Source organism: Nilaparvata lugens, chromosome 7 (assembly GCF_014356525.2).
Source record: "Nilaparvata lugens isolate BPH chromosome 7, ASM1435652v1, whole genome shotgun sequence".
Lineage (NCBI taxonomy): Eukaryota > Metazoa > Arthropoda > Insecta > Hemiptera > Delphacidae > Nilaparvata > Nilaparvata lugens.
This window is the reverse complement of record NC_052510.1, coordinates 59857284-59929372: the sequence shown is the minus strand read 5'-3', so window position 1 is coordinate 59929372 and position 72089 is coordinate 59857284. Positions and strand designations below refer to the sequence as shown.

General features: G+C 35.7%; 1 long non-coding RNA gene across 1 annotated transcript; it reads left to right on the top strand.

The window, feature by feature from the left end:
* Positions 1 to 55391: 55391 nt before the first annotated feature.
* Positions 55392 to 56371, top strand: LOC120352488. Its single transcript, XR_005571868.1, has 2 exons — positions 55392 to 55514; positions 55973 to 56371. It is a non-coding gene; the product is annotated as an uncharacterized LOC120352488 (long non-coding RNA).
* Positions 56372 to 72089: the final 15718 nt, after the last annotated feature.

The following is a 72089-nucleotide window of genomic DNA, read 5'->3' as shown; positions in this document are numbered from 1 at the left end:
CAGTTGAAAAAGGAATATTCCTGCTAAATTTCATCAAATTCTATCAAAGCGTTTGGCCGTAATTGTGTTACATACAGACAGACAAAAGAAAATCCGAGTTAAAACATAGACCTCACTACGTTCGGTCAATAAGAATATTAATTAAATCTCATCCATAATCCATAATCAGCTGTGAACAAAGTTGATCAACTCTTATTTGGCAACGTTGCATTCATCTGCTCCAATTTCCATCGGACCATTCTCATGCGGTTGACTATAGTAAGCCTACATGGGTTACATCGTACATCTTATTCCAATTACTGTTTTACTGCACTTAGATCTTACGTCAATCTCTAATATTAACCTTGAAAAATTTATATTGAACATATTAGTCTTCCATATGAAACTGTACAGTATATTGTAATCGAAATCGAAGAGCTATATATATTCAATATTATGATTTAATCAATTGATAACTATATACGATTGGTTATCACTACAGCGAGAAATACAAAAGATTTTATAGGAATGTCTGATCGTAATTGTGCAGTAATTGAGGCTCAAAGGCGTAGTTAATTATTGCAATTGAACCATTCAAAATTATTGCGGATACGTAGTATATGTCGACAACGTTTTAGGCTTTGAAGATAAAATTATAACCGAATAATTATTGTTTCATGACTGTTATCTCTACCGGTAGGTAAGTTAAATAATTATAATGCGAATGAGTTTGACTATACAGCCTTTGATACTTTGAAACATCTGTTTTATGAATTCAATGATATGTGAACAATGGTTTGAATACTGCAAAGCCAAGTGTTCAAAAACAATTAAAAATTATTGAAAGATAGATTTGTACTCGGATGAGGCTTTTTAAATTTTCTGAAAATCAATATTTCTGTTGCATTTTGGTTCTGAAAAAGAGTCAATGAGTCATTTATACAGGGTGATTCTCAATTATGGTAAAATAATTTAATACGTGATAGTAGAGGTAAAAAAAAATTCTTATAAACATATATCCATAAACGCTTCATTAGCGAGCTATACAGAGTGGAAGATTTCGCCCGGAATTCAGTTCCTCTGGTGAAATACACCGATGCTGAATTGTTTGGCGACTAGTTCTGGGAAAACTTATGCTGGATTCATATGGAAAAATATCTGAAAAATTGAATAAAACTAGTCCGGATGCTATAGTGTGAGTAGTTTTTGAGAAAGAAGTTGAAATATGCAAAAAAACTAAGTAGAAAAACACAGACTTCTACGTTTGATGCCTAATAACTTCCTTTAATGACCAGTAAACAAATAATTTTTCGCAATACAAATTGTAGAGAATTTAATTCTGAGAAGAATCATGTAAGCTGTGTGAACTAAAATTGAATAAAAGTTGAATAAAATGTATTATTATGTAGTACGTTACACCACAAAAATATGCTGTTTTATGAGCAGAGAACTAATAACTCATAGGTTGCAGCTGATTGCCGGCCGTTAGTTCAGCCGAATATGGTCTTCCATTGCAACCGTTCACGTCAGTCTGGTTGCCTTTTATTGAATTAACTACTATCATAGCCACCAAAATTCTTCATGAATAATGATTATATTGAGATTTTGAAAATTGAATAAACAAACATCCACTAAATTAGTTATTATTATTACAATATCTTATCTTCAACAAATATCCACTAAATTAGTCAATCTTTGTTCACAGATTTCTTTGAACATCATGACAATATCTTTTGTTTCGTATTTCCCACATTGGAACATGCTCTTGAACCAAACTTATCAACTTTTCATTGTCCATAGTTGAAACTTTATAAAACAGAACAACTTCATAAAACAAAATCAAACAAGACTGTGAAACAATTTTAGGTTAGGAACACTTTGTTGTCTCAACTCGACTAGTTAGTTCGGCCGGATAGAGCCGGAAAATCCCTTTCAATCCCGGATCGAAAAATTGATCGGCCGGAGCCGACCGTGCACGGCCATATGAACCTGTTGCAATGGACGAGCATCTATTCCTTTGTTTGTTGGGGGATCGTTCGGACGAGTTCGGTAGTTTTCGGCTGATGCTAGTTCGGACGAAAACGGTTCTATAGTGAGGTCCACGTTATAATGACAGTGGATAAAGATAGGAGAATAGCGATGCCGATTCTCTGCATTAATTAATTATATTTCTACACTGTCAAAAACATAATTGGCATCGTTGTGGACCTAGAAAAGGATAGTACCACCGGCTTTGTCGAATGATAGACAAGTATAGCAATTCCAAAGTTGAGCAAATACTGTCATTATAAGGTGGACCTCACTATAGTGGACGGCCCACTCACACTGGACAGCTGAAGTCAGAAAATTCGCTTTCCGAAACGGGGCGTAGTCGCAGGTTTTATGATAAACTTTAGTTCTTAATTTCTATAGTTGGAAACGTTTTTCCTTGGCGAAATGAAACCTTTCTAAATAATTGAAAATAGCTGAAACTTTCTATTTCCTCTCTATTTTATTTTGTGTTCAATTTTCTAGTTTTTCAAATTTAATTTAAACGTGGACTGCGACTACGCCCCGTTTTGGGAAGCTAATTTTCTGACTCCAGCTGTTTAAAATGTAGTATTTAGCCAAATCCCGAGCTCGGAAACCGGCCATAGAACTTAGCTAAATCCCGAGCTCGCAAACCGGCTTCAGTGTTTTTCCATGCGTTTTCAGACGAATCGGTGGGAAAGGAAGTTCTCAGATTGGGTGATTCCCAAACGCCAACCCAATCAGCTAATCGTATTTGTTGAATTGTATTCAAAATATATTATCCTTCCAAACTCTTATCATCTATTGCAAATAGAAGGGGCTTGCTGATGGATACAATAAATCTTGCCAACATAATATATTTTATAATTATTATTGAACGAAAATCCTGAATAAATGCTTGCCCTTAAACCAAACTGACAATCTCTGGATAGCAGCGCTCATTTTATACGAAGCCATAGCGGCCAACTAGTTACAGATGGAATTAAATAGAGAATGCATTTATTCAAATGTATATATCAGCTCTATTAACTGGTTAGCATTTGAATAAATGCATTCTCTATTTAATTCCATCTGTAACTATTGGCCGCTATGGCTTCGTATAAAATGAGCGCTGCTATCCAGAGATTGTCAGTTTGGTGTAAGGGCAAGCATTCCTGACTGGCAATTGGGAGGTACCGGGTTCGATTCCCGGCTGGCAACTAATTTTTGGATAGTAGTTCTCATCGAATTTCCATCTAGCTGTTAGCCCTGTTGTCAATGTCTGCAGTAGCAGAGGTCTTTGGGGTGATTTGCAGCATTTATTTAGGATTTTCGTTCAATAATAATAATAATAATAATAATAATAATAATAATAATAATAATAATATATTTTATAATGAGTTTACATAACAGAGTATAGAATGTAATCAAAGATGATGGTTTCATGTTCCATTCCGAGCTGCGATGCATTAACACACTTTTTCCTATGTATTTCACACGACATGCAGTCAAATATCTAAGTAAATAATCAAAATTATGTTGTAAATAATCAAAATTATGACTGTTGTAAATGATCGCAAATGAGACGGTCGAAAGTACTATAGTAAATAAAAGATTTGGATTATTCACTTAAATATTTGACTGCATATCGTGTGAAATACATAGGAAAAATCTGGTGTGGTACACTCACACAACTTTCCTTGCTGATTGATCTATGAGCCTCATTTACGAGGGTAATTTAGGGAATAACATTATGCCGATTGGCGGCTAAATAATTAAAACTACGATTATACTATTGTAATTGTGTTCAGAGTACATTTTCATTTGTGTCAGTTATGAAATTTGAGGATTTTTTAAAAGTTGTCAAAACAGCTGTTTTACAAATATCGCCATGTGTTCTTTTGAATAAACTGCTCTATCTACCTACCTCACGCACGAGAAGGAGGTTACAAAGTAAATTTCTCAAGGATGGGGTGGACCCCCTGTTAATTTCTCAGGGAGGAGACTCATGCCAGTTAATAGAGCTGATATATAACTATACAGAGTATGAATTTGAAAAAAATCGGTCAAGTCATTTTTGAGAAAGTCGTGATAGAAATTTAACAAAATTCATTCTTCTCAGGAATATTACGGAGCTCCTGCAATTTTCCCAGAAATGAGACTTATGTCAGTTGATAGGGCTTATAAATAGCTATCTAGGGTATAAATTTGAAGAGAATCGTTAGAGCCGTTTTCGAGAAAACCGTGAAAAACATAGTTTTTTAGCTATTATCCGCCATTTTGAATTGAATTTTAGTGAATTTCCTATTGTCGGATCCTAATGGTATAAGGATCTTAAGTTTGAAATTTCAAGTCAATCGGTTAATTAGGAATGAAGTTATCTTGTTCACAGACACACACACCCACACACACAGATTTTAGCCATTATCCGCCATTTTTTCCGCCATTTTGAATTGAATTTTATTGAATTTCCTATTGTCAGATCCTCATGGTATAAGGATCTTAAGTTTAAAATTTTAAGTCAATCGGTTAATTAGGAATGGAGTTATCGTGTTCACAGACACACACACACCCACACACACAGACTAACACCCAAAAATCATGTTTTTGGACTCAGGGGACCTTGAAACGTATAGAAAACATGAAGTTAGGGTACCTTAAATTTTGTTGGAAAACAATACTTTCCTTACCTATGGTAATAGGGCAAGGAAAGTAATGAAACGTATAGAAAACATGAAATGAGACTCATTACCTTAAATTTTGTTGGAAAGCAATACTTTCCTTTTCAATTTATTTACTTTTCAATTTCAATACACATCTCATTGGATACAAAATTCATATATATTTTTAATCCCTCTAGCTTTAAGCTATTTGTGGAATATTTAAAAAAAATACTAAAAATATTTACTATGTTGCAATAACTTACATAATAAACAAATATAAATATATAATATTACATGAATGTTATTAACAAAGCAAATTAGAAATTCATAAATAATTACTTCTAATAAAATGTAAAACCTTCCCATATAACTATCAAATGATCGCTAGTCTGAGAAACTATTGTGAGCTTGCATTCTTACTGTAAATCCAACCATATGTCATATGTCAATCATCAATTATTGCCTTACTTATGGTAATAGGGCAAGGAAAGTAAAAAGTGTGTTAATATAATCAACATTTTAAGTGATATGATAGATTTACAAAGAACACTACATTCTCTGGCAGAGTCCTGTCAATTACCATGTGCTCACTCCAGGGTTCACTGACTAGGCAATTCGTATTTAACCGACAGAAACAAAAATAAATTAAAAAACAAACACAACCAATGAATGAAGAGCTCGTGAGTGGAATAAATTTAACGCCTTTTAACAATGTGGCAATCATTGGGAAGGTCACGTTCAAATGAAATCATTGCCAGTGATAATTCGTGGCTTCGATACTACTGTTTGTTGCGTTACGGCTTTAGGAAAATCACTTTTATAAAGTATTTCTGTGACCAGTTAATCGTGGAACGATGATTCGTGAATTTTTCGAGTGACTATTCATCGTTTAGTTGATTATTTTCAATTTCTTTTTAATAATGTTCGTCTATGAACCTTGAAAACCATTGGAGATTGGCTCCGCTCACCTTCTATAGTAAAATTCACTTCAAACCTTCAGCATTTTTTGTAAATATCAGCAGAGCTTCTCATTTTACCAGTTCTGACATTAGTTTCACGTAAATCTCAGACTGTCAGCATTCCTTATACATAAGTTCAATGCTCCTCATTCATCCAATGATGACAGTATAAAGTGAATCTCACTAAAAAGTTCAGTCATACATGCTCAGTTTTCTTATTTGATGCCTATTATTTATTCCTCCCACCTTAAAATACACTGACAAAGCTGTTCAAGTATAATATTTGTAAATCACACTTTCCTTGTCTACTGCATGCATCTCTCGCATTTTTAATTCTCCGTCCTATTCGACATCACAATTTTCTAGCTCTCCGACTTCCTCAATGTCCAGTGTTCATACCCTTTTACTCTCACTCTTTTTATATATCTTTTTCCACATTATCATCCATAGTTTTCTGTTTTTTCCTCATTATGAGTCATGGTTCTCTCTTGTTTTCTTACACAGGTATTCACTTTTCTTCCTTTTTTACACTCTTGTAAGTATTTTCTCTCTGTTAGTCTCCACTTACCTGATGTATAACTCAAATCGACTTCGTATTTGATATGGACCTTCCTGCAAAGGACTCTCCACCAACAAAAGCCTTGCGAATTTACTTTATCCACTTTATTATTTCTTTCTTTTGCCTCTTCTCATCAATTTACCATAGTATGTACTGGTTGCATAAAAGCCGGTTTAATTTTAATCGTGATTAATTCCCGAGAACCAATCTGAGAAGCTTTCATTTCAATAAAGCCTTCTCTGATTGGTTCTTCAAAATCAAAATTTGACCGGCTTTTGTGCAACAAGGCCTATATTTTCCACCTCTAAAACACAATGAATTATTTCATTCTTTATGAATAATTTTCAATAGCCCTTAAAAGAAGAGTGAGTATTTTCCACCTTTTCACTTTTCTTGCCATAGGTAAGGAAAGTATTGCTTTCCAAAAAAAATTAAGGTACTCTAATTTCAAGTTTTCTATACGTTTCAAGGTCCCCTGAGTCCGAAAACATTATTTTTTCTCTATGATACTCATGATAAGAAGTAGTCATGGAAAATACTGATAAAATAATACAGGTCTATCATACATTTTAGCTCTTTGATAAATAAATCTTCTACTTTCTGGCTAGAGAATGCAGTACTTCAGTACGTTTTGAGACACTCATGAGTAGATGCTACTTTTCAAATAGAATTTATGTGGTCCAATTAATTTTTGATAATTCTTAAACGATATCGAGCTCACCTTTCTCGCTCTGTTCATTAAAACCAATCATTTTTGCGCTTTACTAAAGTGATGCAAAGGCTGCCTTGTTTTTGCGATTCATCTCCTTCTTTCTCTCTCTTTCCTCTCTCTCTCTCTCTCACTCTCTCTCTCTCTCTCTCTCTCTCTCTCTCTCTCTCTCTCTGTCCTCCGGTCGTGTGTTGAAGGGAAGTATATTATTTTATATCCTTTCCAGAGAGTCTACAAAGATTTGTTGAAAAACCGCCGATTTATGTAGTTACATTACAATATTCAAATTGCATTCAATCTCCATTATAATTGATGGTTTTTCATGCGTTGCAAAATTGGATGAATAATCAGCTATATTGCCATCCATTATAACTAGTGTATAAGCCAGAATATTGTAACATTATATGAATAAAGAACTGTAATCTATACTCTTATCTCTCTCCAACATATTATAACAGACACGATACACACATGTTTTCTCTCTCACTTTTTAATACTCACACTCTTACACCCTCTATCTTCAACGCATACATGATTTCTCTCTCACTCACACACTATCTCTTCCTTTCTTTCTCTCTCACTCTTCTCACACGCTCTTACACACTTTATTTTCTCTCTCAGATACACGTCATTTTGTCTCCATTTTTCTCTTACACTCGCTCACTCACTCTCTCTCTCTCTTCACTTGATCGCGCGATGTACCTACACACGTACAATCGAACCTGCACTCTCACACACACGCACACACTCACACACCTAGGTAACAGCTTTCTCATGATCACACAAACGATAACCTGTTCGTTTATTGGTGACTTCAGTTGCGTTCCTGCTATTTGACAATAACCATCGCGCGCTAAAATCTCTCCTGATTTTGGAAGTTTTTTTATCCTCACTTTATAGTTTGTACATCCGTTTTTTGTAGTTGGAATTATTGGTGTAAATTCAATAGTGATATTGCAGAATGTTGCGAATATTTGTGTAGACTGGTTTGCTGTTAAGGTGGGCAAGTGAGAGCAAGTCTGGTTTGCCGGTAGTGCTTAAGTGCTTGCTTTGAGCCGCCTCATAACCGGGAATGTTCCTGGCCTGTTGCAATGTGTTCCGACCTCTTTTGGATTTCCATTTTAAGCGACTGTAAGTTCTAATTTTGAGTTAAAATCTCATTTTTCCTCTGCTCTATGTTACTGATTATTTTATTGACACTGTGCTGGATCAGACTTCAGGAAAAGTTTCCATGCTCGAAAGAGCTTGCATATGAGTGGTGATAATTTGTGTAATATTTGTAATGAATAAATGTATAAAGTAGAAGCATTATTCATTTGTTTTGATTTTAAGCGACTGTGAGTCGATTTGAGTTGGAATTTCATTTTTTTCTCAGTTTTATGCTACACTGATTGTTTTATTACTTTCCTTGCCCTACTACCATAGGTAAGGAAAGTATTGCTTTCCAAAAAAATTAAGGTACCCTAATTTCAACTTTTCTATACGTTTCAAGGTCCCCAGAGTCCAAAAACATGATTTTTGGGTGTTGGTCTGTGTGTGTGTGTGTTGTGTGTGTGTGTGTGTGTGTGTGTGTGTGTGTGTGTGTGTGTGTGTGTGTGTGTGTGTGTGTATGTGTGTGTATGTGTGTATGTCTATGAACACGATAACTCCATTCCTAATCAACCGATTGACTTGAAATTTTAAACTTAAGGTCCTTATACCATGAGGATCTGACAATAAGAAATTCAATAAAATTGAATTCAAAATTGCGGAAAAAATGGCGAATAATTATCATTATCATATTAGCCATATCAACTGACATGAGTCTCATTTCTGAGAAAATTGCAGGAGCTCCGTAATATACTTGAGAAAAATGGCGGATAATTACTAAAAAACCTTGTTATTCACGGTTTTCTCGAAAACGGCTTTAACGATTTTCTTTAAATTCATACCATGGATAGCTATTTATAAGCCCTATCAACTGACATGAGTCTCATTCCTGAGAAAATAGCAGGAGCTCCGTAATATACTTGAGAAAAATGGCGGAAAATGACAAAAAAAATCCATGTTTTTCACGATTTTCTTAAAATAACTTGACCGATTTTTTTCAAATTCATACTCTGTATAGCTATTTATAGGCCATATCAACTAACATGAGTCTCATTTCTGAGAAAATTGCAGGAGCTCCGTAATATACTTGAGAAAAATGGCGGATAATTACTAAAAAACCTTGTTATTCACGGTTTTCTCGAAAACGGCTTTAACGATTTTCTTTAAATTCATACCATGGATAGCTATTTATAAGCTCTATCAACTGACTTGAGTCTCATTTCTGAGAAAATTGCAGGAGCTCCGTAATATACTTGAGAAAAATGGCGGAAAATGACTAAAAAAACCATGTTTTTTACGATTTTCTTAAAATAACTTGACCGATTTTTTTCAAATTCATACTCTGTATAGCTATTTATAAGCCATATCAACTAACATGAGTCTCATTTCTGAGAAAATTGCAGGAGCTCCGTAATATACTTGAGAAAAATGGCGGATAATTACTAAAAAACCTTGTTATTCACGGTTTTCTCGAAAACGGCTTTAACGATTTTCTTTAAATTCATACCATGGATAGCTATTTATAAGCCCTATCAACTGACATGAGTCTCATTTCTGAGAAAATTGCAGGAGCTCCGTAATATACTTGAGAAAAATGGCGGAAAATGACTAAAAAAACCATGTTTTTCACGATTTTCTCAAAATAACTTGACCGATTTTTTTAAAATTCATAATCTGTATAGTTATTTATCAGCTCTATCAACTGGCATGAGTATCCTTTCTGGGAAACTGATGGGGGATCCACCCCATCCTTGAGAAATGGACTTTGTAACCTCCTTCGTGCATGAGGTAGGTAGGTAGGTAGGTAGAGCAGTTCATAAAAAGAACACATAGTCGAGATATTTCATCTGTAGAACAGCTGTTTCGACGACTTTAAAAAAATGACGATTAAAAAATTACCGGATTTCACAATTTACACAAAGGAAAAAGTACTCTGAAAACAATTATATATACACATATACAAAAGTCTGATCGTAGTTTCAGATATGAGCAAGGAAAGTTGTGTGAGTGTACCACACCAGATTTTTAACACTGTTCTGGATCAGTCTTCAGGAAAGCATTATTCATTACTATCCCATTTCAAGCTGTGAGTTTGGATTTTGAGTTCATATTATTTTTACTTTCCTTGCCCTATTATCATAGGTAAGGAAAGTAGGCTATTGATTTCCGAAAAAAATTAAGGTACCCAAATTTCTAAATTTCTATACGTTTCAAGGTCCCCTGAGTCCAAAAAAGTGGTTTTTGGGTATTGGTCTGTATGTGTGTGTGTGTGTGTGTGTGTGTGTGTGTGTGTGTGTGTGTGTGTGTGTGTGTGTGTACACGATATCTCATCTCCCAATTAACGTAATGACTTGAAATTTGGAACTTAAGGTCCTTATTCTATAAGTATCCGACACGAACAATTTCGATCAAATGGAATTCAAGATGGCGGCTGAAATGGCGAGAATGTTGTCAAAAACAGAGTTTTTCGCGATTTTCTCGAAAATGGCTCCAACGATTTTGATCAAATTTATACCTAAAATAGTCATTGATAAGCTATATCAACTGCCACAAGTTCCATATATCTGTAAAAATTTCATGAGCTCCGCCCCATCCAAAGTTTGTCACAAAGTAAAATTGTGACGGAAAATATTGCTAAATAATAAATAATATTATTGAAAGACGCTCGGCTATCAGTAATGCTAGCCGATCGCGGAGATAAGGGAGGTACCGATGGCGCACCATCTTCCGCGCATCAGGACGATTTCCACCGCCTCTGGCGGCGGCTCAACTCCATCCCCTCCACTTTGGGGGAGTATTTAAACGCCGGACGAGCCCCAGTCCACAGCATTCCGCTCACAACCTTCCTGCTCCTTGTACAGCGGCCCGTTGGCTGCCGTACGTCCCTGACCTCCCATCTCCCTAGGGCACAGCGGACCGTTGTCTGCCGTCCCTGACCTCCCATCTCCCTAGGGCACAGCGGACCGTTGTCTGCCGTCCCTGACCTCCTATTCTTCCTTTTCCCCAGGGCACAGCGGACCGTTGTCTGCCGTCCCTGACCTCCCATCTCCCTAGGGCACAGCGGACCGTTGTCTGCCGTCCCTGACCTCCTATTCTTCCTTTTCCCCAGGGCACAGCGGACCGTTGTCTGCCGTCCCTGACCTCCCATCTCCCAGGGCACAGCGGACCGTTGTCTGCCGTCCCTGACCTCCTATTCTTCCTTTTCCCCAGGGCACAGCGGACCGTTGTCTGCCGTCCCTGACCTCCCATCTCCCAAGGCACAGCGGACCGTTGTCTGCCGTCCCTGACCTCCTATTCTTCCTTTTCCCCAAGGCACAGCGGACCGTTGTCTGCCGTCCCTGACCTCCCATCTTCCTAGGGCACAGCGGACCGTTGTCTGCCGTCCTGACCTCCCATCTCCCAGGGCACAGCGGACCGTTGTCTGCCGTCCCTGTCCTCCCATTTCCCCAGGGCACAGCGGACCGTTGTCTGCCGTCCCTGACCTTCCATTTCCCCAGGGCACAGCGGACCGTTGTCTGCCGTCCCTATTCTTCCTTCTCCCTAGGGCACAGCGGACCGTTGTCTGCCGTCCCTGTCCTCCCATTTCCCCAGGGCACAGCGGACCGTTGTCTGCCGTCCCTATTCTTTCCATCCCCTCAGGGCACAGTGGACCGTTGTCTGCCGTCCCTATTCTTCCTTCTCCCCAGGGCACAGCGGACCGTTGTCTGCCGTCCCTATTCTTCCTTCTCCCCAGGGCACAGCGGACCGTTGTCTGCCGTCCCTATCCTTTCTGTCCTTCCTTTTCCTACTCCACTGGAGCGGAACCGAGGCCGTAAGGCCGATACAAAATTACATCAAAGTGGTGTCATCAGAGAAGAGAGCGACCTTCACGCCGTCAGAAGCACCAGGAGGTGCTGTTCACGCCAGCTAAGGATCAAAGAAGAAGGAAGAGGAACTTCGACTTGCCTCCTTTCCCCGCCCACATTACGACTGAGCGAAGTCATCCAGGAGCAACACCTGGGTATCAATCACCCACCTCTGAAGCTACTCAGGGTGTACGTGATAGATTGGCGCCCAACGTGGGGCACGAGGCAACGAAGTAAGAACCACTCAGCGACAGGTGCCCAAGCTGGGTTCAGAACCAACAGTAACACAAACCCCACTCATGGACCCAGGCGTTGTATGTGACAAAGTAAGAAGCTGGAGACTGTCATTCGACGGCCAGTCAGATGCTCCCAGCTTCTTAGAAAGGCTAGACGAGCTACAACAAGCCTATGGGCTCACGGGCAACCAACTACTAGTCGCGCTACCTGAGCTACTAGTTGGTAAAGCTACTCTATGGATGCGTAATCGTCGTGACCAGTGGAAATCGTGGGACAACTTTGTGACAGATTTCAGATCACGCTACTACCCACTCACCTATGAGGAGGACCTCGAGAATTTAATACAGGCAAGGAAGCAAAGGGAAGGTGAATCGTTTGACGAATTTGTCGAAGATGTACTGACACTCATGAGGCGACGAGGAGGTCTCACAGACGAGAATAAATTACAGAGAGTGTATAAAAATCTCCTCCCACGGTACAAATTGTATATTCGGCAATCGGATGTTCATAGTATTGATGAGTTGGAAAAATTCGCGAAAGAGTATGAACAGATCAAAGCAGAGGAGAACAGAACAGACAGAGTTTGAGAGTTCACAAGACCGAGGACACAAAAAAAACCACAAGATCCAAGGTGGAAATAGAGAAAACTCCTAGTAACAGACCCTCTCTTAATGAGTCTGAACCAGTGTGTTGGCAATGTAAAAAACCGGGACACTGGAGATCACAATGTCCCGAAATCCCACCATGTAAAAAATGCGGGAAGAAGACACGGAACTGTGTCTGTGACATGCAAAAGGGGAATGAAACATCGAACAAGACAGCAGTGGTGCGAACGACACGGACGATTCCTGTGATCAAAGAGTCACCAAGGGACAACCGACTATTCATTGCCGTAATAATCGGCGGTAAAAAGTGCCAGGCCTTGCTAGATACGGGTGCTGAAGCTAATTATATGAGCAACGAGGTCTATGAAGTCATCCGGAAAATAGGGATGATACGGAAAGAACCAGCACGTCACCGCGCGATATTAGCTGATGGACGATCTACCCCATTAAATGGGAAGCTGACAACTAATGTCACTATAGGACAAATCACAGTTCCACTAGTGGCATCTATACTGGATGGACTTGGACAAGAGTTGCTATTAGGCATGGAATTTATGCGTGAAAACAGGGTGAATATTCACACATTCACGAGAGAGGTAGAGTGGGATCCTCCCCAACTGAATCCTACAAGTCCGCTAATAATGTTGCGATCTCTCCTATTGGGGACTAAGACAACAGCAGTCCCAACAATATCAGCTGTACAATCCGAATCTCAGGACAACAAGGATCGCGACAAAAGGATATTCATGCAGTTTGGTTTGAACAGAGTCGAACCCAATGCCTTGATTGATAGCAAAGCAGAGTTGTCATATGTTCCAAGGCAAGCGTCCTGGGGCAAAATAGTGATGGATCACAGGAATGAGATGACTGACTCTGAACGCCAGGCCACGCTTCATGCCCCAGCCACCAACACAAGTGGTGAATCCGAGAGGGATGTGGAAGAGTCAATACCACCCCCTACGGTCATGGATGTGAACGATTCCACACCACCCCCCACTGCTATGGATGTGGAGGAGTCCGTGCCACCCTCAATGGTTATGGACGTTGGAGAGCCAACGCAGTGTGCAACGATCAATGAAGTGGTCCCACCGTCCCAGGAACCCACACCAGGTCCCTCAAGGAGGAGGGATCCAGTGTTCTGCAACCGTGTCTCGACGCCGGGTAAGCGCAAACGGGCTGGCAAGCCACGTATAAAGATCCAATTACCGGATGGACGGCGTAAATATGTGCCCATAGATCAGGCATAGATGATGCCCATAGGCAGTGGCATACACCTCTAAAGGTGATGCCTGAGCGGCATACACCTCTTAAGGTGATGCCAGAGAAGGTGTACACCTCTTAAGGTGATGCCTAGATGGCTCACGCCTTTAAAGGTGGTGCCATAGAGGGCTCCGAACACCCCCCCCCCCCAAGTAGGAGTGGGGTGTCACAAAGTAAAATTGTGACGGAAAATATTGCTAAATAATAAATAATATTATTGAAAGACGCTCGGCTATCAGTAATGCTAGCCGATCGCGGAGATAAGGGAGGTACCGATGGCGCACCATCTTCCAAGGCACAGCGGACCGTTGTCTGCCGTCCCTGACCTTCCATTTCCCCAGGGCACAGCGGACCGTTGTCTGCCGTCCCTATTCTTCCTTCTCCCCAGGGCACAGCGGACCGTTGTCTGCCGTCCTGACCTCCCATCTCCCAAGGCACAGCGGACCGTTGTCTGCCGTCCTGACCTCCCATCTCCCTAGGGCACAGCGGACCGTTGTCTGCCGTCCCTGACCTCCCATCTCCCAAGGCACAGCGGACCGTTGTCTGCCGTCCCTGTCCTTCCATTTCCCCAGGGCACAGCGGACCGTTGTCTGCCGTCCCTGTCCTCCCATTTCCCCAGGGCACAGCGGACCGTTGTCTGCCGTCCCTGACCTTCCATTTCCCCAGGGCACAGCGGACCGTTGTCTGCCGTCCCTATTCTTCCTTCTCCCCAGGGCACAGCGGACCGTTGTCTGCCGTCCCTGACCTCCCATCTCCCAGGGCACAGCGGACCGTTGTCTGCCGTCCCTATTCTTTCCATCCCCTCAGGGCACAGCGGACCGTTGTCTGCCGTCCCTATTCTTTCCATCCCCTCAGGGCACAGCGGACCGTTGTCTGCCGTCCCTATTCTTCCTTCTCCCCAGGGCACAGCGGACCGTTGTCTGCCGTCCCTATTCTTCCTTCTCCCCAGGGCACAGCGGACCGTTGTCTGCCGTCCCTATCCTTTCTGTCCTTCCTTTTCCTACTCCACTGGAGCGGAACCGAGGCCGTAAGGCCGATACAAAATTACATCAATGTGGTGTCATCAGAGAAGAGAGCGACCTTCACGCCGTCAGAAGCACCAGGAGGTGCTGTTCACGCCAGCTAAGGATCAAAGAAGAAGGAAGAGGAACTTCGACTTGCCTCCTTTCCCCGCCCACATTACGACTGAGCGAAGTCATCCAGGAGCAACACCTGGGTATCAATCACCCACCTCTGAAGCTACTCAGGGTGTACGTGATAAGTTTGATTTTATATTTCCAATTATCAGGTCTCAGATAAAATTCACACGAAAAATTTTGAGTGGAAAAGATTGAGCATGAAAATCTCTACAATTATTAATGTCCAGAAACATTTTCACCTAAAATTGAAAATAAGCTAGAAGTTTGAGAAAATGTGATTATCCAATTGCAAACTGTTGGCAACTGTTGATTCTATTAAATCATTCACTAAAGAGATAGCTGATCTCGTGTGTATCCAGCGTTATTGTCCTGTCACCAGCTAGCTCAGATCTTTGAATATAGTAGACTTGAGATGCGCGTGAACACTAGCGTCAGGTGATCAATTTTCATAACGGCAAGGAAAGTTGTGTGAGAGCGCCACACCAGATTTTTTTGTAATATTGTAATGAATAAATGAATAAAGTAGAATCATTGATCATTTATCCCCATTTTAAGCGAATATGAGTTGATTTGAGTTGAAATTTCATTTTTTTCTCAGTTTTATGCTACACTGATTGTTTTATTGATAATGTTCTGAATTAGTCTTCAGGAAAGCATTATTCATTACTATCCCATTTAAGCTGTGAGTTTTGATTTTGAGTTCATATTCATTTCTTCCCTTAGCTTTAAGATACTGATCATTTTATTGACACTGTTCTTATCAGTCTTCAGGGGAAGCATTATTCCTGTATAATTGCCATACATTCCTATGGTCTTCTTCTTACAGCTCAATCATTTGATTGGTTGGCAGCCTTCCATCTAAATCTGTCCATTGCTACTCTCTTCCATTGTATTTAGTTCATAGCACCCAGATCCTTCGTCATTTGTCTTAAAATATTTGTCTTTCGTCATTTGTTTTTCGTCATTGTCTTCGTCATTTGTCATTAAATACTGTAGCCGGGGTCTCCTATGGTAGGCCTACCTATACCGTACAACTGAATCGTCTCTGTTCCCTTTGAATCAAATTCCTTAACCTTTTCAACCCTATCAATCATATGAAGTTGATTAAATAATCCTGGTTTGATTTATTTCGGCCGATATTTATTTGAGACAGGCTCGCATGATAATGGAACAATCTGCTGTTAGTTTTGAAGAATAATACACTAGAATGTCTCGTATAATAGCTTGACTAACTATATCAAATTATTCTCAAATGCTTAAAAATAATCTGTTGTTGATAAATTTAAACCTCTGAAATGATCATTCATTTGTCTTGGGAGACATTTATTCAAATGTCTAAAGGTCTGTACAGATATACGCGCCGCGAACATGAGCAATTCACTTTTAATCGGCTGACTATATCTGTATTTTTACAGAAACGGTAAGATACAGATACAAAAAGCTTGGCTTCAGCTGGTTAAAAGTGAATTGCTCATGTTCGCGGCGTGTATATCTGTACGCACCTTAAGGACCACCATCCAGAACCTTTCATACCAAAGAAGATATTATACTATAGATACAGATATAGATGTGTGTTTGTCTTTTCGGTCTCAAAATGTTATAGTTTTTCAAAGTTTGGAATTTTCAATTAATTGTGATTGATATACTTTAATTTAGAAGTATTTTTTTCAATTTAAAAATGATTTTTGTGTGTTTTGAACTATAAATTGAGTGTTTAATTGATGAATGTTAAGTGACACATAGCCTAGCTACATTATTTGGACTGTTGTATTAATTAGAATTGGAACCGTTTTGGGCTTATAAGCCTGTGGTACTTTTCTGTATGTTGTGTGATTCTGAATGATTAAATGAATAAATGAATGAATGAATACTCTAAAAATGTTAGTCTACTTTTGATATGATTAATTTTTTTAATGCTTATATTCATATTGATTGATTTTTTAAATCCATCTAATGACATCCATAAATTAATCATGAGGTTATATATTTTATAATAGGAATTGAATCGATACTAATATTAACAGAACTAACCTTAAAATGTCAATATTTTTAAAATTAACACTTAAACACTTATTAATAATCTTAACAAAATAATACTTTTCAATAAATAACAAAACTTCTTAAACTTGATTGCCTACAGCATGACTCCACTCTACTAGCTCGAGACTGTTTTCATTAGCTTAGTAGTGGTAGAGTAGAGTGAGAAGCGGTGGTGGTAGAGTACTATCCCACGGTGCTATACCACTATACTAAAACCTAGTACTCTACCATGAACGTTTACATTGGGAGAGTTCACAAGATAGTTAGTATTTGCCCAGGGAACTCTACCACTAACTCTACTAATGAAAACTAGACTTAAGAGTGAATAGCATGATGTAACATTATATACAGACTGAAGAGTTTCACAATAAATTTGAGCGAAGAAATATCCGAATATTGAGGTATTACTGTAAAAGTAGTCAGAGAGTATAGAATATACATCCCATTCTCTAAAAATACTTCACTCAAATGGGCTACTTTTTAACAAATTAATAAAAACAATATAGAAATCTTGAAGTACCCTTTATTTTTTAGTTGAACTATTTTAAAGTTTTTAAAAAATAAAGGGTACTTCAAAATTTTTTTATTGTTTTTATTGAACGAGCGAAGTGAGGTCTTAGATTCAAGTCGACGGTTGGGCATTTCTCTTAATGTTTAAATGTTTATATGTTGCGTATCTACGGCGAAAGGCGGTAATAGATTTTCATGAAATTTGACAGGTATGTTCCTTTTTAAATTGCGCGTCGACGTATATACAAGGTTTTAGGAAATTTTGCATTTCAAGGATAATATAAAAGGAAAAAGGAGCCTCCTTCATAGGTCAATATTAGAGTGGAAATCAGACTATAGAATTATTCATCATAAATCAGCTGTCGAGTTGACTGCCATGACGTCATGCCATGATTGCATGCCATGACGCATGCAATTCAATATCTCAATGTAACTTGGTAAAAAATTAGCAGCTGTGTAGGCTATAAATTGCATACCTCATTGAATGCAATTTTTATGCACTATTAAAAAAATAGGATGCAAAGAACTTATAACAGCTCGTCTGGGCGCCTAGATGTCTTCTGGTTTTCTCGCGCTAAATTCCGGAAAGCTTAATATGATAATTAAATCTTGTGTAAGCATGATCTGATCAAATAAATAGTTAGTGCATCAGTGTGAATGTGCTTTTGGTTTGGGACGTCGTTATAACTGCGCGAGGTCTACTGTTCACAGAACTACTAGTTAATCCCATTCTCTCTATACATCCTATATTCTCTGCTCGTAGTAGGCTAATATCTAATAAACCTTGTTGCTTCACGAAAATCACTAGTAGTTCTCAGCCAAATAGGAAGGTTCATTCACCTGCTTTGAGGCCTAGGTTGTATATCGTTGATATTTCTCAATCAATAAACTTGCCTCCAAACGTTATCGGCCTTCTTCAACTGCAACAAGTTGTGAAACGTGACAATTATGGAAGTATTCAAGCTGTCAGCATCAGCTGAATGGAAACTTATGGCATTGGTTAGCCGATTTCTTTTATAAGGAATGAGAATGCTGAAAATTTTATGTGAATCCCAATATGGAAAGTTTTTTACCGGTCCGTCAAACTATTACATCGTACGGTAGATTAGATTACCGGTAACTTTGAATTAGAAAGTATAGGATATAATAATTGAGAGGATACAGAGTATCTCACGAAATCTTTATAGATTCTACATGAAATTTGAAACAAATAATGTCTAGTAGAATTTTCTTATATCGAACTTAGTTTTCGAGATATAACGACTTTTCGATAGTTTGAAAAACGTCAATAGCTATAAAACTATTTGTCAAAATCTTATTCTAATGCTATGGTTGGGTGCAGGAAGAAATTTCCTAAAAGATGCATGTTGAGGTGCGTACAGATATACGCGCAATATATATGAGCAATTCACTTAGCTATACGGTCAATAAAAGGAATTATGCCTCTCGAATCTTGCAGGAATCATTTCAAGGAGCTAGGCATTATCACCGTTCCCTCTCTTTACATTTATGAGGTGATTATGTACTTCAGGAGAAATTAGGCTTCGGCTAGAAATAGTGATTCCCACAGGTATCAAACCAGAAATAGAGGAGACTTTGCTTCCATGTACCATAGGACAGCTCTTTTTGAAAAGAAGCCAACATATATGGGTCTTAAATTTTTTAGAAAGCTCCATGATGATATGAAAAACGTTGAAGATCTCAATTTATTCGGAAAGAAGTTAAAAGAGTTATTGATGGAAGGTGTATTTTATACCACACAGGAATATATGTTTAGGGAGGGGCCCTTTGTGTGTTGATATGTTTGTATGTGTGTGTATGTGTATGTATGTATATGAGTATGTGTCATGTGTATTTTTTCTTATTGAAAGTAATGTTTTCAAGCATTTTTTTTTTTGACAATTCTCATACTCTGTTAAGAGTCTCTGGGAAGATATTAAAAACAAACAAACAAACTTTTAATCAGCTGATTATATCTGTATTTGTACAGAAACGGTAAGATACAGTTATAAAAAGCTTGGCATCAGCTGATTAAAAGTGAATTGCTCATGTTCGCGGCGCGTAAATCTGTACGCACTATATGTTCTTAATTTTGACGTTTTTGAATTTTTATGAGCGTTCAAACTGTTTGAAATTTGGATTTGAACTCGACGAATGTACTTTTTCCACTTTGAGCGCTCATGAAAAGTTCAAAAACATCAAACAAAGAGCATATTATGGGATTCTTATTGCGAATTTCTTCCTCTTTCCAGCCATATCCTTACTTCTTAGAATTAGATTTAGACTAATATTTTTCTAGTTATTGAAGATTTTTTCAAAAATAACGTGTGTATTCTTGGGTTCAAAATTTTATAAAATAAATTTATTAATTCAATTTGAAGTGATAATTAAGTGTTATATTTAAATATAGTTTGATGTTTTAATTTCTTTAAATTCAAAATGTTTAGCTTATATATTTTTTTGGACGAAAATTGAACTTGAACGTTTTACAGTAGAAACATAACCTATTTTTTGACATTTTATCAATTTATTAAAATTTGGGAATGGAATAGATTTGGGCCAAGCCTGTTGTTCCTTCCTAATCATATTTATTCGATTTGTTATTCTGTCCATAAATAAATGAATGAATGAATAAAATCTGTTTACATCTTGAAAACTGAAGTCTTTATAAAAAACATTTACCTACTAAACATTTTTGTTGCAAATTTAATGTATAATAATTATTGTGGCCTTAGGCTGTTACAGCTTTTGTGAGATACTCTGTATATAGGATGTTGCAAAAAGTTGAGTCGTTGTAATATTTTAAATAATAAAGGGTACTTCAAGTTTCAATATTGTTTTATTAATAGGATGTTGCATATTGTATATTATCGGTTTTGAATGTGTTCTAATGATGAGAACATTCAATATTTTCTGGAATTAATCGAATATAACGAAGTGTATTAACTTTAGTTTTAGTGAGTTAACAATGAAAAAAAATGTAGAAAACCGAATACCGGTACAAAGTTTTTAAACAATCTCAGAGTAAAGCCTTCCGCAAACCACTGCGATTCGCATGACGTCAACGGCAACGATTTCAACCATTTAACTGCGGGTTGAGTTTCAAGTTCATCATGCTTGGCTTATTGAATAATTTATGTTTAATTTCTACTGTATTTCAATATTTTATCAATAACAAGTATTCTGTGTATTTGTATAATTTGATTATTATTATTAAACGAAAATCCAAATTAAATGTTGTAGTTCACCCCAAAGACTTCTGCTACAGCAAATATTGACAACAGGGTAAACAGCTATAGTGAGGTCCACATTATAATGGCAGTGTACAATAATTGACAATACTGTTGCTGTCATTTTCCATCATACAATAAACAGATAGCACTATCTCTCTCTCGCTTTGCAATGTTGTCTATTTGCCAGAATATTTTATATTTACTTTTGACAGTGACTGTACAAAAGTATCTCAGCCGCCATTTTTTTTCCATTATTCTATCAAAATACATTGGTACACAAGTCATATAATTGATTTAAAATGTATTTTTAAAATAATTTTTAGACATAACCGTATGAGAAACACAAATTAAAATACCTGTGACATTTTAAAAGTTGATAACTAACCATCCTAGACTCCATCCATGCTTAAGTTAGCCTACCCGTATAGGTTAGACCTACTCGTACCGGTATAAATAATATTGAAAAGTTATTTCAGAATTAATCCATTAAAATCATTTATTTTTGAATAGGATTTCTATTTTCTATCATTTTTAAAGGAAATTGTAATAGAATACCTACCAAATAGCTCAATTTCTGTTGTTTTTCACTTTGAAATTCAGATTGTTTTATCACAGCTTTTTAAATTAGCCGCCATTTCAGGTTTATATAAAAATAAAAATGTGATCTCAGTCATGAAAGCAAATTTTTGAATCAAATTATGAAAAAATATATTTTCTTGATGAATTTGACATTAAATTGATTATTTTATCAAGGAAATGATAATTATTATTAGATTAAATTTAATGGGATGAATTGAGTAACAGCTGTGTACAGTCAGTGGCAAAATGGAGAGACTTGGCAACGTTTTTCTCCTATCTTTCTTCACTACCATTATAACGTGGACCTCACTATAGATGGAAATTCGATGAGCGCTTCTATTCAAAAATAATTATTTGTCAGCCCGGGAATCGAACCCAGTACCTCCTAGTTGCCGGTCAGGAATGCTGACCATTACACCAAACTGAATTTGGATTTTCGTTTAATAATAATAATTGATTCATTAGCATTTGAATAATTGCAATATCTCAGTAATTTCCAACTGTATAATTTGCTTGATAACTGCTCTGTAAATTATAACCACATTTTAGAAACTCTAAACTCTCAGCATAAAAAATATTTTAATATTTTTTTTTTCTTTTTTACAGAGATATATCTTCCAGTCAATCCGACTTCTTCAAGATGCTAGATGAGAAGATTGAAAGTGTAAGTAGACAATAATAAATCAATAAATATATTGTTGGTTATCCATCTTGTTTTCACTGGAATTATTACTATTGTATTCTTATATAACTTCAGTTATATAAATACTTATTAAATACGTTAGTTTCTGTTTGGCTTGAGAATGTGCAACACCAGCACGAAACTCGTCGCCACACCAAAAAATGTGAGTGTTTTTATCTTTTCAAAGTTATATACAGAGTGTTTCAGAAGTAGTGTCGAACATTTTAGAATATTGTTCCTGGATGATAGGAGACTACAAATGACGTATTTGAAGTGTCCAAAACTTAGCGGTTATCCTTATAGCTGCCATTTTGTTTTTTTCACTTGGAAATTTCTATCTCAATAACAAAATGTTGTATTGTTCTGAAATTTGGCATATTTGGCATAAATATTCATGCTATAAAGACTCAACTTTAAAAAAATAAAATAAAAAGTTTTCAATGTACATATTCAAAATGGCGGCTATTTTTAATTTTTAATTGCAAATTTCACGAAAACCGTTCACTTTACAGAAAATTTACAAGAGATAAAAAAGCAAATTTTATCAAGAATTCAAGGATACCTTTTTTTTACTTTCCTTGCCCTATTACCATAGGTAAGGAAAGTATTGCTTTCCGAAAAAAATTAAGGTACCCCAATTTCTAAATTTCTATACGTTTCAAGGTCCCCTGAGTCCAAAAAACTGATTTTTGGGTGTGTGTGTGTGTGTGTTGTGTGTGTGTGTGTGTGTGTGTGTGTGTGGTGTGTGTGTGTGTGTGTGTGTGTATGAGTGTATGTGCGTCTGTGTACACGATATCTCATCTCCCAATTAACGGAATGACTTGAAATTTGGAACTTAAGGTCCTTTCACTATAAGGATCCGACACGAACAATTTCGATCTGATGCAACTCAAAATGGCGGCTAAAATGGCGAGAATGTTGTCAAAAACAGGGTTTTTCGTGATTTTCTCGGAAACGGCTCCAACGATTTTTATCAAATTCATACCTAAAATAGTCATCGATAAGCTCTATCAACTGCCACAAGTCCCATGTCTGTAAAAATTTCAGGAGCTCCGCCCCATCAATGCAGATAGATTCCCAATTATCAGGCTTCAGATACAATTAGAACAAAAAAAATCAAGTGGAGTAGATTGAGCATGAAAATCTCTACAATTAATGTTCAGTAACATTTTCACCTAAAATTGAAAATAAGCTATAAATTCGAGAAAATGTGATTATTCAATTGCAAATTATTGTTGATTCTATTTAATCATTCACTATGTACTATGAAGAGATAGCAGACCTCATGTGTGTCTTCAGCGTTATTGCCCTGTCACCAGCTGGTTCAAATCTTTGAATAGTAGACTTGAGATGCGCGGGAACACTAGCGTCAGGTGATCAATTTTCATAACGGCAAGGAAAGTTGTGTGAGTGCGCCACACCAGATTTTTTGAGATTGGTCACAGAATAACAGAGAAATTTATTCTTTTCGTACTGCATGCATGACCATGAACAAACAAATCTTCTAAAAAACATTGTAAAATCAGCTGGATTGCCATATGGAGCCATACCGAGTTTCAAAGCTTCATCTCAATACAATATTGAAATTAAAAATGTGATATTGATGCTCAAATTGTGAAAATTGGTCATGCATGCAATACGAACATAATTAATTTCTCTGTTATTTTTCGACCAATCTTAATGAATGAGGTATCCTTGAAATCTTGTTTTCTGTACTATAGTGTACGGATTTCGTGAAATTTGCCATCAAACATTTTAAATGGCCGCCATTTTGAAAATTCACATCGAAAAGTTTTTATTTTATTTTTTAAAGTTGAGTTTTTAAATCATAAATATTCATGCCGAATTCCAGATCAATACATCATTTCGTTCTTGAAAAAAATTCCTAAGTGAAAAAACAATATGGCAGCTAGGAGGATAACCACTGAGTCTTGGACACTTAAAATACCACATTAATTTTGTAGTCTCCTATCATCCAGGTACAATACCCTGAAATGTTCGACACTACTTCTGAAACACTCTGTATAATAATACAATAATAAATATATATCATAAATCATAGAACATTGATAATAAATCATGAAAATATAATATTTTAATGAGTTCTGATTGGACTGTTCCCACTCAGCACGACCTGGCGAGTATGAATAGTCCCATTTGAACTCATGGGGATAATAAACTCTCTGTACCGATATGTAGGAATCCAGCTTGACTGTCAGAAATTAAACAAAATGTCTCTAAAACTTACACTAGAATCAGAGATTTTGTGAAATTTCTCCATATTAAGGTGAAATGGGAGAGATAATGTCAGTTCCCCATAATTCATCATCAAAAATTGTAAAAAGAATTATGTGGAAATGACAAAATATCTGTCATTTCACCTCAAATTGTCTTCGAATAGGCCTAACATTTATTGAAATTTGGACAATTTGAAACTAAATTAGGAAATTGAAAAAGTTTTGGGCAATAGCCTGTTTTTTCTTCTCCGATCATTGTATTGTTTCTGCTAATCTTATAAATAAATAAATAATTTTCAAGACCGAAAATGTTGTAGTCAAACTATTTCAACTCTAGGCATTCATCAATTCTTTATTATCATGTTTTATTAAAAAATTTTCCCCCTTTACTATCTGAAAGTTGTCTATCAAACTAAATTCAATTTATATAATGTTATCCTGCACTGATTCAAATTAATTATTTCCCCCATTACTATTGAAAGTCGTCTCTCAAACTGAACCCAATTTATATTATGTTATCCTGCACTTATTTCAAACTTTTGATAATTATATCAAAATGAATATTTGTTTAACGAATTATATTTTGTTCACGTTTATTTTTATACTATGAACTACTCCACTATCAAATTCAAATTCAAATTCAAATTCAAATTTTATTTATTCAAGTAAGTTACAATACATTCTGGTTCATAAACGAATCTACAATAAATTACAGTACAACAGCCAATTATGCAGCAAATTTCACATATTATGAAAACTTATTAATTACAATGAAGATTGAATGCAACATTAGAATATTGATAATATAGTATTGTAATATAACTACATAAATCAGCGGTGTTTCAACAATGAATAAATGATAATTTCAATGAATAAATATACACCCCACTATATATTATATGTGTTGGGGTATAAGTAATTAGTTGCTTATTGCGTGTAATAATTACTATTTACAAACTTCATTCACTGATATGGGATTAAAGTTTTTTATAATAAAATTAGTAAAAATGTATAATACAAACAAACAAAATTATATGGAATTAGTAAATAAATATTAATGTTCTATTAAGGATAATAATAAGAAAGGTTATTTTTAGAAAAATGAAAAACAGTAAAGAGTGGAATGAAGAATAAATAGTTTCAATATTTACAGTCTAACTAAATTTTCACAATCTTCCACTCCAATATCAACCAACCAGGAATCATATCATGTTTTTTCTTTTTCTTTTTTGAAAGTGTATGCTAATTTTTTGTTTGAAGTGTTTGCTAAATTTTTTTTTGTTTCTAAAGTTACTTTTTTCTAGTTTTCTCAAATTGGAGTGCTTACTGAATGCTCGTTGCTAGCGCACAAACTTTGTTTTGCTTGCAACGCCAATATTATATATTTTATTATTATTTAGTTTCAATAAAAGCTTTTGTATTTTTGTTAGTAAGTTTCTAATGTATGAAACTGAATTTTGTTTTCCATGTTTTGTAAATTATTTATATGAATTTGGCAATAAATTTTATTTGATTTGCTTTGAAAGTGATATGTCACGCTTATTATTATTCAATTAATAATTTGGTTTGATATTGATTAATGTTGTATGAATTTAAAATTCAGCTTTATGTATATCTTTGATTATTGTTATATCTTAGAATGGAATATTGAGTTGGTTGAATGTTAATTATTGTAAGCCTATATTATAATATTTTATGATTATTCTATATATTAATATTAATGTACAAGTGAATAAGATATATTAAGACTCCACGTCGGCGTACAAGTTTTCTTTTGCCGACGTGTAGCACAAAGCTGTCAATTTCCTCTTTGTTGTATACTGTATAATTTTTTTGTGCAATAAACGATTTGATTTGATTTGATAACGCTTGTAATTTATGATGTAAAAGTGGCGTGTGTAATGGAGGGTTAGGGTGATCACATTGAATGCGTATCTGTGAAAGTGCAAGCTTGGTTATGCATGACCAAGCGTCAAGATGAGAAACAAAATCAGGAGCAATATCAAGAGCAAATAGAGGATAATTAAGAGCAATAGGAACACTCACACTGAAAGCTTGCACTTGCGTTCAGTGTGAGAAGCTACATGCAAGTCATAGCGTATTTCAATGGCACTTTTCAAATTTAGTTTTTCGGCTCACACATGATTTGACTTGCACTCTCACATATAAGCATCCAATGTGATCACATCCTTAGATTTTGTACTTGAATATACAATATTGCATACGTACGGTTTTTATTCTATACAATACTTCTTATTGTATTATACAGAATGGGTGAAAAGTCCGAGAACGGCTTAATATCTCATACACAAAGTGATTGGTGTGATTGGGGATCCTAATCAAATTGAAAATATTACTTTACTATGACTTTAAAAATCTGTTCCACCATCTTGAATCCGCCATTTTGGATGCAACTTAATTTTTTTTAATGGAAAGGTGGTCATGCGATACATGATTCTGATAGGGAATTTCAAGAAAAAATAAATAGCGGAAACCGCATATTGATATCTCAAACCGTTTTGAAGATATTCACATTACTAATCAATACTATTCAAAGCAGAAAGTATAGAGAAAAAGTATGAGAACGGCTTCGTATCTCATAAAACAATGTTATTCCAAGGTGGGTGTGATTTAGGATCCTACTCAAATTGAAAATACTACTTTACTATGACTTTAAAAATCTGGTCCGTCATCTTGGATCCGCCAATTTGAATGCAACTTTATTTTTTTAAATAGGAAGGTGGTCATGCTATACATGAATTCAAAACGGTATTTCATGGAAAAATTGATGGCGAAAACTGCACATCGATATCTCAAACCGTTTATTCACATTATTAATCAATACAACTCATGTAGGCCCTATTCCATTTCTGATTTGCATGGTATTCATTAATAATAATATATCTTCAAAACGGTTTGAGATATCGATATGCGGTTTTCGCCATTCATTTTTTCTTGAAATTCCATATCGAAATCATGTATCATATGACCACCTTCCTTTTTGAAAAAATAAAGTTGCATTGAAAATGGTGGATCCAAGATGGCGGACCAGACTTTTAAAGTCTCATAGTTTTGTAGTTTTTTCAATTTGAGTAGGATCCCCAATCACACCCATCATTAAATCACCTTTGTTTATGATATATTAAGCCGTTCTCGGACTTTTCACCCACTCTGTATAACTAGCAGGCAACCAGTGCTCCGCAAGGGTATACTTGAAAACTTGACAAACTGAAAACTTGACGTAAAGGAATCTTGAAGAATTGAAAATAGGCTTATAACCATCCTCGGTGAATGAAGAATCTATATATGCAAAATTTCAAGTTACTCAGTCCAGTAACTCAGATGTGATGATGCGTCAAACATAATTTTCCTATCCCGTTACTTGTATTATTTATTTGCCAAAAACAGAATACAAAAAAGCTTTACAAAAAATAAATAATATAAGCTACTGCCCTTAACTTGAATACATGCATAAAAATTGAGGAACTGTTAATTTATTCAGTTAGAAGTAATAACGAAATGATATCCTGATTCATAATATTATAGATACCCAACTAGCTTACCCGGCGAACTTCGTACCGCTAAAAAGTCAATGTATCTCATGTCACACGACTTTATTTGGTGAATCATGAAATTTATCTGACAATCAATATTTTTATTTACATCTCAATACGGACTTCCTATGTGCTTAAAACTACCGTTTTAATACTAGTAAACAATTTTATCAAGTTTATTACAGCTGGTAAGTTCATATGCTAAATCATATTATCACAACATGATTTCGAATCATGATGATCTTCCCGTTCCACGTTAGCCGCTCGGCCGACAATTTCGAATACATAGGTCTGTAAAATTGATTAATAAATAATTATTATTAGCCCCCCTATTAAAATTTCTGATCAGAACCATGCCCAATATTCACACAACATATTTCCCAAAGTTTCATGCCGTTCTGTCAAGTAGTTTTCGAGTCTATAGGGGACAAACAAACAGACATTCATTTTTATATATAGAGATAATTGTTAAATGAAAATTTAATAAACCAGTATAAGCCAGTTATTTCCTTTATTATAATTATTATAGATTATAAATTAATTCATGTTTTTTTTAATGCAGGGCCCAGACTACGACTCAAGCTGCGAGTACGAAATCGCACTGGAGCACGCGCGACTCTGTCGGCTGCTACAAGAGTGGGAAGCCGCCAAACTGCGATCTGCACGCTGTCGCGCCGCACAGTCCAAGCCGCAACGCTGCTATCTGCCGCATGCAGCTGCGGCTGCGGCTGCGGCGAACGGAGACGCACTGGCACAACGCCACCAGTGGTACCAACATCATCAGCCCTCCCTGCAGCACCAGTACTACCAACCTGCGCCGCCGCACTACCAGTTCAGCAACTCGGTCGTCATGTACGACAAGAGTCGCGGACACTACTACACAGAGCTGGCGTGACAGCGCGACAATGCCGGTCCCGGAAATCGGCTCTGAAAGGTTCAACAAAGACTATTTTTCGAAAATGGTCTCTAGATATGACACTTGTGACGTTATCAAGGGTTTAAAAGACTATTACAAAAAAGGTGTCTAGAGATGAGACTTTAAAAGTTATCAAAGTTTGAGAGACATTTTCAAAGAGGGTATTCAGAGTTGACACTCCAAGCTTTAACAAGCTTCCAAAACGTTAACAAGGGTATTCAGCTCTGAAAGACCATTTCAAAGAGGGTATATTCAGAGATGAGACTTGGAAAGTTCTCAAAAATTTATGGACTATTTCAATGAGGGTATTCAGAGATGACACTCCAAGGTTTCCGAGAGGGTATTTCGGCTCTGAAAGGCTATTTCAAAAAGGGGATCTAAAGATGAGACTTGTAACGTTATCAAGGTTTTCAAAGGCTATTTCGAAGAGGGTATTTAGAGATGAGACTTGGAAAGTTCTCAAAGATTTAGGGACTATTTCAAAGAGGGTATTCAAAGATGACACTCCAAGGTTTCCGAGATGGTATTCGGCTCTGAAAGGCTATTTTAAAAAGGGGATTTAAAGATGAGACTTGTAACGTTATCAAGGTTTTCAAAGGCTATTTCGAAGAGGGTATTTAGAGATGAGACTTGAAAGTTATCAACGACTGGGGGACTATTTAAAAGAGCGTATTCAGAGATGAGACTTGTATTTCAAAGGCAAATCATTTTAGAGAAGAATATTGAAAATGTATAAAGGTTTTCAAAGAGGGTATTTAGGGGTGACATTTCGAAGTTATCAAAAATTGAGGAGTTATTTCAGAGAGTGTATTCAGAGGAAAATTATAAAGAGACAATTTGAAACATTTATTTCGAGACTTCTGCAATCGAATCAATCAAACCGAAGACCATAAAACTACAGTGATTAAATTTATCTCTTTTCTGTATAGGGCTACTTTTATAGAAATAGAAAGAAAAATAAAAATCTTAGTACCCTCTTTGAAATATTTAATCACAACATGTTTCGGACATTGATGCCATTTTCAAGTGATATGAAGTAAATAAATAAATACTGCTAGAAGATTCTTATTTTGTCATATATCTTCCAGCAGTATTTATTTATTTACTTCATATCACTTGAAAATGGCATCAATGTCCGAAACATGTTGTGATTAAATATTTCAAAAAGGGTACTAAGGTTTTTATTTCTATTTTTACAGTGATTAAACTTTACAGTTACTAAATGGTGGGTCATACCTCATATATATTACACAGATATGAACGTTTATCGAGGCAGATGATCTTGAGGGACATCTGTTGTCGGTTTGGGGTGAGGTATACCTCCAGTAAAAGTGAGGTCTAAGGATAATTTTTGAATTGGAAGAGAGCCCAGGTAGAAGTTGTTATGATCAGGAGTATAATGAAAATGAGCATAGACCATAGACAATATAGTCGTAAGTTGGCATCAGTAAATTCTGATTAAAAAAATAAATAAATAAAATGGATTTATAATATAAAATTTGTAAATTTTATAAGTGTTCACAAGTCAATTTTTCTAGAAAGATCGCTAACAACATGATGTTATAGAACTGTAGTTTATTTGCAATTTTTCTATGATTTCAATTATTGTTTAGAGAACTGTGGAGGCTCGATAAAGACAAAATATTTAAAGTTGCCAACTTTCATGATATGATATTATCATTTCAACCAGCTCTCTTAATCATAGGAGTGGTTAATTCTCCAAAATATTTGTATTTCTCATTCAACAGTGTTGTCTCCACGATTAACCCTTATTAAGAATATTCCTTAATTTACTATATTAGCTGAATCTATTTATCGATCAGATGAAAAATATATATTTCCTTTTGTAAGAGCACTCTTATGAAATAATTTATTAAGAATAAAGCCTGTCCAGTTAATCTTATGAATTATTCCAAATTCGATCTGAGAAGCATGGAGTCTTCAATAATCGTGGATATTTTTCCTCAATTTATTATCAGTGTGTCATAAATTTTTATATCCCCCTACGTACATCAGGGGAATGTGTCTTCCTAGAACAGCAATTGATTTTATAAGAATTGAATTGTTATCTTAATTGTTTTTAATTATTAAATTGTGATTATTATATAAACATTAGCACATTACTTATAATTCGTGTAAGTAATCATTGATGACAGTATTTATTGCACAGGTGCACAGCAGTATTAAGAGAAAAATATGTAAAAAATTCTTCAAGAAGTTGACAAGTATTTAAATTATTCATGATTTAAAATGAGTGTATTCAATCAAAAACATGTTCTTTCTCTGTTATAATGGTTCGTATTCTATCAGTATCCACTATTTATACTTTTGATATAATATTCTCATATCATTCCATTAAACATTTTCTTGAAAAATTGTGTGCAAGAACTCAGAGATTCAATAATAACATTTCGTAGTTCTAATAATCTATATCTATCATTTAATCGCATTTCTTCTTAGGAAAATTATGGTTAAATGGAGAGCATTTTTCTATTAAGAAAAATTTGTCAATCCATTTTCCTGGAATTGAAGAATCATTTCAACTTTGATAATATTTTCCTCAAAGATAGCAGATTCCAAGAACTGATGATGCATAAATTTAAAAATTATGCCTTGTTGATCTTTGTAGATAGGTACTACATTTCTATAGAACAATTTTTTATTAGTTCTTTTCCAACGAATACTTTTTGTCAATAGAATTTCATTTCAAAAATTTCAAATTAAGATTTTCCCACTTTGGGTAGGCCTAGTTGATTTTCAGTAACATTTCCATCAACACAATAATTTTCTCAGGCACGTTGCACAAGAAACCAGTTGAATTTTAACCGTGATTAATTCCACGAGAACCAATCAGAGAAGGCTTTTTTAAAAATATGGCTTCTCTGAATGGTTCTCATTAACCGGTCATCAAATTTAACCGGTTTTTGTGCAACCGGCATCTAGTATTTTGACAATGCAATAATTTGACATTCTTTATACAGGCTTGAATTGCAGGTACCTTATTATATTTTCTACTAGTCTAGTATTTATAATTATGCTCTCTATTATTAATTTTCTTACTTTCTCTATTCTGCTCTTGCAAGCCTTCTATTTTTCACACTTCCGGGACCACAACAATTATTCAAATCATACATTTTTCGCATGGATTCTACCTTCGAAAACATCACATTTTCCAATGACTAATAATCTAATTTGTTACATCAAAAGCTTTTGAACACTCATTCGATTCATATTTTTCTTTTTCAAAAGCATCACATCTTCATATTTTTATTTTTATTTATTTATTTATTTACAATGCAAATGACACTAATGTAATAACATTGAAAGATGAAATAATAAGGTACTCCTTGTGCTATTTTTCTTCCAAATTTATAAGTGACAAAGTCCAAGATAATGTTAGAATTTCACGTCTACAATTTTTATAAAATTTTAGTCCAAAATAAACATTAAAACAATAAATTTTGAATTTAGATGGATTAAATCCAGGGGTGCCCACAAGGGGGGGGCATGGCGCAATTTGCGCCATCAACATTTTTGGGGGGGCATGATTTTTTTTTATATTTTATGTCAACATTTTGAATCATGGCTATAAAATCAAGGTATTAAATAGAGATATCCGAATGTAGTTAATTTTAATACTTTTCCCCACCTTTACAATGTTATATTTTGCAAATTGTAACTCAATATAAAGCATAAAAAATACAATTGATAATATGTTTTATGCAGGAATTTTAGTAATTTTAAGCCTATGAGTTTGAAGGTAAATCTTTGACAAAAATAAATTATAACTTCATCATCCACTATTATTCTGATTTCCTTTGCTTGATTTTAATTTTTAATGGTCCTGTGTTTGAGTTTCATTACTGTAGCAACCTAATTGCATCAGTCTTTATTCAAAAGCGGTTGATTATGTTGAGTATTATGGAAAATAAAAAGATGAATGTTTCAATTGGGTAGAACTTTTGAATTGGGATTTTATCTATGTAATAATTTAAAGGGAATCTGATAGGATACATTTTTCCACAACCTGTCCTCATTTTGGTTTTTCCAAAAAATGAATAAGATGATTTGAATGCCTCTTTGAAAATAATCATAAATTTTTCAATACATGGTTATAGTTGCTTTATTATTAGGAATAATGTAGTTTCAGAATAGGAATTTGAAATTGTTGGGTAGAAAACTCTCTTCTTTGATCAGCACCAATGAACGTCTCCATGAATGACCTCGCCATTCAGAGTCATATCAATCTTTCTCAATGAGAGAGAAACTGTGATGATTCTTTTTTTATAATTTTACTGTTTATAAACGCTTCTTTAGGTCTATACTGATTGATACAACAATAAATTCTTAGGTATTTAAATTGCATACACATCAATCTTCTACAAGCTTAGTTGTCTCAAGTTCGTCTTTTCTCCAATTCATAATGCATTCGCTTCAACCGTGAAAAGGTGGAGAAATCCGTCAATTTTGTAGTCAAGTGGAAAAGAGTTGACATTACTGCCCACTCTTCGCCAATCAAATAAAAAAATAAAATACAGTACGGTAGTCATTCTATTCCAATTTTTCCACTTTTTGAAAGGAACAAATGAAAGTTTCACACACATACTTCAACAGGAGAGAGAAAAACAACACAATAAAAACTTCCAACACAAAAGAGCTTCAAAATTTGAGACAGAGAATAATTTCTCAGCATCGAGAGACTCCGAGATAGAAAATACAGTGTACATTTAAGTCAGACAGAGACAATCTTATTAGTTGGAGGAAAAAGAGGTTGAATAACCCTGAAAAAGTTGGCCATATATTTTTCAACATACTTTTAGACTACCTTGAAAAGCTTAGAAGAATGAGCTGTGGTATGAGATGTATCTATCCTTATTTCTGATGCCCCTTCATGGGATGCCCCGAACAAGAACGTGTGCATTGCTAGTCTCAAAAATAATATGAAAAACATAAATAATTTGAAAAGACAACAGGAGTTATAAAAAAATGAACAGTTTGTTAGAGGTAACCACTGAGAGTTTTGGAACAAATATTGAATGGATAACTGAACACATTTATTATTGCATTGAAAAAATTAGAGCAGAAAGATGCCAATAATATTACTATTCATGTGGTGTTGATAGTTTGCCGAATATAGAAACTATTCAATATTCTTTGCGATATTTTTCATCACCTCACTGCACTGAGCTCAAATGTGAGCAATATTCTTCATCTGTTAATGTAATACTCAAATCCAGAAAATTATAAATAATTTTTTCTTCACACGAAAAATTGTAGAATGGAATTGTTTTGTAGACATTCCATCAACCTTGTTTTAAATTTTTCTTCTGTAATGATTTTTATACTATTTGTAGTCTAAAGGTCGTCTTATAACACTCAAATTGTTAATACTAGAGCTGTATCAAATAATAGGAATAAATAATGCCAGACTTCAAATCAAAGTTTTTCAATCGAGACAATAAATTGTTTCAAGGTTTCAAATATTTCATGATTAAGTATTTCAGATTGAAATCAACAATTTTTAATGTGATTTAGTGTGGAAAAATTCAGCATTTGGAAGAATTGATATTATTTATAAGGGATGCTTGCGACATTTGATGTATATCTCACTATAGCAACAAATTTTCTCTTATTCCATTATTCTACTTTTTCCAAAATATTTCTGATGTTTGTCTTACAAGAAGGGTTCTTGTATATATTATAATGCATTATATATGTGTATCAATGAATAATATTATTGTATTAGGAGTAGATGATGAATAGTATGGTAGCCCAAAAGAACTGATCTTGATTTCGTTGTAATACTAGTGGAGTCTTCTATGTAAATTTGTGTACTTTGATGTAAATATGTGTAAATTGTAACAATATTACTTCGTATTTCAAGTGGAATTGGAATAGAAATATGTATAGTAAATAATAAAATATATATGTGCGAATCTACGCTTACCTGCAGGACAGTGTGACAAATCAATTACATTTTATGTATTTATGTAAATTGAGCCCTAATGTTGTGATAATAATGTTATATATGTATATGAATGGAGTAAATGAATATAAAGTATTTGTTGGCTGATTTTTCTGCCCAGAAAAGTGAGATGAAATTTGGCCAAGGTATCAATAATCTTCTACAGATAACCAAAAATTAACGCATTTGTAGAAGCCATGAAAGCTAGAGAGAGAAAAACTTACCCATTCATATTATATTCTGAGGCTATGTCTGTGACGCTATTTTCAATCATGAACCTATATTATCACATCAGGACAAGTTAATACTTTTCCAGTTTTAAACAAATTTTTCGTGCCATTACACTGCATTTCAAGGTCATGGTTATCGAGCAAATCAACATATAAGTTACTGACATTTCATGAAGAATCACAAGACAAACTTACTGACATTATTTCATGAAGAATCACAAGACATTTTTAGACACAGTCGGATATTTTAAATCTTAGATTTGGTCATATCTCCTGAATGATGAGTAATTTTGCAAATATGATTCCAGATTCGTGTTTCTCGCATCGAAGAACATGGGATCACAAAGTTTGAGTGATATTTATTTTTCAAATAAATTGATGGACTCCATGGACTAACCACATCGACTCACTGACTCATTGATGGACTCCATGGACTAACCACATCGACTCACTGACTCATTGATGGACTCCATGGACTAACCACATCGACTCACTGACTCATTGATGGACTCCATGGACTAACCACATCGACTCACTGACTCATTGATGGACTCCATGGACTAACCACATCGACTCACTGACTCATTGATGGACTCCATGGACTAACCACATCGACTCACTGACTCATTGATGGACTCCATGTACTAACCACATCGACTCACTGACTCATTGATGGACTGACTCATCGTGAACCACACTGAGACGAAAAGTATCTCAGATTGGGCTGAAATATCTCCTGAACGGTGATGAATATTACAAATCTGATTCCAGATTAGTGTTTCTCGCATCAAATACCATGAGATCGAAAAGTTTGAGCGATTTTTATTCGCGAGAAACATGAATCTCGAATCATATTTACAAAATTCCTTACCGTTCAGGAGATATGACCAAATTTCAGTCAAATCTGGGATTCTTTTTGTTTCAGTGTGTCTCACGATGGTTAGTCCATCATTTCAAACATTTTTTTGTGAAAAATATGAATCGCTAAAACTTTGTGGTCTTTGATGCAAGAAATACAAATCTGGAATCATATTTGCAAAATTCCTTACCGTTCAGGAGATATGACCAAATTTCAGCCAAATCTGAGATACTTTTTGTCTCAGTGTGGTTCACGATGTAGTCCATTATTTTCATCAACTTTTTGTGTTTTTGTTTCAGTGTTGTCAATGGCGTATCCATGGCCATCCATGTTGGGCGACATTGTGTCACGTTATTTCTGTCAATAACGAGTTGTCCTGCTTGGCTGCAGTCGGTAGAGCATGAATAATAAAATATATAACCCTTATTAAGGTTCTTACAATATATATAATACCAATTTCTTACTGGCTCGACCAGGAGCTCCCGCAATTCTCTGCTCTTGCCGGTTACTGACGTCGGCTGCTCCAACAGTTCACAATTTCTGTGACTGATTTGTCGAGATCCGCAAGTATAGAGAATTTGCACTGCTGCAGATTAATGCTATAATTTTGAGATTCTTCTGGTCGTATTTAATGATATTGGATAATTTATATAAATCTCTGGAACGTATTTTTTCCAAAGATTTGACAATCAATGCTGTATATCGCTGTCTTAACCAACTTATTCGGTGAAGAATATAGTCGGATGGTAATCTTATTAATATTTCAATACTGTTAACTGGATAGATTATAACGAGATTGGTCATGCATGGAGATAGGGAAACAAATAAAGGATACACCATAAAAATTGATATAAATATATTACACAAAATATCAACGAATAAATAAATATATATATATAGAGCAACAAGTAAAAAAGTAAAAAGTAACAGTCGGCAATAACAGAGCAGCTGTTTGCTCGAGACCTATAAAATCTCTTCATTAAGCGATTCTGCTTGCTAATCAAAAATAATTTGTTACAGTGGTTAGTCTATCATTTCCAACATTTTTTTGTGAAAAATATGAATCGCTAAAACTTTGTGGTCTTAGATGCGAGAAATACGAATCAGGAATCATATTTGCAAAATTCCTCACCGTTCAGGAGATATGACCAAATTTCAGTCAAATCTGGGATACTTCTTGTCTCAGTGTGGTTCACGATGGTTAGTTCATGCTACCAATCAATTTTTTGTAAAAAATGAAAATCTCTCAAACTTTGTGGTCTTTGATGCGAGAAACACGAAACTGGAAACATATTTGCAAATTTCCTCACCGTTCAGGAGATATGACCAAATTTCAGCCAAATCTGAGATACTTCTTGTCTCAGTGAATACTTCTATTACCAATGTGGTCCATGCTACCAATAAATATTTGTGAAAAATGAAAATCGCTCAAACTTTGTAATCTCATGGTCTTTGATGCGAGAAACACGAATCAGGAATCATATTTGAAAAATTCCTCACCGTTCAGGAGATATGACCAAATTTCAGCCAAATCTGAATACTTTTTGCCTCAGTGTGGTTAGCCCATGACTTCCATGAATTTTTTGTGGAAAAAAAATCGCTCAAACTTCGTGATCTTATGGTCTTTGATACGAGAAACACGAATCTGGAATCATATTTGCAAAATTCCTTACTTTTCAGGAGATATGACCATTTGAAAATTATATGTTTGCAGATTCATAATTTTTTTTTTTTTTTAGATCATCAGGGAAAATACCCTGCTCTAGTGAAGTATTAAGGAGATGCAATAAAGGGTCCAGTAATTCATTTTCACATTCTTTTAAAATTTTGCTTGAGACCCCATCCAATCCTACTGTTTTTTTGTTATTCAAATTTTTATTATTCTTGACAACTCATCTCTTGATAATGGATGAAATTTAAATACCTTTTCAATTGGCTCAGCATTTAATGTAGTTGTATTATAAGTATTAGTGTTCAGTGACTTTTGGAGATTATTTGCAACCTGTTGATAATATTTATTGAAAAAGTTACAAATGTCTATACTATCATCCATATAATTTCCATGTTCATCGATTATCCTAGGAACATTAGTAACTGTATCTTTTTGAGCTGCTCTCCTATTTCTATTAATTACCTCCCAAACAGCAGAGTTAAAATTGGTACTAGTTGTTAATATTTCAGCTGTTTTCTTACACTTAGCTCCTCACTTCTTTTGCATAGTTTTCCTTTAGACATTTGTATTTGACCTCACTCGGAACAACCCTCACTAATTTAAATTCCTCATAAGCTTCCCTAACAATATTTCTTTGAGTAAGAATATCTTCAGTTATCCATTCATCTACTTTGTTTAATTCACTTTTTACTTTGACTTTTTTTATCGGACAGCATACACTAATGTGAAATCTTAGAGTATCAATGAATTGCTTATATTTGTAATTTAGGTTACAACTGTTATAAACACTACTCCAATTTTCTTGAAGCAGTTCCTGCTTCAAACAATTTATATTTCCTAGCTCATATTGCTGAATTTCTTTCACAAAAGTTTTTTTTCTGCTTGGATTCTGGCCCTGCAACTTAACAACTAAAATTTGATAGTTATGATCTGATAGATCTGAGCTACCTAACCTGACATTACAACCTTCTATATTTGTGAATGACCAAATTTCAGCCAAATCTGAGATAATTTTTGTTTCAGTGTTTCATGATGGTTTAGACCATGATCAATATTGTAATTTTATATTTTGAATATATTCAATGTAATTGTCATTTTTTTCGTCTGTTTCCAGAATTCAAATGAGGTAAATTATCTTGGAAACTCTGAAAGGATTTGTTTGATTTTGGAACCAAATTAAAGTCTTACATTTGATGAAATTGAAAATAAAGACACATTATCAACTGAACTAAACACATATAGTATTTAATGTGTGCAAGCATTAATCATTAATGCCTCAGTTACCACTTGCTATGTTTTAACTTTCTGTCAAATTTATTTCTAAAATACAAATGAGCTCAGTAGTCACATAAATCATGAGAAATTTGAATTTCCCGCTCGAATAGAATAAATCATGAGAAATTTGAATTTCCCACTAACCATGAGAAATTTAAATTTCCCGCTCAAATTGTATAAATCGAGAGAAATTTGAATTTCCTGCACAAATAGTATAAATCATGAGAAATTTGAATTTCCCGCTAATCAAAAGAAATTTGAATTTCCCGCTCAAATAGTAGCTCATTTGCATATTAGAAATGACCAGATTTCAGCCAAATCTGAGATAATTTTTGTTTCAGTGTTTCACGATGGTTTAGACCATGATTACAATCAATATTGTAATTTTATATTTTGAATATATTCAATGTAATTGTCATTTTTTTCGTCTGTTTCCAGAATTCAAATGACATAAATTATCTTGGAAACTCCGAAAGGATGGTCTGATTTGTTTGATTTTGGAACCAAATTAGAAGTCTTACATTTGATGAAATTGAAAATAAAGACACATTATCAACTGAACTAAACACATATAGTATTTAATGTGTGTAAGCATTAATCGGTAATGCCTCAGTTACCACTTGCTATGTTTTAACTTCCTGTTACATTTCTAAAATACAAATGAGCTCAGTAGTCACATAAATCATGAGAAATTTGAATTTCCTGCTCAAATAGTATAAATCATGAGAAATTTGAATTTCCCGCTCAAATAGTATAAATCATGAGAAATTTGAATTTCCCGCTCAAATAGTATAAATCATGATAAATTTGAATTTCCCGCTAATCATAAGAAATTTGAATTTCCCGCTAATCATGAGAAATTTGAATTTCCCGCTCAAATGGTATAAATCATTTGAAATTTGAATTTCCCGCTCAAATAGTATAAATCATGATACATTTGAATTTCCCGCTCAAATAGTAAGTAGCTCATTTGCATATTAGAGATGACCAGATTTCTACCAGGGCATCAGAAACATGCAAGAGGTACACAAATTAGATCAGTGTTGCGGGTTGCCTATGCTTGCATTGGAAGGCATTGAAAAAACCCTGCAACCTCTTCAAGTGATCTGAATCCCTGGTACAGAATTAAAACCAACTAAAATACTACCAGGGCAACAGAAACAAGCAAGAGGTAATGACTGATTTGAGCGGGTAATTCAAATTTCTCAGGATTTTTGTGACTACTGAGCTCATTTGTATTGTATGAGAATTAGAACAGCACAGCAGAAAAAAGCAACAGGTAACGGATTCATTTTTCATGAACCCAAAAATTATTTAAAATTGCTAAAACTCTCAGCAATGATATATAATTGATATAAGACGAGAGAAACAATATAATGTCATCACATTGGCGAAATTCCTTACCGTTCATTAGATATGGCCATTTGAAAATTTGCAAATTTCATGTTTGAAGCCGCATAACTCATCCTGTATAGTAGCTGGGAATGCCAAATTTGGCTCCGACATTTCTCAGTTAATTATTGCACGATGGTTGTTTGTCCATGGATTTTGTCATTGATTTGTAAAAAATAAAAATCGCTCAAACTTCGTGATCATATGGTCTTTGATGCAAAAAACTCGAATCTGGAATCAGATTTGAAAAATTCCTCACCGTTCAAGAGATATGACCAAATTTAAGCCTTGTCTGAGATACTTTTTGTTTCAGTGTGGTTCACGATGGTTAGTCCATGCTACCAATCAATATTTCTTGAATAATGAAAATTGCTCAAACTTTGTGATCTTATGGTCTTCTATGCGAGAAACACGAATCTGGAATCAAATTTGCAAAATTATATAAACACATGTAGTATTTAATGTGTGTAAGCATTAATCGGTAATGCCTATGCTATGCTATGTTTTCACTTGCTATGTTTTAACTTCCTGTTACATTTCTAAATTCAAATGAGCTCAGTAGTCACATAAATCATGAGAAATTTGAATTTCCCGCTCAAATAGTATAAATCATGAGAAATTTTAATTTCCCACTCAAATAGTATAAATCAAGAGAAATTTGAATTTCCTACTCAAATAGTATATAAATCATGAGAAATTTGAATTTCCCGCTCAAATAGTATAAATCATGAGAAATTTGAATTTCCCGCTAATCATAGAAATTTGAATTTCCCGCTCAAATTAGTAGTAGCTCATTTGCATATTAGAAATGACCAGATTTCTACCAGGGCATCAGAAACATGCAAGAGGTACACAAACTAGATCAGTGTTGCGGGTTGCCTATGCTTGCATTGGAAGGCGTTAGAAAAACCCTGCTACCTCTTCAAGTGTTCTGAATCCCTGGTACAGAATTAAAACCAACTGAAATACTACCAGGACAACAGAAACAAGCAAGCTGACTGATTTGAGCGGGAAATTCAAATTTCTCAGGATTTTTGTGAGTACTGAGCTCATTTGTATTGGATGAGTATTAGAACAGCACAGCAGAAAAAAGCAACAGGTAACGGATTCATTTTTCATGAATCCAAAAATTAATTAAAATCGCTAAAACTCTCAGCAATCAAATAATTAATATTTGACGAGAGAAACAATATAATGTCATCACATTGGCGAAACTCCTTACCGTTCATTAGATATGGCCGTTTGAAAATTTGCAAATTTCATGTTTGAAGCCGCATAACTCATCCTGTGTAGTAGCAGGGAATGCCAAATTTGGCTCCGACATTTCTCAGTTGAAGCTTCATTTACGGTGCAAAATTTCAGTCGAATCCGAGATACTTCTTTCTCTCGCTGTTTGCACGATGGTTGTTTGTCCATGGATTTTGTCATTGATTTGTAAAAATAAAAATCGCTCAAACTTCGTGATCATATGGTATTTGATGCGAGAAACTCGAATCTGGAATCAGATTTGCGAAGTTCCTTACCGTTCAGGAGATTTGACCGTTTGAAAATATGCAAATTTTCATGTTTGAAGCTGCATAACTCATTCTGTATGACAGATGAGAGTGCTAAATTTTGCTTATAATAAGCATATAATCAGCTGATGAAAAATGAAATAATATGCGTGTTCATTGCGCATGCGCATGAGTCTGTACTCACCTTAATAAAAACTGTGTTTTTCAGCCTGATCAAGCACTTTTTATGTGAATACATGGATTCACTCAATACATGGATTTACTTTAGTTTTTATAATTGATAATTAGTCTTTGACCTTGAAATTCACGATGTTGTGCTAACCTCTCAGGGTGAATGACCTTTCAAATTCTTGGACCATGTTGCACAAAAGCTAGTTAGGTTTTGATCATGATTAATTTCATATGAACCAATCAGAGAAGGCTTTTTGAAAAGAAGGCTTCTCTGATTGGTTCTCGTGAAATTAAACATGATTAAAATTTAACCGGCTTTTGTGCAACCAGCACTAACCCTTTTTGTCTTTGGACTCAAACAATTCTTAGGCCCAGTTGCACAAAAGCCGGTTAGGTTTTAATCATGACTAATTTCATATGAACCAATCAGAGAAGGCCTTTTAGAAAAGACGGATCTTATTGGTTCTCGTGAAATTAATCACGGTTAAAATTTAACCGGCTTTTGTGCAACCAGCACTCAGACATTCAACGGGTCGCCGATTTGAATAGTTTGATGTTTTTCGTTTTCAGCGTAGTTGGAGTCTCCAGTGAGATGATTCAGTTCATACTGACAGTATTGGTTGAATAGGCAGCATTGAGGTTATCAATGAAGAATGCTGTCAGTATGAATTGAATCTCACTATAATCACAATACTACATTATTATTTATTGAATTGAATTATCTCTTCAATTTTACCAAAACATTTACATCCATAATACAGGGTGGGTGAAAAGTCCGAGAACGGCTTAATATCTCATACACAAAGGTAATTTGACAATGGATGTGATTGGGGATCCTACTCAAATTGAAGAAAAAAATACTTTACAATGATTTCGAAAGGGAATTTCAAGAAAAAATGAATGGCGGAAACCGCATATCGATATCTTGAACCGTTTCAGAAATAATCACATTATTAATCAATACTATTCAAAGCAGAAAAGAGAGAAAAAAGTCTGAGAACGGCTTAGTATCTCATAAAAAGAAGTGATTCCAAGGTGGGTGTGATTGGGGATGTTATTCGAATTAAAAATACGCCTTTACTATGACTTTGAAAATATGGTCCGCCATTTTGAATGCAACTTTATTCTTTTTTAAATAGGAAGGTGGTCATGTGATACATGATTTCGATACGGAATTTCAAGAAAAAATGAATGGCGAAAACCGCAAATCGATATCTCAAACCGTTTAGAAGATATTCACATTATTAATCAATAACACTCATGTATTTCATTGCTGATTTGCATGGTACTGATTGATAATGTGAATATCTTCTGAACGGTTTGTGATATCGATGTGCGGTTTTCGCTATTTATTTTTCCTTGAAATTCCGTATCGATATCATGTATCGCATGACCACCTTCCTATTAAAAAAAAGTTGCATTCAAAATGGCGGATCCAAGATGGCGGACCAGATTTTCAAAGTCATAGTAAAGTCGTATTTTTAATTCGAATAACATCCCCAATCACACCCACCTTGGAATCACTTCTTTTTATGAGATACGAAGCTGTTCTCAGACTCTTTTCTCTCTTTTATACTTTGAAAAGTAGATTAATAATGTGAATATTTCCTAAACGGTTTGATATATCGATATGCGGTTTCCACCATTCATTTTTTCTTTAAATTCCCTATTGAAATCATCTATCGCAAGACCACCTTCCTATTTAAAAAAATGAAGCTGCATTCACTATGGCGTATCCAAGATGGCGGACCAGATTATTAAAGTCATTATTAAGTAGTTTTTCGATTTGAGTAGGATCCCCAATGACACACCCACCGTCAAATTATCTTTGTGTATGAGATATTAAGCCGTTCTCGGACTTTTCACCCACTCTGTATAATAGAGGAAAGAATAGGCTTGTACACGTACGTGATAGGAAATTCACGAATCATCATCACGTCTGAACGGGTCGCATGAATTGGGAATATCTGGAACTCAAAATATCTTGCAGCTAGCCGGAATTGGAAATATATGGAACTCTGAATATGTTGACAGGCGAAACTCCGAATATCGTGCAGGCCGGCGGAACTCAAAATATCTTGTCAGCTGGTGGAATTGGAAATATATCGAACTCACAATATCGATCGTTATTAGCGAGACTGTGTAGATGTGGGATGAAAGAAATTTATCGCAAAACAAATGAAGGGTTCTATAGTTAACCGAAAATAAATTCATCAACACATCAACAGTCGTCAGTCTTGTTTGAAACAGATAACAGAGTTTTGAAAACTTGCATAATATGTACATGACTATTATTCTATAAACCAGTATAATTTTAATATATAATGAGCTATGAATTACCCTAAGTGGGCTAATTAGTCCATATCATTCCAGAAAATGAGTCAGACTTGAACCATTTCTCAATCACAAACACATTACCAGTACTCCCACTTTGGCACCGATATTTTGAGTTCCAGATATTCCTAATTCCGCCATCTGACAAACAAATAATTTGAGTTCCAGATACTCCCAATTCCGCCTAGCAACATATTTCGAGTTCCGGATATTTTCAATTCCGCTGTCTGACAAATATTCGGAGTTCCACCCAGCAACAGTTTTCAAGCATAGGACATTTAACATTGATATTTTGAGTTTCAGATATTTCCAATTCTGCGGCCCCGCCTGAACTACTGGACTGTTTCTTAATCTACCGAGAAAGGGTATAGGCCTAGTTTAAATATACTTCAAGATCTCAGTAGATTAGGTTTTCAATTGGACCCTTGCGAAGCACGGGTTACTTGCTAGTCGATAATAATTTATTGTTGTGGATGAAATTTTGATAATGGATAACAATTCGTGTGTATTATGCGAATGTTAACAATGTAAATTGTTAATAATTGCCTTTTCCAAAAGGCACAAAATCACTACGGTATCCTTTGTATTCTAGTTACTTCATCAAAAATTTGATATAAAATTTCACATCCACAATCGATAGCAATTATTACTAATCTCTGAGGAAATAAGAATTACAAAACAAAAACACTCTCAGGAAAATAAATATTTATTTCATAAAATTTTGATATTCAGTACTGAATTTCTTTAAGCAATAATATTAATCATCTTTTGCAGAATTGTATAATTATTACAATGAGACAGAATTAAATAGCACAGTTTATTTATTTATTCATATGCAAATACAATTCAGGTAAAAACAACAGGCATTTGCCCAAAACTGCTTCAAACCTTAATTTGGAATACACAGTCTAAAGGTTATGCTACTTACGTAACTTAAATCATAATTCGTACACAATTTTGAATCCAAAAAATGTATCTACTACAATTTTGAAATTATTACATTGATCAATTTCCAAATACGAATCCAAACAAAACTCTTCCTTCACAATTGCAAAAAATATTGAAAATTTCACTCAAATCTACAAACTCATGTAAACATCAAAACATATGATAGCAATGCAGTTCAGCATTTTACAAGACAAACGAAGCTTAACAAATAGGGTTCAGTAATATTTATCCCACAAAGTTGTTCATTAACGATTCAAAGAAGCAGGAAAATCTCAGTTTAAAAAATTCAAAAGAGTAAAGAATTATTATTAGATAAAATTAAATTTTTTAATAAAAGTCTATTGGTTCCATCCCAATATAAGCTAAATTCAAGCAATACATTCTGAAGCCAAGTAGTTTACACCAAAGTTGTCAGCAAAATGTTGATCACAGTTTTCTTCAAAAAAGCTGTCAATTTTATCTGTAGTAAACAAATTAAATGTTGATATTCTTTTTAGGAAATTGGCAACAGATTGCCGAAATTTGTTGAAATGTCAGTTGATAACTCTGGTGTGAACGTGGCTTAATGTTGTAATGAAGCCGATTATTCGACATGAATTTTCACAATCCGAGAGCATCCATTGTTTTAAAATTAAAAGTGTCGACGACGGTAAAAATTCATGACAAGTAAAATTGGACTGAAAAATGTATGCCTCTCGGCAGTCGGTTACGAGGACGGGACCTGGAACTATCTACAGCAGATAGCCGGGCCCGATTATGTATGCCTCTCGGCAGTCGGTTACGAGGACGGGACCTGGAACTATCTACAGCAGATAGCCGGGCCCGATTATCTGCTGTAGATAGTTCCAGGTCCCGTCCTCGTAACCGACTGCCGAGAGGCATACATTTTTCAGTTCAATTTTACTTTTCATGAATTTTGACCGTCGTCGACACTTTCAATTGTTAAAGTTAAACAATGCATGCTCTAGGATTGTGAAAATTCATGTCAAATAATCGGCTATATTACAATAAATACACAACTTTTGTTTATATGAAGAAAGTTGAAAAATAATTTAAAACCAATGATGATAAGCTTGCAATGTTTAGTACTTTGCAGAAAATTTCAACATTTTCTCTCTTGAAATGAATCCTGGCTCTTATTCACAAGACTTTCAAGAAGTACTGTATTTTTAGCATTGCTTCTCTAATGAAAATGAGGCCAAATGACACTAAAGATCAGGCGCGTCTTATTATATGTACATGTCACATACTGCCAAGTTATGCTTGATTATGCAGTGTTCTGTGATTCAATAAATTCTATTCTATTCTGACTCAATGCAATTAAACTCAACAGTTCCACTGAACAGTAGGTGTTTTACAGTTTATTGAAGTTTTACAGTTTACTGGAGCACCTCACTTTATTATAGTGAGGCCCACTTATAATGGCAGTGGAGAGAGATAGAACAGCATTGTCGATTCTCTGACTTGCCACAGCCTTCATAAATTGAATTGATGTAATTCATTGATATAATTTGTCTGATTCTCGTTTAAAATAATGAATTTTCATAATCAAGATTAAATATCTGGTTAATTATATTTCTACATTGTTAAAAAACGATCTGGCAACGTTGTGGAGCAAGAGAAGGATAGTGCTATCTTCTTTGTCGAATGATAGACAAGGATAGCAACACCAATGTTATTCAAATACTGCCATTATAACGTGGACCTCACTATAGAATAGAATGACTTTCTTATTTGATAATGTGGCGAAGTTTAACAGTATCTGATCTACCATTTGACCACGAATTCTTACTAATTACAATTAATAGTACAATACCTACTAACAATCACATTATATTTGAAACATTTTCAAAACTTGGTTCTACAAGTATACAAATTTAACAGTCATTGAAATAATTACGTCCTTATCCTTTAAATAATAAACATAAACATTTTATAAATACAATATTTATGATTAATCTTATTAATATATGATTAACAGTAAATAGTTGAATTATTTATTCATCTATTACAAGAACAAAAGTGACTACAGGTCTTACGCCAAAATCAGTCTCCACTTGTACTAAGGTATTTATAATCAAATTGACTATGTAAATAAATAAGAATTTACTAAATAAATAAGATACACTACAGTAATACAGTGAAGGAGACATACTCAATTAACAAATACAAGTATAAGCACCAGTATACGGAACGCATAGGTAAGCAGAAGTGAATTAAATAATTATGTTTAAGAATAAATAAATCGAATATAAAAACAACAAGGAAAAGTATTTATAAATAAAATAAAACAAAGTAGGAAAAAAGTAAAAATTATATAGTAAGCGTTTATGTTTCCAATATAAGAATAAGATATTATTTCAACTGTCAACTTAAGCTGATAGTCCTAATACTTCTTTTTTGTTTAGTTTGTAGTTTTACTTCTTCTATTTAGTTTTGTTTGTTTTTTTTGTGTATTTTATGCTATCTTTTCACTATGACATTATCCAGTATCTCATTCACAATTTAGATATCTAAAAAAACAAAGATATGAATGAAGGCTAAAGCAAGATAGTGAGCTTCATTATTGATACAATTAGTTTGTGTAGTTATAAAAGCAAACAAAAATATTCAAAAGAAAACAAATATTCGGAAATAACAGTTATAGTAAATCGAACTATGAATTATTACAGAATAAATGTATTGTTGAAGCAGTGATTTCAAGTGTAGTTTACAATGTAAGATTGAATAAAAGAAGAAAATTCATACAGAGTGTCCCACGAAAGGTGTAACAGCCAAAGACCATTCTACATTGAATTTGCAACAAAAAATGTCCAGTGAAATTTTCTTATATCAACCGTAGTTTTCGAAATAATATCGATTTTTCAATATTTTTGAAAAAAGTTAATAACTAGAAAAATCAGTCAAAATCGAATTCCAAGGACATGGTTATAATAAGATTCATATAATTTCTTCCTTTGTTTGACGTCTTTGAACTTTTTATGAGCGTTCAAAGTTGAAAAAAGTACATTCGTCGAGTTCAAAGCCAAATTTCAAAGAGTTTGAACACTCATAAAAAGTTCATAAACTTGAAATAAAGGAGAATTGACTAAATAAATAAGATACACTACAGTAATACAGTGAAGGAGACATACTCAATTAACAAATACAAGTATAAGCACCAGTATACGGAACGCATAGGTAAGCAGAAGTGAATTAAATAATTATGTTTAAGAATAAATAAATCGAATATAAAAACAACAAGGAAAAGTATTTATAAATAAAATAAAACAAAGTAGGAAAAAAGTAAAAATTATATAGTAAGCGTTTATGTTTCCAATATAAGAATAAGATATTATTTCAACTGTCAACTTAAGCTGATAGTCCTAATACTTCTTTTTTGTTTAGTTTGTAGTTTTACTTCTTCTATTTAGTTTTGTTTGTTTTTTTGTGTATTTTATGCTATCTTTTCACTATGACATTATCCAGTATCTCATTCACAATTTAGATATCTAAAAAAACAAAGATATGAATGAAGGCTAAAGCAAGATAGTGAGCTTCATTATTGATACAATTAGTTTGTGTAGTTATAAAAGCAAACAAAAATATTCAAAAGAAAACAAATATTCGGAAATAACAGTTATAGTAAATCGAACTATGAATTATTACAGAATAAATGTATTGTTGAAGCAGTGATTTCAAGTGTAGTTTACAATGTAAGATTGAATAAAAGAAGAAAATTCATACAGAGTGTCCCACGAAAGGTGTAACAGCCAAAGACCATTCTACATTGAATTTGCAACAAAAAATGTCCAGTGAAATTTTCTTATATCAACCGTAGTTTTCGAAATAATATCGATTTTTCAATATTTTTGAAAAAAGTTAATAACTAGAAAAATCAGTCAAAATCGAATTCCAAGGACATGGTTATAATAAGATTCATATAATTTCTTCCTTTGTTTGACGTCTTTGAACTTTTTATGAGCGTTCAAAGTTGAAAAAAGTACATTCGTCGAGTTCAAAGCCAAATTTCAAAGAGTTTGAACACTCATAAAAAGTTCATAAACTTGAAATAAAGGAGCAAATTATAAATGAATCTTATTGGGAATTTCTTCCTATTTCCAACCATGTCCTTTGGAATTAGATTTTGACTGATAGTTTTCTAGTTATTGACGTTTTTCAAAAATATAGAAAAATCCAAATATCTTGATAATTAAGGTCGATATAAGAAAATTTTACTGGACATTTTTTGTTGCAAATTATATTTCTTATGCAACTGCAACTGTATTCAGTGAGGGAAAAAAAGCTCGTCAATTGTCCTTCTAACCTCACTGCAGCACTCTCAAAAAATTCATTGAAAAGCCTCAGTACTCTAATATTAAGTGGAGTGGAATGCATGTACAGCCTCCATACCGTACTCTATTGAGTGGAGTGGAATGTATGTACTGCCTCCTCTATTGAGTGGAGTGGAATGCATGTACAGCCTCCGTACCGTACTCTATTGAGTGGAGTGGAATGTATGTACAGCCTCCTCTATTGAGTGGAGTGGAATGCATGTACAGCCTCCGTACCGTACTCTATTGAGTGGAGTGGAATGTATGTACAGCCTCCGTACCGTACTCTATTGAGTGGAGTGGAATGTATGTACAGCCTCCTCTATTGAGTGGAGTGGAATGCATGTACAGCCTCCGTACCGTACTCTATTGAGTGGAGTGGAATGTATGTACAGCCTCCTCTATTGAGTGGAGTGGAATGCATGTACAGCCTCCGTACCGTACTCTATTGAGTGGAGTGGAATGTATGTACAGCCTCCTCTATTGAGTGGAGTGGAGTGGAATGTATGTACAGCCTCCTCTATTGAGTGGAGTGGAATGTACTCTTATTGAATATGAATAACATAAATTTCAATATTATCTGTGCTCTATTACAGGAGATTGAGATAATAACGTGATAGAATAGGATGAAAAATGAGAATTGGAAGCAGTTTCCACTAAACAACCACTATGGGCCGGTTTCTGAGCTCGGGATACAGCTAGACTTTAAACAGCTGGAGTCAGAAAATTGGTTTCCAAAATGGGGCATAGTCGCAGTCATTGTCATAGTCACATTTGAATTAAAACTAGAAAATGGAACACAAAATAAAATAAAGAGAAAATAGTGTAATGCTTCAGCTGTTTTGAATTATTTGGGAATGTCCAATTTCGTCAAGGAAAAACGTTTCCAATTATAGAAATGAGAAGATAAAAACTATGACTACTGTTATAAAAGCTGCGACTATGCTCGTTTTGGAAAGCCAATTTTCTGACTCCAGCTGTTTAAAGTCTAGGACTGAGCTAAATCCCGAGCTCGGAAACCAGCCCTAAGATTCCACTAATATTTAAGACAACAAGAAGAATCTAATGAGGCTGTCCATTTGTTAAGCTGAGTCACAGAAAGAGGAAAGATTGTTCAATAAAAAGACTAAGAAATTGTCAAAAACCACAGATATAAACTCTGAGTTTATCAAAGATTAAAAATGGTGTAACAACCGAAATCGGTGTTCCACTTTTAATAACGTTTGTGGTTTTTGACAATTTCTTAGTATTTTATTTAATATGAATAATTACCACAAAATCAACTTCTCAACTACACAAAAAGGGAAATATTTTTCCTTACTCCTTGACTGAGCCTTCGCCTTAGTGAACTCCAACTACTGGCAGTCATCACTATTGCTGTCTTGCAGTTTGCAGTTTTTTTTTTTAATTTAGAAGTAAGAAGTTTCCATTTCTTCTTTGCTGAAGCAAATAGCAGTTTGTAAGTCAGGTGAAAATTTACATCTACAATGGTTGATAAATTAGTGGATTTTCAATGAATATTGTGAGTGTATTAATTTTTGATACTCATTGAAATTATACAAAAGATAAGGTTGATCGTAAACTACACTTTAGATTTCTTTGAATACAATAGGCTTCATCGCTCATGTTTATTCATTGAGAGTGAAGAGTGAAGAGCAGTTATAAATAGACACAATACAAGATTTGTATAAAATTCAACACAAGTGGAAATTGACATTGACAACAGATAATTATTCTAAAATAAAAATACACTTCAATGTTGTACCTAAGAATTTCAGATTATTTCAGCTCCAGATGAACGAAAGGTTTGAGGTAAGAGCCACAAAATATCAAGGATTAATATAAATATGACATAAACAAATATTTAGATTTATACAATTTGAACAATTCCAAGATTTATATAACATTCACAACAAGTGGCTATTAACATTGATAACAGATAATTATTCTAAATTAAAAATATACTTTAATGTTGCACCTAAGAATTTCAGATTATTTCAGCTCCAGATGAACGAAAGGTTTGAGGTAAGAGTCACAAAATATCAAGGATTAATATAAATATGACAAACAAATATTTAGATTTATACAATTTGAACAATTCCAAGATTTATATAACATTTACAACAAGTGGCAATTGACATTGACAACAGATAATTATTCTAAATTAAAAATATACTTTAATGTTGCACCTAAGAATTTCAGATTATTTCAGCTCCAGATGAATGAAAGGTTTAAGGTAAGAATCACAAAATATCAAGGATTAATATAAATATGACAAACAAATTACGTGTTTTACGAGCAGTTGTAGAAAAAAAATGTTTTGAAGTAAGATGGACTAAAAAGTGACTTTAGTCCATTAGCAAAACATTCAATTTGAATTTGCTGGAAAACAAATGCTTCTATAGTGTGTGGTTTATAGAATTTTCCAAATGACTATTAGTATAATTTTATTATAAAGTGTTCAAACGGAAACAAAATGCCACAACTCCACTGTCAGATAGAAGATAAGTAAATGATAATTTATAAGCAATATAAAGGTCAACTCACCAATGCAAAATTTTTCTGTCAATTACTTTATTTATTCAAAACTCATCAATGTAAATATTTCTGTATTTTTATTTAAAAATCCAAATGTAATTTGTAGTTACATGAAGATTGTATGATAATCTCAACACTCAACCCAAAACATCGGTCTTACAGACCACACATAATTCTCTCCCTGTCTCTAGCTCAGCTCTCTCCCACTACAAGACAAATTTGATTCCCAAGGTTTGGGATACATTGATGTTCCCAAATTCTTGCACGAGCAACAATCCAAGCAATCATTTCATTTCATTTTCATTCATTAATACATGTAGAATGACAATCAATCATTTCATTTATTGATGCAATATGTAGAATGCCAAGCAATCATTCATTTCATTTTCATTCATTGATACTGTCATAAATTTTCTTAATAATCAATAACAATCTGAAACACTACCACTACAAACATAGTAAACATGACAGTCAGCCGGTTAAATTTTAATTGTGATTAATTAAAACCACGAGAACCAAACAGAGAAGACGCCATTTTTAAAAAAACCTCTGATTAGTTCTTAAGAAATGAATCACGGTTAAAATTATTCGGTTTTTGTGCAACCGGTCCTTTGAAATAAAATTAATGTATAACTTATAAATTATAAGTGATAACTTATTATAAACTGATGAATTATATGTATGACTAGTAGTTCAGCGAACGGTAGACCTCGCTTATAAATACAATTTTCAAATAAATGAGAAGGGCCATTATGAAAGTACAGTATATTGTGAAGATTTAGCCATGTCATCCATTATTTTTTCCCATTGAAAATGCTAGTGACATTGTTTCCAGGGACACCGGACTTATAAATGTCTCTCGAGGAGGTACCTTCACATCGTCCCCATATTAACAATAATAACATAATTATATTACAACTTTTGAAATAATTAATTACAAGATATTGGTCAACTGACGGAAAAATGGAATATGAAGTAGGCAATTTAGACAATGATGAATCGTCTCACAGACGAAAATGATTCTAAATAAAATTGGTTTGTTGGTGACAATGACAGGATGTTGCTAATGACGGTTTTAATGAAAAATGGTTCCAAAGTTATAGCTTGTTATACAGGATGTTAATGCTCACAATTCGGTTTTTTCTTTGTAACAAAAGTTACAAAAGATACTATTCTGTCTTTTGTCAGTTGTGTTGTTGGCTTCTGAGGAGGGCTGCAGTCCAAAAGATTGCAGCATGAAATTCATGAAGCCAACAAAAGACACAACAAAGCTGAATCAAAACCTGAGGGAATTCAAGAAGGATGCAACACTGCTTACATTTCCCGATGTAGGCTGCAATGCAAAATCTGAATTAAGGTGCCGAAGGTTTCAATTCAGCACCAAGGCCGAGACAAACAATCAAATCGTGAAAGACATCATCTACCCCGCCAGCTTTGATCTAGTATCACTGAAAAAATTATCCAGTGAGCTAGATCAGTCTCGTAAATGGGTGCTGGCGCCATCTCAAACGGGTCATGCATTAAAAAAACTTTCTGAAGACTTGACCACCATTAATCGCGATACCCACTCTTTTACAAATTACTACGTCAAAAATTCAATGGGTAGACTTGCTATCCATTGGTTTATGGTGCAGTACCCAAAAAAAAATTCAGACGTGGCCAAACACTTCATGTCTATCATGCATGAACAGTATGAAGTGCGCGTAAAGTCGGGCAAAACGTGTTCCGGAACACCTCTCCAACATGAGAAATATAATTACGTGCATTTTGCTGATGGTGAGTTGGATCTTAGTTCACAGCTACTGGCAGCTAGAAACCACAGATTTGCTGCAATAGGGAGCGATGTGCCCCAACAAAAACTAAAGGCGCAATTTACAGCCATGTGGCTAGAATTGCGTCTCATGTTGGAGTTGGAAACACGCAAGATCCGGCAAAACTCACCAGAAGCACCACTACCAAAGTCTCTGGTTGATTTGAAAAAGGCTGTGGAATCAATTAAGAAATTCACAAAATTTGATTCTAAATTTGTTACAGCGGCAAGTCTTCTAATTGTTAAGGTATATTTTGCTACAATTCTTTGTGTGTCTAGCCCTGAGGCTAGGAAACGGTGGTGTGTCATGAAGAACTGTAAGTTACACCACTATTTGTGTGAACACACACAATACGCAATCATGCAAATGTTCAAGGTGGCTGTACCCATTATAACGTCTAAATTTGAACAAACCAATACAATTGAAAATGAGACTCCGTTCATTGTTCCCATTTTATCAATTGCCAATATTTCCAAGAAATCTATCTACTCGGCTGATGGTCTCGGCTAAGCCTAAAGAACTTTTATTTATGATGAAAAGAATGCTTGTTCAATTTATTTGTAAAATTTAGTTGAGTTTGAATTGAATTGGAGTTATTATTTTCATTTTTGTAATGTTGAAAAAAGTGCAAATAAAGTTCTGTTCTATTCTATATAATTGCCAATATTTTTGAAATGTTTACCAATGTGTATTGCCGAAGCACGAGAAGGGCGTTCGTGGATTGCAAGCGGTATGCAATAATTTATTATATATGGTAGCATGTAGCATCAGGTTCCATATGCTTTATCAAGGCATAGTTAATGAAACAAATACTGTTATCACCGAGTGACACCTAAGTGGCTTTATAGGCAATCATATGTCCTACAAGAAAAGCCCTCCTCCTTTGATGCTACATCTGACAACAACAAAAGTCAATATCATCAAGAATATTATTGATGTGACCATCAAGACTAACGAGTCAATTGTAGATCAAACTAAAAAAGTGAAATGCAATAAAGACGCCAAAGTGTTAGCTACATGTGATATGTGCTATGTAACAATTTTGGACATGATTATTTTTATCTTGTTTTTCTGTTATTTTGGGTTCTAAATTCTATTGTATTATCAGCTTGTTTTTCTCAGTGAGACAAAGATGCACTTATGGGATCGAGCTGTACCCTTTGAATAATCTACTTTCTTGTTCTCTCCAGTTCTTTTTTGCTATTTTCTTTCTCCCTTTTTCTGTCCTTGTTGGTAGCTTTGAGTTTGCATTGCTCTTTCTCTCTAGTTTCTTTGTCTAATTTTGATAATTCCGTTTTGCTTATGTCACTGTCTTGTTTGCTACTCCGTCTTCAACGCTCGATGATCCATTCTGTCTCTGAATTTTGTGAGTGGAGGTTGTAAATTTAACTTTTTCCTTTGATTCCATTTTAGCTTATGCTAAATTTTTCTATTTATTACAATATGTAGTTGATCAGAGACAGATTTCATTCATGACAAGTTGTGATATTATTATTTACTTTATTTATTTTTTTTATTTCCTTTTTAAATATGTAAATTTTCTTGTTTGTTATTAAAAAAAAAAAAAGAAAGAAAAGTAATCATGTCCGAAGATTAAATTGAGTATTCATTCTAGCTGGCCTAAGTTATGGCAATTTATTTATATTTGTTGAAAACCTCATTCATCACATATGTATCCATAGTAATTTCTACAATTTCCGCTGTACAGGTAAAGCATTATTTATTTATATACTTTACTTATTGTTTTATAAGTCAAGTCTGATCAGATTATAATTAATCCCAGCTTTCCTTAAATTTGTTTTTCAGCTCTAATTCTCGTAATTCAAAATGTTGGAAATATTTCTATGCAAGTTTATATAATAGTAAAATTAAATTAATAAATAAATAAATATCAAATTATCTTTGTCACTCTGGTCAAATAAATAAATAAATAAATAAATAAAATTGTAAAGCCTTATTCAAGTTATAATTTTTCTTTTTAAAAAATCTCTTTTGGAAGCTTCACTTCGAGTATCTTGAATTATTTATCTTTAAACTATTATTGATGAATTTATTAAAGATCTTGTGTATTGTTGATTTTGTTAAGAAGAGCAAATTCTGTATTATTGATCTCTCCTTTAGTATTACAGTATTTATATATATTCTTTTCGTTTCTCTATTATTTAGCGGTCATAGACTCGTAGACTCGTAGTATCACAGGATGTCTTAGTTATGGCCATGGAAGCTGAATCCTTGCTGACCAACTCATCACAAGGAAACCAATATTTCCAGAAAAGATCTAAATTCGCCGTAAAAAGGATACTTCAAGAACTTCTTGTGCAGTGAAAAATTAATAAGTGAAAAATTTGAATAAAGTGTACGGAGGCCTCCTCACTTCAATACACCAGGTATTTACGAAACAACCAATATTAATTTATGGAAAATTCACAGGCAACTACTTCGCAAAAATAAATGGGACAGGATAATAAATAAATTTGTAATTACTTGATTTAAATTTTGTTTATTTTTTGGAAATTCTATTTATTTGATCTATTATGTATATTAAATTGCAAACATGATTACAATCTTATTGTTGATTATTGAATATGCCTAACAATCATCAATGACAAGTAATGAATGGGGTAAATCTTGAATTGTTGAGCTGTCATATCATTCAATTATAAATGTTGCTACTTAGAAGGGGTTGGAAATTAAATAAATGGAATATTTTGGTTAATATATTGAACTATATATTCAATTTATTGATTTGAATATTCGGAGGATTATTTCCTTCCCCATCTCAAAGATTAATTTCAACTACGGTAAACTGAGGTAACATTTCAGCTATTCACAGCTACTGTCGGCCCATTGTCGCGTTTCTCTTCAAACGTTCTTGATGAGGGCAATAGTAAATCATGGGCCAAAATTCTAACTTCTGGTGTCAATTTGTACTTGGACACATATTTTTGTGACATAAGATGAATCGACGAGATCCCGATTGTGGCTGATGCTGATCTTGATATTTTATCGAGAGATGGTGTCACAATAATCAACTTTTTAGAAGTAGAAAGGCAAAAGGCCAAAGGCATATACTTGGAGAAGTCTGTGATTCAGATGACTCCATGAATTTAGCCGAAGTCTTGAGCAGTGATAGCAATGATATTGATGAACGAGAGTTGTGATGTATGGATGGCAATGGGAAGATATTGGTGCTTGCATACACCGAATCAGAAATGAAACAAGGTGCGAAGTCTCAATGCCCTGCACCATGAGCACCCCGTTCACAGCCACCTTTGTACACAGCATTGGCGGCTGCTGAGTATAGTCGAAACGCAGCTGGCTCAAAAAGTTCTGAGTTGATGGTTCCGCGGGATTCTCAGTACAATCCTGAAGATGCCGACATGTTCAGGATGGCAAGCTCGGCTAAAAAAACATAAAAATATGTTTGAGAGCATCAAACATATCCAACAAGAAGTGAATCTTGGACGATTGTGCTGATGCTTTTCACAAGAGAAAGCAGGAAGAATGCCGACCACCAACCAAGCATGGGTTGTGAACTAACAAGTTGAGCATCAAGACTGTAATATGCTGGTATATACCAACTGTTTACAGTTTCATCAATAAATTCTGACACATTAAGTGTGTGCTCTGTGCTCACACATCGACTGAAAAGCTGAAAAAGTCACTGACGAGTTGATCTTGCCCATTTGCTGTTTTTGTGTTTACACAATGGACAATATCAAGCCGCTCAGCGAGGCTCAGCTCGTCACACTTATTCATCAGGTGGAAAATAAGTACAGAGCACCACTCGGGTTTTTGGTATCGAATGAGACTTCATGTGTTTGGTTGACCGATGTCAGCCAACTTTTCAAAACTCGGGTTAGCTATAATCGCGTACAAAGATTAGAGAATTTGGCTGCTAAAAGAAAATGTCCAACAGATTTGAATGTAACACCTACTAAACGGTCGACTTTTAAAACTCCAGAGATGATGATTCCACTAACTCTATCAAAGACGACGAACTCAACAAAGCGTTGGCGTCAATAATGTGGGCTGTAAGTGAATTGGGTTTTTGTATTATTGGATAGTTTCTATTTTTTCATACAAAAGGGAAGTTTTGGCCATACGCCTGTTGTGTCTCCTCATATAACTGTAAAAGTCTGAGAGGTACAATTTTCAGACAAACAATCAAATCGTGAAAGACATCATCTACCCCGCCAGCTTTGATCTAGTATCACTGAAAAAATTATCCAGTGAGCTAGATCAGTCTCGTAAATGGGTGCTGGCGCCATCTCAAACGGGTCACGCATTAAAAAAACTTGCTGAAGACTTGACCACCATTAATCGCGATACCCACTCTTTTACAAACTACTACGTCAAAAATTCTATGGGTAGTGATTTGACTTGCTATCCATTGGTTTATGGCGCAGTACCCAAAAAAATTCAGACGTGGCCAAACACTTCATGTCTATCATGCATGAACAGTATGAAGTGCGCGTAAAGTCGGGCAAAACGTGTTCCGGAACACCTCTCCAACATGAGAAATATAATTACGCGCATTTTGCTGATGGTGAGTTGGAAATCTTAGTTCACAGCTACTGGCAGCTAGAAACCACAGATTAGCTGCAATAGGGAGCGATGTGCCCCAACAAAAACTAAAGGCGCAATTTACAGCCATGTGGCTAGAATTGCGTCTCATGTTGGAGTTGGAAACACGCAAGATCCGGCAAAACTCACCGGAAGCAACACTTGGAATCAATTAAGAAATTCGCAAAATTTGATTCTAAATTTGTTACAGTGGCAAGTCTTCTAATTGTTAAGGTAAATTTTACTACAATTTTTTGTGTGTCTAGCCCTGAGGCTAGGAACGGTGGTGTGTTCATGAAGAACTGTAAGTTACACCACTATTTGTGTGAACACACACAATATGCAATCATGCAAATGTTCAAGGTGGCTGCACCCATTATAAAGTCTAAATTTGAACAAACCAAGACAATTGAAAATGAGACTCCGTTCATTGTTCCCATTTTATCAATTGCCAATATTTCCAAGAAATCTATCTACTCGGCTGATGGTCTTGGCTAAGCCTAAAGAACTTTTATTTATGATGGAAATAATGCTTGTTCAATTTATTTGTAAAATTTAGTTGAGTTTGAATTGAATTGGAGGTATTATTTTCATTTTTGTAATGTTGAAAAAAGTGCAAATAAAGTTCTGTTCTATTCTATTCTATATTCTATATAATTGCCAATATTTTTGAAATGTTTACCAATGTGCTATTGTCAAAGCACGAGAAGGGCGTTCGTGGATTGCAAGCAGTATGCAATAATTTATTATATATGGTAGCACATAGCATCAGGTTCCATATGCTTTATCATGGCATAGTTAATGAAACAAATACTGTTATCACCGAGTGACACCTAAGTGGCTTTATAGGCAATCATATGTCTTACAAGAAAAGCCCTCCTCCTTTGATGCCACATATGACAACAACGAAAGTCAATATCATCGAGAATATTATTGATGTGACCATCAAGACTAACAAGTTGATCGTAGATCGAACTAAAAAAGTGAAATGTGATAAAGACACCAAAGTGTTAGCTACATGTGATATGTGCTATTCACAGCTACTGTCGGCCCATAGTTACGTTTCTCTTCAAACGTTCTTGATGGGGGCAATAGTAAATCGTGGGCCAAAATTCTAACTTCTGGTGTCAATTTGTACTTGGACACATATTTTTGTGACATAAGATGAATCGACAAGATCCCGATTGTGGCTGATGCCAATCTTGATATTTTATCGAGAGACAGTGTCACAATAATCAACTTTTGAGAAGTAGAAAGGCAAAAGGCCAAAGGCATATACTTGGAGAAGTCTGTGATTCAGATGACTAAGTGAATTTAGCCGAAGTCTTGAGCAGTGATAGCAATGATATTGATGAACGAGAGTTGTGATGTATGGATGGCAATGGGAAGATATTAATCGGAAATGAAACAAGGTGCAAAGTCTCAATGCATTGCACCACGAGCCACCTTTCACACACCTTTCACAGCCACCTTTGAACACAGCATTGGCGGCTGCTGAGTATAGTCGAAATGCGGCTGGCTCAAAAAGTTCTGAGTTGATGGTTCCGCCGGATTCTCAGTACAATCCTGAAGATGCCGACATGTTCAGGATGGCAAGCTCGGCTAAAAAAACATGAAAAATATGTTTGAGAGCATCAAACATATCCAACAAGAAGTGAATCTTGGACGATTGTGCTGATGCTTTTCACAAGAGAAAGCAGGAAGAATGCTGACCACCAACCAAGTATAGGTTGTGAACTAACAAGTTGAGCTTCAAGACTGTAATACACTGGTATATACCGACTGTTTACAGTTTCATCGATAAATGCTGACACATTAAGTGTGTGCTCTGTGCTCACACATCAACTGAAAAGCTGAAAGTCACTGACGAGTTGATCTTGCCCATTTGCTGTTTTTGTGTTTACACAATGGACAAGATCAAGCCGCTCACCGAGGCTCAGGTCGTCACACTTATTCATCAGGTGGAAAATAAGTACAGAGCACCGCTCAGGTTTTTGGTATCGAATGAGACTTCATGTGTTTGGTTGACCGATGTCAGCCAACTTTTCAAAACTTGGGTTAGCTATAATCGCGTACAAAGATTAGAGAAGTTGGCTGCTAAAAGAAAATGTCCAACATATTTGAATGTAACACCTACTAAACGGTCGACTTTTAAAACTCCAGAGATGATGATTCCACTAACTCTATCAAAGACGACGAACTCAACAAAGCATTGGCGTCAATAATGTAGGCTGTAAGTAAATTAGGTTTTTGTATTATTGGATAGTTTCTATTTTTTCATACAAAAGGGAAGTTTTGGCCATAAGCCTGTTGTTTCTCCTCATATAACTGTAAAAGTCTGAGAGGTACAATTTTCAGACAAACAATCAAATCGTGAAAGACATCATCTACCCCGCCAGCTTTGATCTAGTATCACTGAAAAAATTATCCAGTGAGCTAGATCAGTCTCGTAAATGGGTGCTGGCGCCATCTCAAACGGGTCACGCATTAAAAAAACTTTCTGAAGACTTGACCACCATTAATCGCGATACCCACTCTTTTACAAACTACTACGTCAAAAATTCAATGGGTAGTGATTTGACTTGCTATCCATTGGTTTATGGTGCAGTACCCAAAAAAAATTCAGACGTGGCCAAACACTTCATGTCTATCATGCATGAACAGTATGAAGTGCGCGTAAAGTCGGGCAAAACGTGTTCCGGAACACCTCTCCAACATGAGAAATATAATTACGCGCATTTTGCTGATGGTGAGTTGGAAATCTTAGTTCACAGCTACTGGCAGCTAGAAACCACAGATTAACTGCAATAGGGAGCGATGTGCCCCAACAAAAACTAAAGGCGCAATTTACAGCCACGTGGCTAGAATTGCGTCTCATGTTGGAGTTGGAAACACGCAAGATCCGGCAAAACTCACCGGAAGCACCACTACCAAAGTCTCTGGTTGATTTGAAAAAGTCGATGATGAGAAAGACAACTTTATCGTTAGGAGACCCCTATCAATTTCCTTGGGCGATTTGGAGTGGGGGATATGAATAGAGCAGGTTCTCCCATCCAGAGGGGAGTTGAGAGGGAGGGAGGCTATGGTCGAGGACGACCTTCCCACGCGTTGTTGAGACGACAACGTAGGAGGGTCGTCCACAGATTGAGGACGATAGCCCCCTTCCCCCCAACTCCTGTTCGATACATGGGTTGTCAGGAAATATTATCACGAATATTCAACCAGACCGGTTTAATATTCGTTATTAGTGAATATTAAAGTAAGTACAATCTATATTGTTTATTATTATTGTTTGTTATTATTTTAAAAGATCCATTTTGATGAATACTTTGTGTGGGGGACTTTAAGATGTCTCCTCACACATCATGATGATCATTCAGTTGGAGAATTTTGAAAGACCCATTTTTGATGAATATTTTGTGTGGAGGATCCATTGCGATGAATACTTTGTGTGGGGACTTTAAGATGTCTCCTCACACATCATTCAGTTTGAGACAGAATGAATATTATTTAGAATTTCAAAAGACCCATAATTCAGTAATAATGATTTATACTATTCATTTTTTTCTTATTATATAAAACTATTGTTGTTGAATGGGTGGAAAGCAATGTAAAATCCAACCCCATACTAGAGAACCACCTATACTAACGGCATGTATGTCGTTTTCAGACAATATGGAGCACAATACATCGACTTCATACCCTTCTCCTCCTCCACCCCGCCCTGATAGCCCACCACCACCATACAGCGAATTGACCCCAGTTACCCATCGATCAGTCACCCCCTCATCCCCTCTCTACCGTCAGTTCCCTCCACAGTACAGTTGCCAACCACCACAAGATACACCGGCCTCAAGGTCACCATCAATTTTCGAGTCATCCCGACCCAGTACACCACCCTCCCCATCATCTGAGTGCTAGACATGTCATGACTGTGTCACTCTAGATGATGATCGCTGTCTATATTGTACTCTATTAATTATCTGCTTGTATGTATGTTACAGATGAACAAAGCTACAAGATGCCAGCAGACCAGCAGCTCATCAGGAGAGTTCTGCATATTGGAGGAGGCATTCAACAACAACCTTCAGACACTGTTCTACAACAACAACTCTTCACCCAATCCTGCAAAGGACTTCCCCTCTCTGCTAAACAGCCTACAGACAAAGATCGTTGATGTGATAGGTGAGGAGTTCCAGACACATGGACCGATCAAGGTCAACCTGGTGTTGGAGGCTACATACCAACGCAGCCATCTTGATGAGAAGAACATCGAGCAGGAGGAGTTCCAGAATGTGGCCTTCAAGACTCCAAACTATTCAATCTTTAATATCAACGATCTTGCTGGAATTATCAGGGAGGCGTGCAAGAAGCTGTTGGAAGAAGAGGCTAAGTTTGAAGGCAACTCTAGTGGATGGAGCCTCCTCATCATCGACGGTCTCCTCATACGCATAAGCAAGCACAAACCACTTCGAGGATCTTCCTACATTGAACTGCCAGCCAAAATTGCAGCAAGAAAAGCTATCATCAACCCAAAGAATACCGATCAACAATGTTTCAAGTGGGCAATCCTTGCCAAACATGTGCAAGGAACAAATCCTGAACGTGTTAACAATAGGTATCATCAGCTTGTTGAAAAATACAATTTCAACGGGATATCTTTCCCCACCACCATCAATCAAATCGCTCGTTTTGAGAGGGATAATCCTAGTGTATCAGTTAATATATATAGTCTTGATTCCAAGTGTATAATCTTTCCAAGACGTGTTGCAAAAGAAATGAAGGAGGATCATTTCGATTTACTACTACTCCATGCAAATGATAGTAGTGATACCACCACCACTCAGGACAGTAGTGAAGCCACTCAGGACATCAGTGAAGCCACCACCACTCATGAAGAAGAAGAGGAGGAGGATATTAATAGTCATTACTGTTTTATAAAAAACTTTGAAAAACTTGTTAGATCTCAACTCACTAAACATGGACACCGCATCATCATTTGTCGTAGATGCTTTACATACTACACCACCAACAATAATGGAGAGCAGAAGATGAAAGACCATGAGGAGTATTGTGCAAACAACCAGACTGCCAGAATCATCATGCCTCAACTCAAGGAAGATGGAAGTCTACCAACAATGAAATTTGAGAAACATTTGAATAAATTCAGGCTACCATTGGTTGCCTATGCAGATTTTGAATGTTTGTTGGAGAAGCCCGAGGAAGAGCAGCAATGGATTGGGAAGGCTACCAAAGTGATCCAGCGTCACACAGCAATGAGTTATTGCCTCTACTTTGTTAGAGATAAGGACTTGCTTCCATCATGGCTGACAATCACCAACCTCATTCCTCAGGAACCAATCGTCTATAGGGTACCGGATGCAGCCAAACATTTCATCAAAACTCTGACCATGTATGCTAGAGATCTCGATGAGGCAATCAATCACCGTCAAATAACGATTCTTCCACTTACTGAGAGGGAGAAAGCCAGACACAATGCTGCTACCAACTGTGAAGCCTGTGAGAAACAATTCAATAGCGACAAGGTATATGACCATTGTCATATAACAGGAATCTATCGGAATGCATTATGTCAAAAATGCAACCTGCAGCGACAGCGACAATCATTCATACCAGTGTTTCTCCACAACTCTTCAAACTACGATACACACCTTATTATTCCAGAGCTGGGTAGAGATAAGGATCAGCTGTCTGTCATCCCAAACACATCAGAAAAGTATATATCATTCACCAAACGAATATCTCCAAAAATGCACCTACGATTCATTGACACCTTCAGATTCACGCCAGACAGTCTGGACAACCTAGTCACCAACCTTGTCAAGTCTACTGAAGAAGTGTCAACAGTGCTGCCACATACTGCTAAGGTGTTTGGGAACAAATTGAGCCTTGTCTCAAGGAAAGGAGTGTTCCCCTACGAATATTGTGACATGTGGGAGAAACTGAAGGAGACCTCACTACCACCCAAAGAGGTATTTTTCAGTAAGCTAACTGACAGCCACATCAGTGATGAGGCATATGAACATGCTCAACAAGTGTGGAACCAATTTGACTGCAAGACCTTGGGAGAGTACAGTGACCTGTACTTGAAAACAGATGTTCTCCTGTTGGCTGATGTCTTTGAAAGTTTTAGAGATATGTGCTTGAAAAACTATAACTTGGATTGTGCACATTACTTCACATCACCAGGCTTCTCCTTTGATGTTATGCTGAAGTATACAAAAGTTGAACTAGAACTCCTAACCGACTACGATATGTATATGTTCATTGAACGAGGCATCAGAGGTGGCATAACAACATGCGTTCATTGACATGCCATTACCAACAATGCCTACACAGGAGCGCCTGTTGACCCAGAGAAGGCCACATCATATCTCCTGTACACAGATGCGAACAACCTGTATGGCTGGGCGATGTGTCAACCACTCCCATGCCAGAAATTCCAGTGGATGGAGAAAGATGAGTTGGAGGGGGTGAGCAGAGGTATTGATGGTGTTGGAGATGTTCAAAAGATTGGTTACATTCTCGAAGTTGATGTTGAGTACCCTTCTGAATTGCATGATGAGCATAACGACTTCCCATTCCTGGCAGAGAACAAAAAAACTCCAAAATCAGGATCGTTGAGATTGATGACAACTCTAAGCAACCGTGAAAGATATGTATGTCATTACCGCACCCTCAAGCAAGCAGTACAACATGGATTGAAAATCACTAAAGTTCATCGAGGTGTAAGGTTTGAGCAGGAGGACTTCCTAGCACCCTACATCATGCTAAACACCAGACTTCGACAACAGTCAAAGAACAAGTTTGAGAAAAATTTCTTCAAACTAATGAACAATGCCGTTTTTGGCAAGACAATGGAGAATGTTCGGAAGCGTATGAACATGGAGCTTGTCAACAATGAGAAACGTCTAAGGAAACTGATTGCCCGACCAACCTACAAGGACCGCATCATCTTTGGTGAGAATATCTGCGCTGTAACATTGCATAAGGAAAAAGTAGAGCTCAACAAGCCAATCTATATAGGGTTATCAGTGCTTGACATCAGCAAGACCCTTATGTACCAGTTCCACTACGATGTGATGAAACCTAAGTACAAAGAGAACCTGCAACTGCTTTATCAGGATACTGACAGCTTATTCTACATCGTGAAAACTGAGAACCTATACAATGACATCATCAACAACCAGCAACTGAAAGACACCTTTGATACATCCGAGTATCCGACTGACCACCCATGCTTTTCGGACACAAACAAGATGGTACTTGGAAAGTTCAAGGATGAATATGCAGGCAGAGCTCCTCATGAATATGTAGGTCTACGATCAAAGCTGTATGCCTGCAGATGCTTCACCAAAGATCCAAACCAATTGAAGAGTGGTTTGATAAAGAAAGCTAAAGGAGTGAGGAGACCAATACTGGGGCAAGAACTGTTAAAATCACACCCAGATGCTGAACGATACATAGTCTTCCAAGACTATCTAGATTGTCTATATGGTGATGAGGATATCTATAGAGAACAAGTGATGTTCGGCACTAGGAAACATCGGATTATCCAAGACATACACGGATATGTGCAATGTGTGTTCTGCAAAATGATTCTAGACTCTGTCAGCAGAAAACCTTGTCACATGGACTTCTGCCCTAAATGGTGTGAACAGGAAAAAGCGAAGGAGGATGCTGAAAAAAGATGAGTCATATATTGTGTGGGAGGAGGAGGAGGTATAAAAGGAGAAGGCAGCAGCTATCAATCATCATTCTACAATCATGGCGCCTACAAGCATCTACCAAGCAGCGCTCTACCTCGTGCTAGCACTCAGTGTCAGTGCACTGGATCCAAAGTATAGGAGTGAAGACTTTCTAACATCTAGGGAGCATGGACTGGATACATACAACATTTTCCACATCAGGCAATGTCTGATGTCATCCGGCAAGTTCAACCACGACCTTGCAACTCGTCTTCAACTAGTCAGCAACTGGTACTTAAAAATCGCAGGAGAGCATGAAGTGGGGGAGGAACTGTGTCAACAAATCCACTGCGCATATGATCTGCGCAACTGTCTCCACCCATCATTCACATCGCTGGAATTCCTTGAAGCAGTTATTACAAAGTCAGTCGAGGTGTGCTCAGCCTACTGTCAACATGGGCTGTCAACAACATCTACATCCAGTACTTCAATCAGCAATGGTGCCAGCAGACCCTGAATCACCATGTCCTTGCGGTGTTTGCATTTTCATCATAAGTGCAAGGTGGAGTGTTGAGCCACTATTCAACATTGGAGAAGGATATCATGATCCTTTTGGAACTTTTTTTTGATGACCTTGAGGTTAGGTTAGGTTAAAAAACTAGGGTTAGGTTAGGTTATGACGTCATGGGTGACCTTGAGGTTAGGTTAGGTCACCTGGGGTGACCTTGAGGTTAGGTTTGATCACCTGGGGTGACCTTGAGGTTTTGTCAATCCTGGTGCACTCGTGCACCAGGATTGACAAAATTATACTACTATGAATGTCAAATCAATACTTAGGGTTTTCTAATGTCCCAATTTTAGGGTTTTGGATTTCCGCTCCCACAATTGGATTCGCAATGTCTTCTCCAAATGGTATTGATTCTTCAGACAACAGAAAGCAGAGGAACCAACGCCGCGATCAACAGCATCGTGAGGTCGTTGGCAAGTGTGCTTCAACTGCTCTAAAGGACCTGCTCGAGACCAAACTATTCTTTGGGTTTTCAAGCTTAAACGTCATAGCCTCGGGTAACACCCAGACGGCATCCAACCAGGCAAAGTGTCTTCCGCTATCAACGCGAGGAATTGGGTTTTACATCTCATCAATTTTAACAAAAATACATCAACTGTACTCACAAGTACCTGCCTGCTCAGCGTATGCTGCTTACCGCGCATCGCTCGCTCAATTGGAAATGCGACTAATCTCCATGATGCAGACACAGTTCTTGCCTACCAACTTGGACAGGAACCACTTCTCACGACCTGAGCTGAACCTCGCCCAACAAGAAATAATCATTGGAAACCTGTTGAATTTCGGACCAATTTCGACTATTCTCAATTCGATCGGCTGCTTTGAGTACAACGATACCGAATGGTACCCCCACCTACCTGCTTGCAACGGTGATAATCTACTTCCCGAAAGCTTGTCTTTTTCAAGACTGCGTAGCGTGGTATTTCTGTTGTCCAACAGAGAAAAAAAAAAAAAAATACTGTCCATGATGTCTATGATTTCAGGGATGATGATAAAGAGTGTTTAAATCAGGAAAAAAATGTGGATAGATAATCTTCTTGTTCCTGTAGATAAGAATGTGATGAGAAATTCACCATTCTGAAAAAGAGGAAAATTGTCGTACTCAGTTGAACTAATGATTATTTAAAAATTCTCAGTTGATTTGATTAAGCTGACTCCATACATGTGGCATTCTTTCAACACTGAACACAGTTGGAGAGTGTTATAATATGCAAATATTAGGCTGACAATTGTGGGGCAGCTACGTGTGGTTGCCCTGCGTGAGCTTATAACTCCACACCTCTCCCGTCTGGGGAAGCATCCAAAAGTAGCTGAGCATCTTGTAGACAATATTCAACTGTATTGCATGAGTATTGAGCTATTTTTCAAGATTGATTTTCTCTCAGAACTCTCACAGTTCAAACCCTGCCGCCTCTCCGAACAATACTCATTGCATTATCTCTTATTCGTCTGAGATGATTGGTGTGACGATTCATCCTGTTATACCAACGGATATTCCATCTTATCTGCATGTAACTCTCTGGCCGTACTACGTTCTCCTTTGCTTAGTGTTCTACCTTGGAGTTTTGATTACCATTTGTACCTGTACTTCATTCGCTGGTTCTTTGAAACCTGATCTTCATATTGTGTTTGTGATACTCCTTCTTCCTATTCTCTATCTATTCCATATCCTCAACAGACATATTTATGTTCAGGTCGTTCATTATGATACTGTCAACCTTGAAAGTGCTCTTTAGAACCACCTTTGTAACATGGACCATTGTGCTTTTAGTGGAAGTGTTAAACCCACTCCTTCACATGGAACTTTGATCTATCTTCTTTTCTGAGATTTTTAAAACTGAAAACTGATGCTTACTTATCAGTTGCAATCAGCAATCACACAACTTCTAACAACAACCTAACTATCCGAAGGGTGTGTGCTCTAAACATTTGAATTTTCTTAGAAATAAAGGTTGCCTGGGATAGTCCCTGTACTGCTGGGAGTTGGGTATTCTGTATGTGTTTGAGTGCTAAGTGCTAAAAAAAAAGAAAAAAAATTTGGGATGATCTTTAAAGGTCAACCCAAGGTTGTGCCAGAATCCCCCTTTTTATACTACTTACATCTTTCTACTAATTTCCTTGTACAATATATACTTATATACTTAGGTAGAATAGGTTGGAAGTAATGTTTATTCAATTGATGGTTAGTAATATTATTCTCAATTTGCTCATACATTTTTTCTTTGCTATAATCTAACTTGTAAACATAGATTTCTCTATTATCAGCTGTTCTGAAGATATTTCTGTTGGTGGATTAATTATTTTCATTTATTATTGAATTTGAAGGCTTTTGATGGTATTCCTCATGAAGTAGCATAATTCTGCCGATTCTGGCTTGGTAGTGTAATTTTGAAGATTTTATAATTGGAAAAGGTTTTAGTTGAGCTTAGTAAGGTATTGTTTTGGCAAGGCCACCTGTGTACCCCAACAAAGGGTAGAGAATAAACCTGCTCACTTAGGAATTTATGTATCTCTGCCTTACCATCCCACCTGTATTTTGGTTACACAAGAAAACATTTTTTTTTAATTCGAAAATCTACTATAATACTTATGATAACATAATTGAATGCTTTTTTTTATTTTGTTCTAATTATTTTCAATCATATTGCAGGTTCAGCTCCAGTACTGACTAGTGCAACAACTGCTGAATATCTGGTGGAATCAGCTACAGTACCAGTGGAAATAGGCTACCAGCACCAATTTTCAAACACTTCATGTCTATCATGCATGAACAGTATGAAGTGCGCGTAAAGTCAGGCAAAACATGTTCTGGAACAACTCTCCAACATGAGAAATATAATTACGCGCATTTTGCTGATGGTGAGTTGGAAATCTTAGTTCACAGCTACTGGCAGCTAGAAACCACAGATTTGCTGCAATAGGGAGCGATGTGCCCCAACAAAAACTAAAGGCGCAATTTACAGCCACGTGGCTAGAATTGCGTCTCATGTTGGAGTTGGAAACACGCAAGATCCGGCAAAACTCACCGGAAGCACCACTACCAAAGTCTCTGGTTGATTTGAAAAAGGCTGTGGAATCAATTAAGAAATTCGCAAAATTTGATTCTGAATTTGTTACAGCAGCAAGTCTTCTAATTGTTAAGGTATATTTTGCTACAATTCTTTGTGTGTCTAGCCCTGAGGCTAGGAAACGGTGGTGTGTTCATGAAGAACTGTAAGATACACCACTATTTGTGTGAACACACACAATACGCAAATGTTCAAGGTGGCTGCACCCATTATAAAGTCTAAATTTGAACAAACCAAGACAATTGAAAATGAAACTCTGTTCATTGTTCCTATTTTATCAATTGCCAATATTTCCAAGAAATCTATCTACTCGGCTGATGGTCTCGGCTAAGCCTGAAGAACTTTTATTTATGATGAAAAGAATGCTTGTTCAATTTATTTGTAAAATTTAGTTGAGTTTGAATTGAATTGGAGGTATTATTTTCATTTTTGTAATGTTGAAAAAAGTGCAAATAAAGTTCTGTTCTATTCTATATATTTGCCAATATTTTTGAAATGTTTACTAATGTGCTATTGCCTAAGCACGAGAAGGGCGTTTGTGGATTGCAAGCGGTATGCAATAATTTATTGTATATGGTAGCACATAGCATCAGGTTCCATATGCTTTATCATGGCATAGTTAATGAAACAAATACTGTTATCACCGAGTGACACCTAAGTGGCTTTATAGGCAATCATATGTCTTACAAGAAAAGCCCTCCTCCTTTGATGCCACATATGACAACAACGAAAGACAATATCATCGAGAATAGTATTGATGTGACCATCAAGACTAACAAGTCGATCATAGATCGAACTAAAAAAGTGAAATGTGATAAAGACGCCAAAGTGTTAGCTACATGTGATATGTGCTATTCACAGCTACTGTCGGCCCATTGTTGCGTTTCTCTTCAAACGTTCTTGATGGGGGCAATAGTAAATTGTGGGCCAAAATTCTAACTTCTGGTGTCAATTTGTACTTGGACACATATTTTTGTGACATAAGATGAATCGACGAGATCCCGATTGTGGCTGATGCCAATCTTGATATTTTATTGAGAAACGGTGTCACAATCATCAACTTTTTAGAAGTAGAAAGGCAAAAGGCCAAAGGCATATACTTGGAGAAGTCTGTGATTCAGATGACTCCGTGAATTTAGCCAAAGTCTTGAGCAGTGATAGCAATGATATTGATGAACAAGAGTTGTGATTTATGGATGGCAATGGGAAGATATTGGTGCTTGCATACACTGAATTGGAAATGAAACAAGGTGCGAAGTCTCAATGCATTGCGCCACGAGCGCCCTGTTCACAACCACCTTTGAACACAGCATTGGTGGCTGCTGAGTATAGTCGATACGCGGCTGGCTCAAAAAGTTCTGAGTTGATGGTTCCGCCGGATTCTCAGTACAATCCTGAAGATGCCGACATGTTCAGGATGGCAAGCTCAGCTAAAAAAACATGAAAATATGTTTGAGAGCATCAAACATATCCAACAAGAAGTGAATCTTGGATGATTGTGCTGATGCTTTTCACAAGAGAAAGCAGGAAGAATGCCGACCACCAACCAAGCATAGGTTGTGAACTAACAAGTTGAGCTTCAAGACTGTAATACGCTGGTATATACCGACTGTTTACAGTTTCATCGATAAATGCTGACACATTAAGTGTGTGCTCTGTGCTCACACATCGACTGAAAAGCTGAAAAAGTCACTGACGAGTTGATTTTGCCCATTTGCTGTTTTTGTGTTTACACAATGGACAAGATCAAGCCGCTCACCGAGGCTCAGCTCGTCACACTTATTCATCAGGTGGAAAATAAGTACAGAGCACCGCTTGGGTTTTTGGTATAGAATGAGACTTCATGTGTTTGGTTGACCGATGTCAGCCAACTTTTCAAAACTCGGGTTAGCTATAATCGCGTACAAAGATTAGAGAAGTGGCTGCTAAAAGAAAATGTCCAACAGATTTGAATGTAACACCTACTAAACGGTCGACTTTTAAAACTCCAGAGATGATGATTCCACTAACTCTATCAAAGACGACGAACTCAACAAAGCGTTGGCGTCAATAATGTAGGCTGTAAGTGAATTAGGTTCTTGTATTATTGGATAGTTTCTATTTTTTCACACAAAAGGGAAGTTTTGGCCATAAGCCTGTTGTGTCTCCTCATATAACTGTAAAAGTCTGAGAGGTACAATTTTTTGATGTGATACAATATTATATCAGTATTTGAATAACTGAAATAGATCTACTATAATGAATAATATCCATGTACTTTTATCAGCTTTAATACGTTTTGAACTGTGTATATTATTAGAGTTAGTTATACAAAAATCCTATTATATTAAGCAAGCACTCTCTTTATGGCACAAAATATGTATAAAAAATAT